The sequence below is a fragment of the Sarcophilus harrisii genome, chromosome 4 (genome assembly GCF_902635505.1).
Source record: "Sarcophilus harrisii chromosome 4, mSarHar1.11, whole genome shotgun sequence".
In the NCBI taxonomy this organism is placed as follows: domain Eukaryota; kingdom Metazoa; phylum Chordata; class Mammalia; order Dasyuromorphia; family Dasyuridae; genus Sarcophilus; species Sarcophilus harrisii.
Genome location: NC_045429.1, coordinates 355,550,590 through 355,622,678, shown reverse-complemented (window position 1 = coordinate 355,622,678; position 72,089 = coordinate 355,550,590). Strand labels below are relative to the sequence as shown.

At 37.0% G+C, this 72,089-nt stretch overlaps 3 protein-coding genes across 3 annotated transcripts; all 3 read left to right on the top strand.

The window, feature by feature from the left end:
* Positions 1-16,001: 16,001 nt before the first annotated feature.
* On the top strand, positions 16,002-23,006 carry LOC100920469 (protein S100-A15A-like). Its single transcript, XM_003768034.2, has 2 exons — positions 16,002-16,724; positions 20,482-23,006. Exons 1-2 carry the CDS (start codon positions 16,575-16,577, stop codon positions 20,656-20,658), a joined length of 327 nt encoding a protein of 108 aa, XP_003768082.1. The 5' UTR covers positions 16,002-16,574; the 3' UTR covers positions 20,659-23,006.
* Positions 23,007-34,860: 11,854 nt separating this feature from the next.
* Positions 34,861-36,983, top strand: LOC100920211 (protein S100-A12). Its single transcript, XM_003768033.4, has 3 exons — positions 34,861-34,967; positions 35,897-36,059; positions 36,760-36,983. The coding sequence occupies exons 2-3, from the start codon at positions 35,919-35,921 to the stop codon at positions 36,895-36,897; spliced, it is 279 nt and encodes a 92-aa protein (XP_003768081.1). The 5' UTR covers positions 34,861-34,967; positions 35,897-35,918; the 3' UTR covers positions 36,898-36,983.
* Positions 36,984-37,106: 123 nt separating this feature from the next.
* Positions 37,107-62,336, top strand: LOC105750368 (protein S100-A12). The gene is given in 4 exon segments (XM_012548148.3): positions 37,107-39,577; positions 60,876-61,034; positions 62,064-62,183; positions 62,185-62,336. Coding segments are annotated over 4 exon segments (417 nt in total). The 5' UTR covers positions 37,107-39,556; the 3' UTR covers positions 62,302-62,336.
* Positions 62,337-72,089: the final 9,753 nt, after the last annotated feature.

Genomic DNA, 72,089 nt, shown 5'->3' with positions numbered 1-72,089 from the left:
GAGAGGACTCCCAGTACAGATGAAATAACAGACCTACAGTAATTGGAGCTATTATCTTTATTCTTAATTAGGGAATTGACAACCTAGATGGAAGCATTCTTGCAAGCAGGCATCCAATAAAATCAGCATCAGACAAACATATACCTTAAAATCAGGCGGCCCCATTATTGTCCACGCTAATTGAGGAGGAGCTGTGGCACATTGGATAATCCAAAGCCTTTTAGGAGAGAGGCAGTGTAGCTGACTGCTAGATGTGAATTTCTAATAACCTGATTTTGAATCCTGTCTCCTTGTGATCATGGCAGGTCCTTTTCTCATCTCTGAGACTGTTTCCTCATCTGTAAAATGGGGATGCCAATAATACCTATATTCCAGGGTTGATCTGAGGTTCAAATGGGTTCATGCAAGTAAAGAGGTTTACAAATAGAAAAATGACAAATGTTGGTTGTTATCTCTTCTTTGTTTTTGGCTTGGAATGTATCCTCCTATTTCTCTGCCAGCAGAATTTCATGCATGCTTGTCTGTTAGCTTCAGGCAGTATTTAGAAAGCTTTTTCTTTTCCTAGGTTTGATTGAAAGTCACTTCCTTCTGCCATTCAATGACTTCAGGGACTTCTTGGGTGATGATCTCTTAAATCTCCCATATTCTTCCCTCTCCAGCCTTTTATCTTCAACAACCCTTTCTTGTCAATCCAGTTGTTATCATTACACAGAAATATACATAAATACACATACACACACACACACATACAACCACTTGGCCACAGGCATGAGCATGTAAGATTGTGGAATTTAAAATATGGAAAGGGCCATTCTTGATCATCTTGTCTGATTCTATTACTGCAAATGTGAGGAAGTCAAGGAGATGAAAGAATGTAGATTAAATAGGTATAAAGCAGCAGAACTGGTATTCTGACTGGTGGTATGCTGGTAAATGTTTAACAACGGGCTTTCAGAAACGTCTGCATAACACACATTTTTGTGTATGTGGAGGCAATCAAGGTTAAGTGACTTGCTAGGGTCACACAGCGAGTAAGTGACTGAGGTCAGGTTTGAACTTGGGTCCTCCTGACTTCAGGACTGGCATTTTATCTACTATACCATCCAGCTGCCCCATAACATACTTTTAAGTTTTATTTGTATTATTTAGATTTTCTCCATCATTTCCTTTGTTATCGCTGTCCAACTTTTTGTGACCAGGGTCACGTAGCTAGTAAATGTGGGAGGCCAATTTGAATTCCTGACTTCAGACCCAGCATTCTATTTACTGTACCATTTAATTGCCTATCATTTCCTTAAGTTTAGATAGTTAACAAAGCAATAAACCAAGCCCTGATGATTTGTAGCACTTGAGGATTTTGGGGGTGTAAATGCTTACACTACAAATTTAATATTCTAAGAGTAAAAATAAAATTTAACACTTGGCTCTCTCTAGCCTATAGGAGTTGGCGCCAACATACCCCTGATTCCACCCAAAGTCTTTTTGACTCCAATTTCAGAGCTTTTTCCTCTATACCAATATTGAACTGTAGAATTATAGAAATTTAAAGGTATCAGCAAGGCCATCTCTGAATTCCAATTGATGCCCAATTGTGACTCTGGGGTCATAAATCAAATTTCTGAGTCTCAGTTTTATCATTTGTAAAAATGGAGATATCAATACCTGTATTTTTTCCCCCTAATCCACTTTATCTCCTACAGTTTTTCAATTTTTTTTTTTCTGGCTATACATATACATTCATTTTAAAAAACACATTTCTTTATGAATCCCCCTCAGAACAAAAGGGGAAAACCACAAAAGAAAAATAAAACAGGAGAAAAAGAAAAAGAAAGTGAACATAGCATGTGTTGATCTACATTCAGTGTCCATAGTTCTCTTTCTGGATGCAGATGGTATTTTCCATTCAAAGTTTTTTGGGATTGCCTTAGATCACTGAACAGCTGGGAAGAACTAAATCTGTCATAGTTGATCTCTCCACAATCTTGCTGTTACCATGCACAATGTAAAACCTGTATTATTGATAGAAAATCTGAAGCTCAGAAAATGACTTGCCAAAGTCACTAGTCAGTAGTAGTGTCTGGTAAGAAGGTACAATGAGCATCGATCAGATATAGCATAGAGAAATGGCAAGAGCATTGGTTTGGGAATCAGAAGCCTTGGGTTGGAATCCTTGTTAGTTATTAACTGGCTGAGTGAATTGATCAGATTATGTTGCTTCCCTCAGCTTCATGTTTTGAAGAGTCATCCACATCCAGAAAGAATATGGATCATAATATAGTATTTTCATCTTTTGTTGTTGTTGTTTGCTTGTTTTTTTTTTTGTTGTTGTTGTTTCTGTCTCTTTTGATCTGATTTTTCTTGTGCAGGATGATAAATGTGGAAATATCTTTAGAAGAATTGTACATGTTTAACTTACTGTCTAGGGGAGGAAGGGAGAAAAATTTGGAACACAAGATTTTGCAAGGACGAATTCTGAAAACTATCTTTGCATATATTTCTTTTTTATAAAAGAAAAAGAGGAAAAAAAAGACCCCAGTTCAAATCCCAATACAGACACTTATTAGCTAGAATAAATTATCATAGTAGGTGCTTAATAAATGCCTATCAGCTTATCTACTTAACTTCTGTCTGCCTCAGTTTCCCCATTTGAGATAATACATAATTGGTGTAACATAACTAGAATAATAATAACATATAACTGAGATAATATAATTGGGATATTAATAGTAGATACCTTCTAGGATTGTTGGGAGAATAAAATAATATCATATTTTAAAAATATTTTGTACCTCTTAAAATGGTATATAAATGTGTAGCCACATGATACAGTGGATAGAGCAATGACTTTGGAGTCAAGAAGACTGGACTCTCAGACACTTACAAACTGTGATCCAATTAAGTCACTTAAGCCCTATTGCCTCATCTACTCTACTCTTTCATCAAATGCCATACAAATGTGAGTGACTGTTATTATTTACAGGATACACCTTGCATTCATTCAATAAATATTTGCATAGCACTCAATGTGGGCTAGGTACCAGAGATACAAAAGCCAAAAAAAGGTCCCCCAATAGTCTGTGTCCTTGAGGAGCTTATGTGTTAGTGGTGGAGATAAGTACCAAAAAACAATTTTCCCAGAAGGAAGTGGTAGTAATTGGGACATATAGCCTTCCTTAATGAGCTAAGTCCTGAAGGGAGCTAGGGTTCCTACTAGGCAGAAGTAACAAGATATTTCAAGCCTTGTTATGTCATTCAGTCATTTTTCAGTTGTGTCCAACTTTCTGTGAGCTCATTTGGGGTTTTCTTGACAGAGATACAGAAATCTTTTGCTATTTCCTTCTCTAGTCATTTTACAGATGAGGAAACTGAGGCAAATAGAGTTAAATGACTTGTCCAGTATCACACAGGTAACAAGTGTCTGAGGATGAATATGGATATAGACTTTCCTAATTCCAAGCCCAGTCTCTAGCCACTGCCCCAGTTAGCTGCCCCTCAATGCAGGCTGAGACAACAATATGTACAAAGGCACTGAGAATCATGCTGAACAAAAATTCACTTGCCTGGAGCCGAGAGTTTAAACATTTTATACAATCAGAGATTTAGAGCTGGAAAAGATGTTCAAGTTCATCCTAATGGTAAACACCCTCATTTTACAGATGGGGACACTGAGATCTAGACAGGGCAGTGATTATGTAGATCAGTTGTGGAAACTATAAACACGGCAATTTGTGCAGAATGGATTGTAGGAGGTGAGAAAAGGAGCAAAGGAAGTCAGGGAGATGAGTTGCAAAACATTACTGAAAAAGCTGAGGAAGAAGGTGAAGGTGGCTTGGGGTCTGAGGTGGTAGTCGGCATGGGAAGAAATTGTTGGATCCCAGGTGCATTGATAAAGATGAATGGGAGAAATTGAGTAATGAATAGGATAGAAAGAGAGAGAAGGTAAGAGAACAGTGAAGAGTGATCCTGGTGACCAGAAGGGTGTTATCAACAGATGCTGGGAAATCAGGAGGGGGTAGCTGGTTTTGGTGACACTGATGAATTCATTGGCTACATACATTTGTTGTCACATCAATGGAAGGATGGTAACAATTGCAGTTTCAGACCAAGTTTGCTCTTGGTTAGCTGGGTCTCTTATTATTCTCTCTTGGGAAATAGAAAAAAGTAAAAGGCAGTGAGTCAGGTGAATAGGTAAGTAAGTAAGTAGCAGCATTGCTGCTGAGACCTGCCCCATATCTGGAACATCAACTTGGGCCTCCCCTCAATCTGTCCAAACCTCCTTCCTTCCAGATTCTCCTAACAGGTCTGGGCACATTAGTAATACTGGAATGTCACATTGCCTGATGCAGGCCAAGTTTCCATACAAATTGAGGAAAGATGAAGTAGACCCCAGGGCAAAATCCTTATTCTGGACTTCCTCCTCTTTATCTTTTTTTTAAAACTAATGATGATGATGATGATAGCATTTATATAGTGCTTTATAAATATCTCATTTATTCTTACAATAATACTGGGAGATAGATGTTATTATTATTATCCCCACTTTATAGATAAGAAAATTGTGGTAGATGAAGTTAAATGACTTGCCTGGGGAGATACACTGTTGATAAATGTAGGATGACATTATTTTTTATTAAAATTTTTTATTTTCAAAACATATGCATAGATAATTTTCAATATTCACTCTTGTAAAACCTTGTGTTCCAAATTTTTTCCCTCCCTCTCCTCACTCCCTCTCCTAGACAGCAAGCAATCAAATATGTTAGACATGTGCAATTCTTCTATATATATGTCCACATTTATCTTGTTGCATAAGAAAAATCAGCTCTAAAAGAAAAAAAGAGAAAGAAAACAAAATGCAAGCAAATAACAATAAAAGAGTGAAAATGCTATGTTGTGATCCACTCTCAGTTCCCATAGGCCTCTCTCTGGGTGCAGATGGCTCTCTTCATTATAAGACCATTGGAAATGGCCTAAATCACTTTGCTTTTGAAAAGAGCTACATCTGTCAGAATTGATCATTGTAGAACCTTGCTATTGCTATGTACAATGTTCTCCTGGTTCTACTCACTTCACTTAGCATCAGTTCATGTAAGTTTTCCAAACCTCTCTGAAATCATCCTCCTGATCATTTCTTACAGAACAATAATATTCCATAACATCCGAATACCTTAACTTATCCAACTGATGTACCAGTGGTTTCATGGTTTTATATAGTAGGGGTAAGATTGGAGCGGGAGTAAGGATGCAAAGTTAGAGGGCTTCTTTTTTGATCCCATCTTTACAATATGTGTGATTTGGACAAATCATTTTATCTCTTTGGGTCTCAATTTATTAGTCTATAAAATGAGGGGGTTCAATGAGAATACTTGAAATGACAAAGAAAAGGGGAATCATGGAATGCTTCACAGAGGAGATGATTTTTGAACAGGGTCTTTAGGGAATGGAAGACTTAACAGGTAAAAGGAAGGAGAGAGCTCATTTAAGGATTGGGATGTTAGAGGGAAACAACTTGAATGTAGAAGAGAAGGGAATAGATCCATAATGCCATAGAAAACATGCTGGATGGAGTCAGAAAACTTGAGTTAAAATCTTGGTTATGTTATTTATTACAAATGATCTTGGAGAAGTTATTTTTACCTTTATGGGTCTCAGTTTTCCTATCTGTAAAATGAGGGGGGGTGGATTAAATGACCTCTAAGGTCTCGTTTGGTTTTTAATCAAAATATGAACCTATATAGTAGGTACTTAATAAATGTTAAGTAAGTACTTAATAAACCCTAAGTATTTGCATTGTAGGTACTTAATAAATCCTAAATATCTACATAGACTCCACAATAGATAACATCCTATGATTGGATGTGTCAGAGTGCAGGCTCAAGTTTGTAAAGGCAGAGAATTCAGAATCATTGAATGTTAACGATGGAAGTAATTTTAAAGATCATCTTATTTTACAGCTAAGAAAACTGAGAACTAGAGAAGGCAAATGACTTGTCACACAATTGGTAAAAAAAAAGAAATAAGGTCATTTTTACACTCTGAGGAGTTGAAATGAGGGGAAAAAAAGGCAGAGGTTGGATAGGGCTTTTCCTCACTTTGGGGTCATCTGTGGAATCTCTGCTCTAGAACTTCCAGATATACTTGAAACAAGCACTGGGGATGTGTGAAGAGACAGGGAGAAGAGGAGACCTTTCTCATTTCCAGATCCTTTAATGTGGTAATTCTTAGCCTCTCTAATGGTTTCCTTATTCTTCACCTTCTGGCCCTTTTGCAGAAAATCAGAAAGATATGGAGCAAGCAAGCCCCATGGAGGCACAGCTCAGGTGGACTAGCTTGTTCTGGGGAGAAGGTCTGGGTGTGTCTCCTCCAACACAAAGAGAATTCGAGAATTGCAACAGGTCTCTACTTGTGTCTGATGATGCTTTAGTTCTGAACAGTGTAAAAAGGACCTCCCTCACTGCGGTTCCATATCACTCTATATCATTTCCTTCTGGGATCCTCTCCAGGTTCTGTCTGGTAAGTGCCTATTTCTCCCTTTAGGTGCCAGGCTCCACATTCTGACCTGATCTGCTCTGACAAAGAAGGGGTGAGGAAACCCAGCCCTGTCACTCATTATCACTAACTGCTCCTCCCTAGACTTGACTTTTTTTTTTCTCTTGGAAATAAGTATATAGAGTACTTGGTTGGGAAGTGATTCTTAGTAGCCTTATGCTCTGAGCCATCAGCACTGTCTTATCCAGGTCTAAAGTCTTTTTGAGTTTTGTTTGTAACTTCGATTTGAAGGCTGGGAGATAAACAGAGAGCTCCTTTAGCCATCCAGGTGAGAAAGTGGATAGAAGGTGGGACTCAAGAGTGAAGAAAATCTGACTTGGAATTTTGCCTCAGAGACTTATTAGTTGTGTGACCCTGAGCAAATCTTAATTAGCTTCAGTCTTCTTTTCTGTCAAATGGAGATAATGAGGTACAGCTAGATGGTGCGGTGAATAAAGCACTGGCCCTGAAGTCAGGAGGTCCTGAGTTCAAATTTGATCTCAGACACTCAATACTGCCTAGCTATGTGACTATGTTAACTCCAATTACCTTGCAAAAAAAGGGGGGGGGGGTTATAATAATGTCCTCAACTCACAGAATTGCTGTGGGTTTTAAATAAGTGTTTTGCAGACCTTAAAGGGCTAGCTAGTATTGCTGTCTTATTACTAAGGTCTTAGTTTCCTTATCCATAAAATAATAAGTTTGAATTAGATATTGCCCAAGGTCTTTTCCACTATAAACATATATGGCACTTAGTGATCTGAATGAGAAGAGAGTAACTTACATTACCCAAGATCACATTCTTAGTGTCAGAGTCAAAATTTGAACTCATGGCCTTTGACTCCAAATCTAGTGCTCTTTCTTTCATGACTGCCCTAATTAAATCATTTCAGGGGAATTTTGTCCAGTTCTGGGGTCCTCCTTTCGGGAAGAGCACCCGTTAGCTGGGCTGTTCAAAGAGAAGGGTGAAAGCCCTCAATTAAACCTTCGAAAGATCGCTTGAAATGACCGAGGGAGGAGGATGCTGTTTAGCCTGGAGCAGTGAAGAGTTAGGGCAGGGATGTCATTCAGAAGAAGGATAAGACATGCATAACTCCATCATGCATAACCAGCTAGAAGGTATTGAGAGAAGTTTACTTAGGCTAATGTAACAATTAGAGTTATGTAAAAATGGAATGGTTTGCCCTAGGATGTCATTGAAGATCTTTTAAGTGAGGTCTGGATCACTCACTTTTTGGTTATACTGTAGAGGGGATTCTGTTAGGATTTGCATTGGGCTGGATGGCCCCTGAAGGCCCTTTCCATAATATGTAGATGGAAGGGTAGACTTGTGTGGAAAATCCAATATATGGAACAACTGAAAGACAAACTATTATCCTTATTGCTTCCATGAAAAAGAAATCAATACAGTTTCTTATGCTTTTCAAACTGGAAGAAAATGACTACTTAGTCTTCTTCTAGGGAAATTGTAATTGGGCAGCTTTTGGGCCATGTTGTTTATGTTTCTCTCTCCTCATGGATTCCCACCCAAGAGCCTTGTCTCTTTTTGATCCCACTTCTTCAGCTCATTTTACAGGAAACTTTAAATGAAACTGAGGGCCTTTTGACTTATGATTTTATTTTTACAGAAGGGTCAACTTTCAATTCATAATCATCTGATTTTAGACTTTATTTCAATTAAATGCTGTCTCATTAATGTAAATTCTCCCCCTCCTAAAAATCTAGTCTATTCACTCTTTCTCTTCCTGAGTGATTCTTCCCTATGTCTTCCCATGAAGTCACAAGAGAAAAGCTAGACAACATGAATGTGGAACACAGCTGAGGCAAAGACTTTCAAAGAACTCAGAGATATAGACACTAGGTGGTGCTTTATTCAGATTGCCGTTTACTAACTTTTTAAGATACTGCAATATCTTCTTTGACCACGAGAGGGCATTCAATCAAATTAATTTTATATCTGACTCAGAAGCTGATTTATTCCTTCCATCTGGCCCCTAATCCAAGGGATGAAATAAAATATTAAATTATCGAAATAAGTGCAGTTATCTGGATTCATCAGTTTCTCAGTATAGTTTCTCAGATCTTTTCCCTTGTAACTCATAATGGGATGGAATTCAGAATGGAACACAATCGATTTATTTTACAGAGTGTAAAAGGAAAGAAAAAGAAGTAAAAATCTTCACTTATGTGCAGATCATCATAGTTAATCTACTTAACTCTACAAGGTTCTTTGTTTTTAAATCCCTTTTGACTTTGTCCAATTACTGCTTTTGTATTTCAAGTCCAATCTTGGCTTACTCCTATCATGATGCTGAATGGAATTGGAGAAAGCTTGGCAACGGAACTACAACAAATTGATTTTTCTTACCTTAAATGGGCCTTAACCCTTGAAAGTCAATCCCTTTATTTCTCCTTAGTTAATTTGGTATCACATTCACTATGTAAATAATTTCAAATCTTTTCTTTTCTCCTCAAATATCTCCTATTTTTCCCTCTCTACTTTCTTGCCTTATATTGTACTGAAAAAATACAGATTATTTGTTATAATCTCCATCCTTTCCCCTCTTTTCATCTAAAAATCCCTTTTCCCCTTCTATGACATATCTTTTCTTCTAGTCCAATCATAATGATATCAACCCCTCTATATATGTCTTTGATCTCATCTCCTCCAATAGCAAATTGTCTCCCCAGCAATCTCTCTCTCTTTTTAAATATCTTATTTTCTTCCTATCTACTAGTTCTTTTTTTGCTATTTACAAATAGGGCCAAATGTCCTCCATCCTTAAAATAAACAAAACTTTCTTCATTAGGGTCTTCCATACCCAGAAGTTATTTTTCCTGTATCTCTCTCTTCTCCTTTTAGATGTAACATGCTGTTATAGTTATTAGCTCATCTTAAACTTGTGGGGATGGAGAAGGGAGCAATACATGTGCCCATTTTGAGTACATAATTTGTGCTGATTGATTGATTTTATTCCCTTTTCCCCTCTCTGAGTCTTTTGGTGGCAGCATTTCCCATGCAGCCATTTCTGATGTTAGTTAAAAAGGAACAAGTTGAAGTATCTCACTCCATCTTCAGCTTATCTGTCTGGTCATGGATTGGATTTATTAGTGGGTTGTGATCCTTGCAGTATTTAGGTAAAGATGATCTTCAGTCGCCTCAGTTGATGGTTGTTGCTCTGGTCATATTCTCTTTGGACCCTTGGAAATCTGAATCAAAGACTGCATCTGTGGTATGGCTCCTTGGCACGAAGGGATCAGGATGATGCCAGAAAGAACAATTTTATTACAGTAATATGATCACAAAATTTGCTATGGCAAAGCTACTTCTTTCTATTATCCTAGGTTCTTAAGATCCTTATAGAGACAACATCACAAGATAAAACTCTCCTGGAAATACATAAAATCATAGATTCAAAACTTGATGAAAGCTCATAGTCCCCCCTCCATTTTTCAGATAAGGAAACCGAGAATAGGTGGTTAAGTTGAAGGGATGTAGAGCAAATAGGAATCCCAAAATGTTGGGGTTCCAAATCTTTGTTGTGAGACATCTCAAAAGAATTTGAAGCCTCAGATCCATCTCCAAGTCAGGGGGTGGAATTTATTATAATTGTAGTGCCAGTTTAAGCAGGCCAAATTCCAAAAGAGGAAGATAGCAAAGAGCAAGGAGGAAGCATATAAATTTATGGGGGAAAGTGAGAGAAATCCAGGTGGTTCATGTTATTGACATATTACTTTTATGGCTCAGAGGTGGAGTTAATGAGTGATCAGGTTCTTACTTTGTGTATAGATTACCCACTCATAGTTCTCTGGGCAAAGCTCACGGAAGTGGGAGATCTTCCAAAAGTATGTTTTTAGGCCTGAAATGTCAGTAGTTCAAGTGGTGGGATCCAATTTTGTACTGTGCCTGCATTTTTGATGCTCATTGACTCCAAGGATCCCGTTATCACTGGCCAACAGGCTGTTATCTGACAACCAGCATCCTGGTTATACAAGGTAAACTAAGGCAAGATAGTTTAAGAGATAAGATAGCCTAGAATTCATACTACATCATTCCTGAGGTTGGATAGCCTGGGTGGGGTTGGGTGGGTTATTTACTACATTATTCCTAAGGGTTGTACCAAATCGAAATGATTTGAACAAAGACACAGATAATTTCAGAAGCAAGATTTGAATTCAAGTCTCTTGGTTTTAAGATTTCTCTTCTTCTGAATCATGCTTCCTTCCACTAGTTGAGCACCAAGTGCTTAAAGTTAGTAAGTCACTTTTCTCACAACAACTCTATGAGTTCTTATTTCACAAATAAAGTCAGTGTCTCAAAGAAATAAAATGACTTGCTAGTAGAAGGTAGATCTATTGCTGCTCTCAGATTAGCACCTATGTGATCCTAAATTTTCCTGAGCCTCAGTTAACTCAATTATACAAAAAAGACATTGGATTAGATAGACTCTTGGGTTCTTTCTGCTTCTAACTCTGTGGTATGATCTTCCTTTTATCTCTGAAGTCCCTGGTAACTTAAGGAAACTGGAGAAACATCACTGACCCATTTCAGAGTTGGGACTCTTTCTTGATCTTTAGTTCACAGATCCAAGAAACAGTTGCTTAGTGTGGACCTTAGCTGGGTATTGAGCAAGGAATAGATTCCAGAAGCAAATTATAGCTACATAGCTATGATTACAGAAGCAGAGCGGGGAACTCAGTTCTAGCTTCCAGCCCAACCTGGAATCCTGGGGTAATAAGCAGGACAGGAGTCTCAGAACAAAGGACAGTCTACAGTTCAGTTGCTGTGAAACTGCTGAATCTCTCAGATGGCTAAATTGTGTCTGAGTGTAGCAGCTGTAGTCTAGTGAAACTCCCAGCCAGGGACAAACTGACAGACCCAAATGAGGCAGTTAGGTAGCACAGACATGTGTCTGTGACATGGAGTCTCCATGGACATGGAGTCAGAACACCTGAGTTCGAAACTGGCCTCAGACATTAGCGGTGGGACCCTTGGCAAGTCACTTAGCCTTTGTTAATCCCAGTTTTCTCAACTACAAAATGGGGCTAATAATAGCACCTACCTCATAGGATTATTGTGAGGATCAAAGGATATCATATTTGTTAAAAAAAAAAAAAAAAAACGCTTAGCAGAGTACTTGACACATAGTAAGCTTTGTATACTTATTTGCTTTCCTTTTACCTCCCAAACCTGCTAGGTCAGGAATTTACAAAGCTTAAAACAGGAGGGCAGTAAATGGATCTCACCCTAAATCACACCACTTTGGGAGTACTGAAGACTTGCCAAGTCCCTTGTCTGAGCTGAATAGGAGAATGACATAAGAAAACAGAAATTTAGGTCAGATATCCTCTCTAATAGTGCATGGAGCCCAGTATACACATAAAGTCCAAAGTCAAGAAGTAGTCTGAGAAAATGAATAAACAAAACAAACAAACAAACAAAAAAGAATCTGACCATAAAGAGCTTCTCTGGGGACACAAATACAGAAAAAAATTTATTCCAAATCATCTATAAGCAAAGCTTGGACACAAATTCAACAAGAATTCATAGAAGAGTTAAAGCAAGAACTTTTACAAAAAGGAGCTAAAATTACTTTTAAAAAGAGTGATAGAGGAAAAAATGGGAGAAGCAAGAGTTAAGGAAGAACAATATCAAATAATAATTACTAGGGAAAAGATAAAACATCTTACAAAAGAAAATAACTCCTTAAAAATTGTAATTAGTCAAATGGAATATAAATAAACTGAGCAAATTATAATGTATCTTTTTGGGCCTTATAGAACTCAGATGAAGAACCTTAATGGGGAAATTAGACATCAGTTATGTTTGAGGACTTCTTCATAACAACAATAACAATAATAATAAGCTAGTATTTATATAGTATTTTAAGTTTGCAAAGCACTTTGCATATGTTAACTCAATTGATCCTTACATCAATCCTGCTGAGAAGGTATTATCATTTTCTCCATTCTAACAGATGAAGAAACTGAGGCACAGGGAGACAAGTCACAAAGTAAATTGTTAAAGTTAGTGACTTTCCCAGAGTTATACACAGATAAACATATCTGACATTTGAAAACCTACACTAATCATAGAGGAACATGTTTGCTGCAATTGGGACAACTCCTTAAGAATCCTGTTGGATAGCATAGGGAGAATACTCATTTTTCTCTTCCTATCTCTAGGAATAGGATTAAATCCTTCCTCCTATGAGAATCCATCCTCATGGCCACATGTAGAATGAAAGCTTTGATTACCATCCCTCCATCAGCACCCATTATCTTTACAAGTGGGATTTCTTTTTTAACCAAGTGAACAGATGTCTGTTTTCTTCTGCCTTGTGGTGAGTCAGCTTTACCTGTTTCCTCCCTCCTGCTTTTAGTGTCCAGGTAATATCTCTCCCATTTGAGTCAGCACCTCTTAATGAGTCTTGGGATTGAGAGAGACACTCCCATTCTCTCCCTATTTGTCTTTCTGTCTTCTTCCAGGGTAGCTGGGTTAGATTATTCCTATTATCCTATGGCTGCCTTGAAAATATCTCCAAATATGAGGGGGTGGGAAAGCGGGTAGGTGATAGTGTGAAAATATCTTGGTTTTTGTTGCCTCTTGTAGGGCAGGAAATGCTGCCTTTTCTCTTCTTAGGCTCTGGCATTAAGGAGAGATTTCTACTCCGGATTTAAATCCATTAAGCAAAAGGAGATACAAAGTTTAAATGGTCAAGATCACAGAGACATTTAATTGTTGGTTCATTTGGCTCCAGTCTCAACCCTTATCCTGGGCCAGGTGACAACTGCCTCCTCCCTCCCATTTTCTTCTAAGTATATACCTTTTAGTCTAAAATCCATAGAACCTCAGAGTTGGAAAGAACGTCAGAGATAATCTCCTGATTTAGAATGTAAGTTCCCTGAGGGCAGGGAGTGTTTGATTTTTGGCTTAGTATTCATACTGTCTAGCACAGTTCTTAGAACATGGCAGGAACTTTATAAATAGTTGTTGGTTGAAGGATTGCTCTATTCCAATCCCTAACCAAAGCATGAATACTGTATTGACATATGCTCATCCAGCTTTTGTTTTGAATTTGCCTCTAGTGATTTTTAATATTTTTTATTGAAGTCATTCCTTCACTGAAGTCTTTATCCAATGACTCATCCTCTCATGGAAATAACCCTCCATTCTCAAAGTCAGATCAGCAGAGGAAAAGATGGAAAAGCTCCAAGCATGGTTTTGGTGACTGGATTGTCAACTATCATAGCATCAACACATGTAAGTGCAGAGATGAAAAGTGGTCACTAAGTGATGATTTTTTTTGGCCCTGGTAACTGAAGAAGACATTTTATGGTGTTGGTGGAGAGGGTTCATGTACTGGAAGAAAAAATAATTTTCTTTCCATTGGGGAAAGATTCGTCTCAGACAGTAGCTGTAATCCCGGGCAAGTCACTTAATCTCAATTGCCTCAAAAAAAAAAAAAAAAAAAAAAAAAAAAAAGTCCAGGGTTTGGGGGGGGGGGGAGGGAAATCTGTTTTGTTTTTTTTTAATCTTATGATTTTGTTGTTATTATTGCTGTTATTCAATCACTCTTCTGACCTTCATATAAACAAGTTGAAATGATTGGAAACCTGAGGAAAAGGAGGATAGTAAAATAGAATAAGTCCTGAGCTTGACCTCTACAAGGATTGAATTGGGATCCTTATTCTTATTATGAATGGCACATTTATCCTACAGGTTTCATCTAATTATTAGACATTTTCCTTATTAGAACAGCATATATTCTTCATGCTCTTGTTTTTCCCAGTTGTGGCCTGCCAGTCCAATTATTTTTGAATGACCATGGACTTCATTTCAAAGACCTTGGAGGGGATCAGGAACTGGCCATCCGACAGCACAAGCCACCAGAGGCCCTCAAGCATTTCCCATGACAGTGGCCTTGACCTGATGAACTTGTTTTCTTGTTTTGTGTCAACCAGGTGCTGATAATGAGAGGATCATTATATATAGTTATCTCTGTGCTTGCTGCTATCAAGGAATCTTGTTTTATCTTTGCGTGGGCAATACTTTTATTGGAGAGCTGCCTTTCAAAAATGAAAGGGCTAGGCTTAAGGTTCCTTGTCACAACAGGCTCTAATTTTTTTTTTTTAATTGTGCAGTCTTATCAGATAGTAAAAAAAAATTAAAGTATGATTCTGATATGTACATATCAATTTCTTTGTACATTATATGCATGTGCTCCTGACTGTATTGACATTTATGTCCATCATAAAACTTTCATAAAACTAGAAATTTGAAAAGGATGAGACCACTGCCTCATAACTCAAGAATCATATGACTTTTGAGGCTGGACCAATAATTTTAATCTCTGTTTTTCCTTTTTCCTCTCTTCTCCTTTCCTTCCTGCCTTTCCGGTAAACTTTAGACATGTCTAGCCACATCCCAACCCCTATTCTTCAGTCGAATCATTTGGTGTCTTTAGCTGTCTCCTTATCCTCCCTGCCAGGTTAGATTCCAGACAAGATTTTCTATAATGGGTAGGCTTGGAAGATGTGGGAAAGGGGGGGAGGGAAATGGGAGGGAGGTTCAGGGAAGGTGAGTTTGTTTTTATATATGAATAAATTTTCTTGATTCTTGAGCTGACAGTATTTGAAGGTATCTGTTCCTTGGGTGGGAGTTGAGTAAAGATGAAATGTCCTTTTAAGAATCTGCCAGGATGTTGGTGAGTTTGGAATAAGGTGGATCCCTGAAACTGGATGAGCTCAGTCCAGAAATCTGGTGTCTTTGTGATGTCATCTGAAGGAAGCAATTAGAATTACTCTTCAGAGAAAGATAATTATAAGATTCATAGTTCTCAGCTGGCTAACACTGCTGAAAGTCACAAAGGCGGCCGGGTTCAGGGATGCTACTACTGCTTGCCGAACTGCCACCTGTTTGGGATCAATGACTGCAGCTAGTCCACAGGCTCAGGATTCCTCTTCAGCTACGCCAGAGAGTCAGGTCGGTGTCTCCCCTGAGAGGAATCATGGAGAAGGGTGTGGGATGGGGACAAGGGTATTTTCCTAGTGGTGGGGGCTATTCAGTGATTAGAAAGTTCTAGGTGACTTTGCTCATCCCTCCCCCACACACAAAAAAGTCAAACTTGGATAATTTCTTATTTTGGTGGGGCTATGTGTAACTGACTTATAGAAGGGATAGACCATCTATAAAATACATTTGTGTAGATAATATAATTGGACGACTTGGATAATTAGGAGCCTAAACATCTGAGCCCTGGATGGGAGTGGGACATAGGGACCCTTCAAGTCAGGTATCAGTGTCAGAGCTGCCCTTGTTCACAGTCTTATGTTCATTGTTGGAGGCTGATCAGGAGTTAGCTGGATTGTGTCAGGGGCTGTACTAAGCACTTTCTGAATCTTATCCCCATTTTATATTTTATCTCTATTTTACATTGAGGAAACTGAGGCAGGCAGACAATGACTTGCCCATAGTCATATAGCTGGTAAGTGTTGGAGGATGGGAGGGAAATCAAGTCTTTGTGACTCCAGATTCAGGGCTGTATCAGTCACCACCTAGCAGATACTTGGAGAGTCCCAGCACTGATGGGGAAATGTCCTCAAGGCATTTCACTTAGAAAAAATACATAGTCTTTGTCCTCAGGGAGCATCCAAGACTGAGGACAGTTAGATGCAGAAATAGAAGGAGGTCCCTTGGGCCCACTGAATGGATCAAGATGCGATTGATCTGGTTTGGTTTCCTGAAGAGTTTTTATTTCCCCACCAAAGTGTGGAAGGACAGAAATGGTGTGAAGTCAGTGACAAGGAGGGAGGGTGTCTAACTTAGGGGAGTCTGGAATGAGGAGAAGGTGGGTCCTCAGAGAAAGGACCAATTCTGGTGTGCTTATCAAAGCTTCCTCTCTTTCCATTGTCTCTTCTGTTCCCCAGTTTCCCTCTGGGGCCATGTTACCCTTTCTGTTGGTCCTTCCATCTCTTTCAACCCCTCTCTTCTCTAGGTTTAGGACTTTCCTCTGACACGGACCCTGAAACCGGCTTTCCTGAACATGCCTGACACTCCGGTAGAAAACTCTATCTTCCACATCATTCATTGCTACCATCTCTACGCTGCCAGAGAGGGGGACGTGGATACCCTAAGTCTGGACGAGCTCAATGCCCTGCTGACTGAAAACATGCCCCGGTTTATGGAGGGTCTGGTATGGCTGGGCAGATGCCAGAGGTCCCTGGGGTCAGACCCCTGGGACTGGGGGGAATGGGATCTCCAGGCTAGTTCTGGTTATAGGAACCTTGGAGAGGTATGGGAAAAGTTGGGTGAATAGGAAATTGAATGAAAACTGATTTTTGTGACATCTTAACCTAGTAGGCATAAGTTGTAAATATGTGCTCAGTCCCACCCCAAGGAGTGCTTGGGGACTCCTAAACCTGACCCTAATTCTATACCAGCTCTACCCCTAAGCATCCCTGCCCTTAATCTCAAATCTAAACGTGCCCCAGGCCCAACTTTGCTGGTAGGCCTGAAATTCCTGCCTTTTTCTGACTAATTAGAATCCAGATTCCATTCATTGAGGTCCATACCCTCTTTCTGGGATCTCCCAACCTTTTAGCCATCTCTTTGGGTAGACCCTAAAAGCTGCCAAGATTTCTTCTTTCCTGGAAAGGAGGAGAATAGAATAGGATAGAGAAGTCTTTTTACCTAAATTCTCAGAATTCCCAGAAAAGAGACATTTCTGTTTGAAGGTCTGGGGAGGAAGAAAGCTAGTTTAGGGATATTCTTAATGTTCCTGAACCTGGAGGCAGCCCTGGCTTCCTTCCTCCCCTTTCTCTTGACAGATGCTCCTTAACTTTAGGAACACAAAGTTCTCGCCCAATCTCCCCCCATAAAAGTTTTCAGGATCTCATTGCTAATGAGTTCAAGACCAAATGTCAGTCTCCATTTCCTTCAGTCTTCTTCCACTTGTCATCAAGCCAAATCCTGTTCAGCTCCTTAATTAAGCTAATGATCAGGTTCTTCAGGAACTGCCTGGAGTGTGCTGGCTGTCCTAGGATATTTATTTAGTTTCCTAACCTCCAATCTACTGCTCAGAGGTTTGTTTTTTTTTGTTTTTTTTTAAGAAGTTAACTAATCTTTCCAAAGATGCTCCTTCAAGGAAGCAGTTTCGTCTACTGTATATCATTTTAAGCTCATTCCCTTAGTTTCAGGCTAAGAAAATTGGAAGGTGGGGGAAGGGCAGACTGGTAGTTTTAGCTCTGAGAGTCCTAGATGGAGAATAATAACTAGCATTTATAATAATAAGAATAATATAATAATAAGAATAATAATAACTAGAATTTATAAACATTTTCTCATTTAATCCTCACAACAATCCTGAGAGGTGGGTGCTATTATTGTCCAGATTTTACAAATGAGAAAACTGAGGGAGGCAGAAATAATGACTTGCCCAGGGTAATAAAGCTACTAAATTGTCCAATGTAGGATTTGAATTTAGATCCAGTGATCTATTTTACTATAGGCAGGAAAGTCCTCAGGCTTATAGCACCACTACTTTCAAATTAGTCCTTATCATTTAAGGATCAAATTGCTCATGCTGTTTTAGAATGTGTGTATATATATATATATATATATATGTATATGGGTGTGTGTATATACGTATGTGTATGTACATATATATGTATATACATACATATATATGTACATACACATACGTATAAACACACCCATACACACACATATATATCAGTTATAACCCATCAATTGCGGAACGGCTAAACAAGTTGTGTATAGTTGTGATGCAATGTGCTTAAAGAAATCATGAGCTCAAAGATTTTAGAAAGGCATGGAAAGACTTACAGTAATGAAATGGTAAAGAGCAAAGTGAGCAGAAGAAAGTGAACATTGTATACAGTCTTGTCTGTATTGCATTAGAAATGACTTTAAACAGCTAAGTCATTTAAACTATTATAAATACAATAATTAAAAATAAAGGATATATGAAGATAGATGTTATCTGCATCCAGAGAAAGAACTGATGAATACAAGTATGTATAGAATAATTTTACATATATGTACCTATTTGTATCCAATGGTAGCCATCTCTAGGGTGGGAGAGGAGGAAGGAAAAAAAAGGAAAGAAGAAATTTGCATGACAAATTTGTTGTATATTTAGAAGGAATGTCAAGTTTTACATGGTAGAATTACAGTTTCATATGCAATCATCTTTTTATTGTACTGTTATAGAAATGCATATTTTATTCAATGAAATAAAAATATTAAATGCTAACTAGAAAAAAAAGAAAACCACCAAGATAAGTAAGACAGACAGATGGATAGAATTATGTCTCTCTCTGTGAAATATAACATAGATAACAGAATGATAATAAGAGATCAGAGGAGATGAAGTTTAAGGGTGGGAGAAGGAGCAGGAATAATTACATAATTGGACCAGAGAGTCAGATCGAGAGCAGTAGAAGTCCCACATTAAGAGTGAGTTTTAGGTGGGGTAAGAGAAAGCCATCAAATTCATATCTAATCAGATTGAGATAGACTTTGGAGGAGGAAGAAGTGTAGGAGTGGAGGCAGATGACTGAGAAAAGGCAGATCCCTTGCCAAGTATGGAGAAAAGAAGCAGGGCATGTTTTTTTTATTATCAGGACCATAAAGCTCTAGGGATTTGCCTGTCACCACACCCCCTCTTTCTTCCTAATAGTTTCTTGCTCTGACTCTTTGTGGATAAACTCTTGACACATCTCCTTGTCACCCAATTACTTGTCTTCCTTTTTTTCTGCCTTGGGTCTTAGGATATTAAAGTCAGAGGTATCTTTTAAAGTCCCCTGTTGTTCAGCCGTATCCAATTCTTCATGACCCCATCTTGGAGGTTTGCTATTTTCTTCTCCAGCTTACTTTACAGATAAGGAAACTGAGGCAAACAGGGCTAAGTGACTTTCCTAGGGTCACATGGCTAATAAATATCTATCAGAGGCCAGATTTTAATTCAGGTCTTCTTGACTCTTGGCCTGGTTCTCTATCCCCTACCCCACCTAACTGACCTCTACTTACCTACCTACCCAACCCTATTCTGATTCTATGTTTTAGAATCCTAGGTCACAAAGCCAGAGGGATCCTATCTAGTTCAATGACTTCATTGTGCAGGTGAAGTTAAAGGATTTGTCCAAAGTAATACTGGTACTAAATGTCTAACCTAGATCATCCCACCTCCAAGTTTAGTGCTGTCATTTGCTGAGCCATGATACCTCTGATACCATGATACCCAATCAATCTTGTCTCCCTTTTCTTCTCATTATTTTCCTTCTAGGAAGGAAACACTGCATAGAGGATTAATCCTCCTGAATTTGAATCTGGCTTTAGATACTTACTAGCTGGGTGATCTGGGCAAATCACTTAAATCTATTTGCCTCAGTTTCCTCAACTGTCAAATAAGTTGCAGAAGGAAAAAGTAACTCATTTCATTATCTTTGCCAAGACAATCCCAAATGGAGACAACTGAAATGAATGAACAATAAGACCTGCTTCATTTATTTCATTAGAATGGAAGTTCCTTGAGGGCAGGGACCCTATGTCCTAGAAGAGACCAGACTAGAAGCTCAAGGAGGTATAATTACTGACATAGTAAAAAACTTTGGAAATAAATGACCTGGGCCCGACTTTTGGTTCCACCACTTACTAGTTGTGTAACCCAGAACTTAGCAGCTTTGTACTTGGCACATAGTAGGTGCTTAATAATAGTTTATTGATCGGGCCCAGGGAAAGCTGATTTACCTTTCTGAGACTCAGTTTCCTCCTCTGTAAAACAGAAATAATGATTTTTGTTCTACCCATCTTTATGGATTAGTGTGATGATCTGAGCAAGGGAGAGTAGAAAGGAGACTGTAGTGTTAATTAATGTCTGTCATTCTGATGATCCTGACTGATCAATCTCTCCTGCTTCTTTGCTCCAGGGCCGGAGTCAGCCGGAATATTTGAAGCAGCTATTTCAAGTAGCTGACAAGGACAAAGACAACCAGATCTGCTTTGATGAATTTATTTACATCGTGGGAAAGGTAATGAAGGATTATCACCTGCAGTACCACCGGCAGCTGTGTGCCCACTACTGTCAGGCAAATGGCCTGTACTGATGGATGCGCCAATTCCTTCTGACTCCTTCTGTGCCATGGTGACCGGGGGTCTCAGCGATTGTAGCACCTGGGGCTGCCAGACCACGTGGGATGTTGGGAACATGCAGCTGGCTGCTCCTCGAACCTGAGTTTGAATGATATTTTATAGCTCTTTGACCATGGCAAGCTATTTTACATCTCGGAAAAGAGATTTCCAGTTCGGTAATAATAATCACAAGGCCAGCCTCGCAGGATTCTTAGGAGAAAATTACTTCTGTAATCGTGAAGAGTTGAGAATGAGAGTATTTTTCAGTTAGGGACCAGGGCCAGACACGGGGAAATATTTCAGTTTGCAAAAGAAAACAAGCTGGGAATGGAAGCAGGAATTGATTTTTTTTTAATAGGGAGGTGGGGAAAGGATCTGGACAGGTCTCTCCCACTTGCTATGGGCCAGTGATTTAACCTTTCAAAGAAAGCCTCAGTCTCCTCATCTGTAAAACATTGACAATAATACTTGCACTATCTACCTCAAAGGGTTGTTTTGGGGTTGTTAGTTTTATTTACACTGATATGGGGGTATAAATAAACTTAATAACTATCTTTGGGGTTTAATAGTAATCTTTCCCTGAATACTTGTGGATAGAACTGAGCCCGGAGGAAAATCCAGAGCAGGAAAAGAGTTTTCTGGTGTCAGAAAACTATCTACTGGGGGAGGCTTGCCCTTAGGGAGCTCCTTGTCTGATGGGAGAGAGATTATTGTCTTAGACATTCTGAACCAGCCTGATGGTTAATTGACTCAAATGAGTTTTTCCATCCCCTGTTATCCACAGATCTTTTCCAGACAAACTGCTTTCTCAACACACCTCCTACATCCTGTACATATTAATCCCATAGAGAGAAGAAGGTAAATAATCTTCTCCCAGCCAGAGCTCAGATATCAGTACTGGGGAGGAAGGGCACTGCCAGCAGGTATTGAAGCAGCCAAGGAGAGCCCAATCTCAGAGAGTTTGGCTTATTTCAGAGGGCATTTCAGAGCTGAATGAGGAAGAAAGGCAGCTGTTCTGTGAGCGAAAAGACAGAAGACCTTAGGAGAAGAACAGCTTTGGAAAGGACCTTAGACATCATCTAATCTCACTCTTAATGTTGAGGAAGCTAAAGCTTTTCTATATTTCTAGTTTTCTATAATTTAATCCTTGCTTGAAGACAACCAACTAACTTCTTCCTGATGTAGCCCATCCCACATTTATATTATTAATTGTTAGAAAGTTTTTCTTGAAACCAAATCTAAAATGTTTTCTTTGTAATGCTCACACATCCCTCCTATAGTCATTTAGATGGGACAATTGGTGCTAGAGTTAAAATCCAGCCTCAAACACTTACTATATGACTCTAGAGAAGTAATTTCATTTCTACTTTTCTCAAATTCCTCCACCAATGTATATAACCCATTTTTCTTTCTTTTTCTTTAAGGCAATTGAGGTTAAGAGATTTGCTTAGGCTATTAAGTGTCTGAAGCTGGATTTGAATTCAGTTCTTTCTGACTCCAAACCCAGTGTTCTATTTACTGTGCCCACCTTGCTGCCCTTATGCCATCTATTTCTTTGTCTGAATCATTGACATCCTAGGTCATGCTTCACTAGATACATTCCATCATGTTGACTTTAAACCATTAATAACTACTCTTTGAGTCTAGCTATTCAACCAGTTCTGATTCCATTCAGCTGTAAGTAGATTTCTGAAAGGAGAATGGTAGAAAAGATCAGCCAGAAAGACTGGAAGAAAAGGGCAAATGCCCAAAAGATGGGAGAAAAGAGAGCAATTGGTTCAATCTCCTCAATTGTGCATGGGAAGTCAATCAAAAGAGACTACCCCACACCATATAGGCTTCATCTTAGGCAAACTGAGCATTCTCGAAAAGGTCTCTCTCTCAAGAATGGCTCCATGTCAGAACTAGGTATAGCCAAAATCTGGGCTTATGCAATCACCTTATCATTTAATGCACATAGCTCCATCTTTCTCGAGAATATTGTCAATTACTTTATAAAATGACTTGCTAAAACCTAAGCAAACTATATCTATAGCACCTTCTTTATGTGCTATTTTACCTGTCAAAAAAAATTATGGTTAGTCTTATTCTTGATGAAGTCATACATACTGACTTCTGGTATTCACTTGCTTCCTTTTCTAGATGTTCCCTAATAATCTCTTTAATAATTTAGCATTTCCCCCAGAAATAGAGAATTTAAGCTCATTGGCTGTTTGCAGATTTCTCCCTTTTTGAAAATGGGGACAAAATTTCCCATTTTTTATCCTGTGGTACCTCTCCTGTTCTTCATAGTTTTTTTTTTCAGTTATACCCAAATCTTTGTGACCCCATTTAGTGTCTTCTTGATAAAGGTACCAGAGTGGTTTGCTGTTTCTTTCTCTAGATGGGAGGAACTGAGGAAAACAGGATTAAATGACTTGTCAGGTGTAGTTAATAAGTTACAGCTAATAAGTATCTGAGACCAGATTTGAACTGAAGATGAGTCTTCTTGACTAGAGGACCAGTTCTCTATCCACTGATCCACCTAGTTACCCTAGAAGGTCATGCAAGTAAGCACATTGTTTATCACAACCACCAGTTTAAAAGACAAAGCAAATATTTTATTTCTTTATTAAAAAATTTTTTTTTCAAAGCAAATATTTAAAACCAAAGTTTAAAGAAGACAGACTTTCAAAAAACACATTTTCCTTTTATCCAGATGAAAGGTTTTAGGTTCCTCAGATGAGAAAAGAAATAAAATATTATTGTCATAGAGTTGGTCTTTGGGAATCTTCAAACCACAACCTGCCTCAACATCTAGTGCTAGATCAACTAGCAGAGCCTCCTCCCTTTTGGAGTCCTTATGCCCCATCAGTCCAAGTGCCCACTCTTCTGGCTTCTGATGTCTTCTCTTGGCCTTTTCTCCTGTAGCTCTATATGCCTCCTTGGCAACTGGATTTCTTATTGATTGACACATAGAACTGGGCAAACTTGCTTCTTTTAGGTCCATATGTGTTATGTGGGCAATCTGTGATGCTGCCAGGGTCAAGTTTCCTTTCCAATTTAGAGCCAATGAAGTAGTGTAGTAGACAAGAGTGCTGGACCTGAAATCAGAAAGTCCAAATCTGGCTTCAGATACTGTGTGATCCTGGCAAATTACTTAACTGCAGCTTGCCTCAATTTATTCAACTGTAAAATGGTGATAATCAGAGTGCTTATCTAATACAGTTGTTGTAAGGATCAAATAAAATGATATTGTAAAGTATATATAGTAGGTGCTTAACAAATACTTATTCCTGTATTCCCCTTCCAATTCAATTAGGAAAACTTTTATTTAAAAAAAAATTTCTTAAAGAGACAGAATGGAGTAGATATATTTTTGTACTTAGTCTAACATGTTAAAATTTCATTAACCCTGCGATTTTCCCCTTTCTATAACTTTAAATTTTAATTTATGTTATTTAACATAATAACACTTCATTAACTGTTATCTTTCCTTTAGTTTCTATAAATATCAATTGAGCTGGAAAGTAAGGGTGGAGAAATAAATAAATCAATCGATCAGGAAGTATCCTGAACAATTCTCCCCCTTATACCAGTTACCTCAAATAATAGCCCTATTGCTTCTTTAAGAGCAACTCTGTGCAGCAGTGGAGAGTGTTGGGCCTGGAGACAAAAAGACTCTCTGAGTTCAACTGTGGTCTCAGACACCATCCATGACTTAAGGCGATTTCATCTGCTTTTACAGGAATGTTATGCATTGGACATCACTCCTGATGGTACCTGAGTTATTCATGGCTCCAGCACTTTGTCATATTTTGACATCTAGCTTTATCTCTCTTCAACTCCACCATCACCAAGTACTTATTGTACCTTAGAACTGGATGTTGATAGGTATTGAACATGTCAAATCTAAACTTATCTTTTCCTCTGAGTCCACCCCTTCCCATATTTCCCTATCACAGTCCCAATTTCCACTTTTGACTTTTCATGGTCATTTACCCCTCATATTCAATTGTTCCCCAATTGTTTCCACTGCCAGGATATCTCACACACTCATTTCCTTCTTTCCAAGCACATAGTCCTTGCCTTTCCGACTCTTACCACATCTTTCCTGGACTATTTCCACAGTCTCTTAATGGTTCTCCCTATCTCAAATCTTTAGCCATTCAAAACCATTCTCTAGAAATCTGCCAACATGTTTTTGCTAAAGTACAAATACGACTGTAACATTCCCTTATTCAATTAACTTCATTTACTTCCTATGACTTTGAAAATCAAATATAAATTCCTGTATTTGGCTCTCAAGGCTCTTTACAATTTGGCCCCAGTCCATCTTTCCAGACTTATTTGCACAAGACTTGTTTTCATGCACATGATGGTCAAGCCCAACTGTGCTCCTTACTGTTCTTCCCACATGGTATTCTATCTCTTGTCATCATGACTTTGCACTGGCTGTCCCCAATGCCTGTAATACACTCCCTCCTCATTTTTCTTAGAATCTCTATTTTCCTTCAACTCATGTGTCAAGTTCTACATCAAGCTTTTCCTCAGCTTCTAGTGCCTGCCTTTCTCCTTTTTATTTTTTATCTATTCTGTGCATATATATTCAAATCCAACCTCAGACACTTACTAGCTATGTGGCCCTGGGCAAGTCTTTTAACCCTGTTTGCCTCAGTTTCCTTATCTGTAAGTGAGTGGTGGTAGCAAACTACTCCTGGTATCTTTACCAAGATCATCCCAGTGGGGTCATTTGGACACAATTGAAATGATTGGACAACAAATGTATGTACATATTATTATAATATTACAATAATTACAATTGCATATTATTAATAGATTGTGAACTCCATGAGGGCAGAAAATTCTTTGTATGTTCAGTGCCTGGTACTAGCAGGGCCTTAATAAATGCTAGTTCACTTTATCTAACTTGCCTCCGTATCCTATGGGTTTCCTGCAATACAAAGGCAATAAAACAAGGAGATTAACTTAAAAAGAAAAAAAAGACCTCAGGAAAGCTCTTCAGAAATCTGTGCCTCCCCGTCCCTTACCCCAGAAGGATTTAAGCATTTGAGTAAATGCTTAGGGTTTCTAGACTAGCAGGATATTGTCATTTTATGAATCTGCAGTTCATAAGCAAATCAGACAAATTATCTGGATTCATGTTACAATAAGGCAAACAGCCTAGATTGTTTAAAAGAAAAACATATGGATGAGCTCCCATTGTATATGTTAGGTGAAACACTGTGTTCTATGAGTGCAAAATCTATTCAACTCATATTATCTTTCTTATTAGTAGTGGGTATAGAAATATAATCTCAGTACACAAGCATTCATTTATGCAGAAATTATCTCAAAGAAGGTGGTCTGATTTGTAAAGTAAATATAATGGAAAGTTGACTTTGTAGTTAGTCTAAAATAAAACAAGAAATGCTAATTTTTTCCTTAATAAATAGATTTTTAGATGAAGAATCTCTTCAGTAAGACCCTACACATTAATAAGAGACTTCATATATTTTAGAGAATTTTTCAAAGCATATTACCCCTTCTGGGCTATTCTTCCAACTTGAACTTATGCTTGCAGATTGGGTCCCTAGAAAGCAGCTATGACCTCATGTTCTAAAGGTAGCCCTGTGTGTCTCCCAATACCATAGAGCCACCAATATGTTTCTTATTAACAATCAACTTTGAAAGACTTAAGAATTTCAATCAATACAATGACCTACTGAGAATCTGGAGGACTGATGATGAAGCATACTATCCATTTTCTTAGAGAGATGATGGACAGAAGATGGGAGAGTAAAGATGAGATAATTTTTGGGCACAATAAACATGGGAATCTATTTTAATTGACTGCATATTTGCTATAATGGTTTTGCTTTATTTTTTCTCTTTAATGAGGGGAGAAAATGGAAAGTAGAGAAGATACATTTTTGTAAATTGAAAAGGGAATTTAAAAATAGTTTTTCTTTACAATGTTTTTGTAATTTTGAAAAAATGTTTTCTTTTCATTTCACTCTATCTTTATTCATACAAGTCTTTTCTGAAGCCATCCTTTCATTATTTCTTGTATTACATAGCATTCCATAATATTCATATGCCATAATTTGTTTGGCCATATCCCTGTTTATAACTCTCTTAGTTCTTTGCCCCCCTAAAAATATCTTCATACTATGAGTCCTTTTTCTGTTTCTCTGATTTTTTGGGACTATAGTCCCAATAGTAGCATAGCTGAATCATAGGATTTGTGGACTCACAAAGTAACTTCTTAGGGACATTTCCAATTTGCTTTCTAGACTGTTCAGACCAATTTACAGCTCTACAATATCAATGTGCCTTTCCTCCCAAAGCTCCTCCAATATTGGTCATTTCCCTTTTGCCATATTTGGCAATCTGGTAAGTATGAGTTGGGAACCTTATGGTTACTTTAATTTGTATTTTTCTAATGATCAGACTATTTGGAGCATTTTTTTCTCATGTAGTTATTGATAGCTTAGAGTTCTTTCTTTCTTAAAAAATTTATTTATTTAATATTTTCCCCCATCTACGGTCAAAACAAATTTTTTACATTTGTTTTAAAGATTTTTGAGTTCTAAGTTCTCTCTGTTATCTCCACCCACAAGTAAGAAACCATGTGTGAAATTATGCAAAAGCTTTCCATAAAAGTCAAACTATAAAAGAAAATGCAGATCTCCTACCCCTACTCCTAATGAAAATAAAAACCCTCAAGAAAAATTAAGTTAAAAAAAAGAGATAATGTTTCAATTTGCATTTAGACACAATGCCTTCTCTGGATATGGATAGGATTTTTCATCATAAGTCCTTCAGAGTAGTTATAGATGGTTGTATTACTGAGAACAACAAAGTCATTTACAGCTGGTCATCCAAGAACATTGCTATTACCTTGTATACAGTACATTTCACTTTGTTCATGGAGGACTTTCCAGGTTTTTTTTTTTTCCTGAGAGTTTTTTTCCTGAGTTTTTTTTTTTCCTGAGCTCATCATTTTCCAAAGAAGGATATTAGATTTCTTTCTTTGAAAACAACTTGTTCAGATCCTTTGATCTTTTATCAATTAGAGAATGAATCACTTCTTTATATATTTTGGAAACAAAACCTTTTTCAGAGAAATGTGCTGCAGTAATTTCTCCCCAGTTAACTATCTATCTTCTGACTTCAACTGTATTGGTTTTGTTTCTATCAAAAAAAATTAGAGTTTTATGAAATTAAAATGATCTGTATTTATGTTCTAAAATCCTCTCTATGAATTTTTTGGTCATGAAATCTCTTTAATTAATTTTTTTTCAATTAACAAGTATTTATTTCCAAGAAACAGGTATTGATCTCTATTGGTAGAGTTATTTAGCAAGAACTCCTTAGACTAATGAAATCAAAGGTCTGGTTTGAAAGAAAACAAATTATATTCATTTATCCTCTTCTGTTATTATAACATATGAGATGATCCCAGGTTCTCAAAGGTTATGACTGTCAATTAATCTTATTAAACAGGAAAAGCTTCCAGTGGTCTTGGGGAAAGACTAAATCTGCTTTCTGAGCACTGAACTAATTCTATGCAGAACTTCTCCTCACCAGTGGATGGCACCAGAAGGTCACTCTTCCTTTGAGATGACTTGGTTTGATGGCGGGCTGAGCACTGGAAAGGTTCCTTGGGCACCTAAGAGCCATGGGATATATTGACCAAAGAGCACTTGTTATTGGTACTCCAGTACCATTTTCTCTTACCAATTATCTCAGAAAATCTGGAGGCCTTAACTAGAAGATGATTTTGCAATCTAGGTTTGGAGGTGGGGCTGGTGGGTGCCTCTGTATTTCTGTAGTACTTGATAGTCTTTATATTTTGGACAGATGAGTGAATGCAAACCTGGAAGCTTTGGAGATCCCCTTCATAGAATTTAGAGAGCAACTAGTTCATTTTCCCTCATTTTACATATGAGGAACTAGAGACCAAAAGAAGGAACTGATCTAAGACTCACAGATACTTAAAGAACAGAACTGAGATTTGAACCCAAGCTCTTTGATTATAAATTGAATTTTGAGTTTACACTATCTCTTTGTTCTAACATTCCCAGTTCCCCAGCTGTAACTTGTTATGTTATGTGCATTTTCTCAATGGTCCCAGAATAGGGCAAAAGTATTAAATTTAAATCCCCATGCTTTCCACAGTATTTTCAGAATTATCAGGACCCAAGGACCTGATTAATTTCTGTTCTCTCATATCTCTCACCCAAATGTGATTTCAATAAAAATGAGAATGTATATAATGAACTGATATTATTTTCCCATTAAAGACACTAAGTATAGTAAGCAATTTAAGGAAGAAGATAATGATGATTAAGTCATTTTTCAGTCCTGTCTCTGTGACCCTATTTGGAGTTTTCTTGGTTAAGATACTTGGAGTGGTTTGTCATTTCCTTCTTCAACTCATTTTATAGAGGAAGGACTGAGGCAAACAGGTTAAATGACTTGTCCAGGGTCATATAGTTACCTGAGACCAGATTTGAACTCAGGAAAAAGTGTCTTTCTAACTCCAGGCCTGACATTCTTCAGTGCAGCACTGTCAGGAAATGGACTTAGATTCTCTGACTCCAAAAAAAGTCTCTTTCTGTTATATCACTAATATCATCAAGAACCAGACTCATTTAGACCTTTGCTTGCTTCAAATCTAACTCTAAGACTTTAAGATGTTAATGGATTTGAATCTTGGTCTTTGGGTGATATTTGTCACAGTAACTCAGACTAACAAAATATGTCTCAATGCAGGGACACTAAGGAGACCTTGGATTACCCTTTTTGTACAGCCCTGGGGGTTAGTGAGTCTGTTTGCATAACTTCAAGGTGCTCCAAGGTGTGTATCAAAAGTAGGACAAGTGCTAGGTTCATCCTTCTTCCCTTTCCTGGGTCAGGATTTCTTGGCAAACACTTCCCAGTTTTGGTTTCTTTAGGCCCTGAGGTCTAAATAAAGATTGGACATAAGCCCTGAAGCTGAAGTGTCTGTGGCAACACAAATGGCATCCTGTTCCTTCCGGATTACTGCATCTCTGATTGCACACCCAAAGCATTCTCCAACTTGTTTACCCAACACAAGAAACTTAGTTCCTGACAGGTCATCTCAAGTCATCATCTCTGTTAGGATAGTTTTGTTGTACCAAAAACTTATCTAGATAAGACTTCAGAGGCCATTTAGTTCAAAGTCTTCATTTTATATTTTACAGATGAGGAAGCTGAGTTCTTGAGAAGTTAAACATTTCCAAGGTTACACAATGACAACAAGGCTGTCTATCCCAAGGAATGTTTCTCCCAACTGGAATCCTGTGGAATTAGAATTCTTCTTACCTTTTATCTTGCCTTAAATCTCTCTCAGTGTACTTTAGACTATCTCCTTTTGTTTTTGAATGAAGAAGGTATTTTTATTATCAGAACTTAGGGCCAGTGAATAGTCTAAGGAAACATATGAATGATCTTTAGGATATGGCGTGAGGGAGAGGGCGATTTGACCTAATATTATATTAATATATCATAATAAATACACATATATAATATATCATAATATAATAATAATTTGTAATAATGTATGAGTCCTTGTCTTCCTTGTAATTCTCATCATCACCACCACCCTCTTGTTCTTCCTTTCTTTTTCTCTATATACTTTTTCCTTTTTATCCTTTTACTGAATCCCTTTCATAAGCAGTTTTATACCCAAATGAATAGATTTCAAAGAGAATCACTACAAAGTTACATCTCATGTTCCCACTGAGCTCATGAGTAGATTCCTAGTGTATTTATCTCTTTGCACAATGCATTGTGCTTTTAAGGACTTGAAAAAAGTGTTTTTGTCTATATTAAAGACTCAGACAAAATGGAAAGGCAAGAAGGGACTAAACACTGAATGAAGGAATAACTCTTCCATGTCCTCTCTTCCCCACTCCCACAATCCATAGTAGGATGGATATGTTTCCCAGATGTCAGATATGTTAGGCAGAATAATGGGAAGCTCAGGACATGGCACTTCCCTTTGGAAGACAAAGAAAATATGGATTCTCTATGTATTTCCTAAAACATATGACTTAAGTGATTTGGGTCAGATGAAAAAAAAATCACTATCCAATCCACCACAATAAACATCATTGTACTTATCTGTGTATACCACCTTTGATCAGTCATTTGATTTCATCTTTAAAATGAAAGAGTCAATTGAGATAATCATTTTTAGTTCTGAAATGCTATAATTCTATAGATCATATCATTGATCATCTTCAGTACTTTGTGAAAGCCATTTTACTTCTCAGTATTTCCATCTATCAAATGGGGTAATGATACCTTGCTTATCTTTCATAGGTATTGGGTGGGTCCTTTGAGTTTTTTCTTTTTTCTTTTTGCTGAGGCAAGTGGGGTTAAGTGACTTGCCCAGGGTCACACACCCAGGAAATGTTAAGTATCTGACATCACATTTGAACTCAAGTCCTCCTGACTTAAGGGTCGGTGCTTTATCTACTACACCAACTAGCATCCCCCCTTTAAGTTTTTAGATGTAAAAATTTAAAAAAGTATTTTTCATGAGAAAAATAGTCAATAAAGTGCCAGACTTGGATTCAGGAAGACTTGAACTCAAATCCCAAGTGAGTACTACCTAGGTGGGCTTGGAAACAAGTCACCTGACTTTCTGAGCTTCAATTTTCTAATCTATACAAGAGAATAGAATTTACATGAACTATTTCATAGGGTCACTCTGAGAATTTAATAAAATATGTTTATTTTGTTAACTTTATAACAGTATATAAATGTCAGATATTATATTTTTTCTCATATTAGGCCCATATAACTCTTGGGGATGAAAGCTTCTTTAAGCTCTTTGATTCAGAGAGCTCTTCTTACTGATTAGAAATTCATTTTATCTATTAGAAACCAGTCTCATAGAAGGGAACTGACTGCCAATAGAAGCGAAGTGACCTGGTATAAACATAGGGTTAGTGAAGGGCACAATGAATATCAGAAGCTGAATCTCCTGGGTTCTAGGTCAATGTTTTTCTTATAATATCATATTTGCATATTTACCATCTCTACACATTTCTACACATTTACCGTCTTTACTAGTATATGCAATAATTCATACTCAGTGACCCACCTCTATAGAAAAGGGAGGGAGGCACATTTATCCAACTGTTCTCTAGGACCTGACTTGCTCATTATAATTATACAGTGTTTAGTTTCAAAATGCTTTTCTCTCCATTTATGTTGATGCCATACTTATATTCTGTTTATTTTATTCTGTATCACTTCATATTTGTTTTCCAAAGCTTTTCTGAATTTTTTGTGTCTGTCATACTCCTTTATAGTAATATTTCATAGTTAATTTAAGCAATCCTAAATCTATAGGTACCTCCTTGATTTGCAGTCCTCTGTTATCCCAAGGGCAATTATGAATATTTTAGAGTGTCTCTGTCTCTGATCTTTAATAGGTATGACTTTTGTCCTATACTTTGCCTAGATGTGGAAAGAGTACAGACTTTTATTAGTTCCTCATTTCTATCAGTTGGTGATACCTAGCTAGTTAAAGGGCACCATTCATCCAGTCATGAAAGCCTCTGGGATTCTCTTTGACTTTCTCCTCTCTCAACTCAATCATTTGCTAAGTCCTAGCAATTCTACCTCTCCAGTGTCTCTGAATTCAAATCTCTCCTCAATTCTTACCACTCTCCTGATTGCAACAGCTACCCAGCAGACTTTTTTCCTCTGCTTTCTCCCCTCGAAATCATTATTCCTACCACTTTCAGAGTATTCATTTTTATTATCTTGTCATTCCTCCTCTCAAGAACTTTCAGTGGTTCCCTACTGCTTGTCCAGAGCCAAAGGACAGGTCATTAAACTAAAAACAAAGAGGTGGTTATAAATTGAATTACTGAGAAAACTGAATGTCACTGACACACTCCAAAGAGGCATGTGATAAGAACAATGTTTTCTGATACCTTCTTTCCCTCTAGTTGTTATTTAACCAAAATAATGGGGAAGCTTTATCTAAAAAAAAAGACACCTCTTCCCCTGGAGAAGAGATGAGGGGGGCCTAAGTGCAGAAAATTCATTGTATTCCTTTGTACATCCTTGCTGTGGTAGGACAAAATCAACCTCCTTGTGTTAAACTTGCAAGTGCCTTGTTTTGTGCTAAATTAAGAGGATGCTGGTAATAGAGCAGGGATTCTGACAAGGCATGCTAATCTTGAATCTTGAATCTTTAGAGAGAGAGGTCTACGAAGTAGAGCTGGAAAATCTTCTAGTGGCAAGAGGATGTGGGTGGCCGATGATGAATTGTAAAGAAATCTGCTGTGTTTCTTCTAGAACTCATTTATAACTTGAATATGGATGAAATTCCCTCTTGTTAGAGGGATTCTGAATAAATCAAGCCAGATTGTCTTTGTTGTTAACAAGTTGGGGTCAGGAAATTTCACACTGGATATTTTAGTACTCTCATACTTTATACATTTGATTTTGATGGAGATTCACTCACTGAACAGGATAACTACACCGGCCAGTATAAACTGGTGTGTGTATGTATATACATATAAAATATATATATACACACACATATATATAACATATGAAACATAAATATATATTTATATTATATATGCATATTATATACATATATTGTATTATATATATATATATATATATATATATATATATATAATACAAACATATTTTATTCAAATGAAGCCTCTAGATGGCACAGTGGATAGAATGAAGGTCTTCAAAATCTGGCCTCAAACTCTTATTAGCTGTGTGACTTAGGGCAAATCATTTAACCTCTGCCTGTCTCATTTTCCTAAAGTATAAAATGGAGTAATAATAGTATCCATCTCACAGAATTGCTATTAGAATCAAATGAAGTAATATTTGTAAAGCATTTAGTACTGTGCCTGATGCACAGTCAGTGTGAGATAAGTGCTTGTTTTCTTCTCTTCCTATTTTTGTTCTTGTTCTATCTATGTCTTTCCTAAGTGTAGTAATGAAAATCATTGACATAAAGCTCTTCATGGCTTGCAAAGTGCTTTGAGTTCATCATCTCATTTGAATTTGTGAGGTAGCTATAAAAGGCATTATTACATCCATTTTACAGAGCTGGAGGGAAGTTATTTGATTTTTTCAGCATCACTCAGCCAGATACATTAAGTGGAAGATAGACAATAAGTTCTATTTTGCAAAATAAAATGATATCTTTGCAGGAAGGGGGAATCTCTTTGATAGCATATGTTTTCCTTCTATAAAGAGAGTTTACTCTCCCCCCAAAACTAATTTTGAATTCCTATGCTGATGACTTCTAATCTGATACTATCCTACCCTTTTAGCTTTAGAACATTAAAACATATATATATGTGTGTGTGTGTGTGTGTGTGTGTGTGTGTGTGTGTGTGTGTATATATATATATATATATAATATATGAACACACTCAGCCCAAAGGGCTATAGAACAAAAGTCAGACAGTTTGCTGTGAAGTTAATGTTAATTATTTTATTTTTAATTCCTTGTGTCAGAGAGGAAATAATAGTTTTTTGTCCCCAACAATTATTTGAAAAGGTTGAAATCAAAGCTCTGTTTTTTTTTTTTTAATTCAAATAAATTTGAACCAGGCCAAAAACTCAAGGAAGATAGAAAGATTATTGCCTTCACCCTCCTAGTTTGCCCTCTTTAATTCTTGTCTTTATTTTGGCAGGAACCTTATTTATTCCTGCCTTTATTATGAACATTTATCACTAATAAAACTCCCTTGGCTTTATTGCACCAAAGTTGATTGCAGTTCTCTGCGTCTAGATAGATGTTTACTGGATTTAAAATTGTTAACCCCAGAGGGGTTTTGTAAGTGTTCTTGCATGAATGGAAAGGAGCTAGTTTTTTTCTGGTAATTTAGCATATTATCACCTCTCTCTTGGTATGGTATTTTTTATTGAGTACACAGGAGTTGAATGAGTTAGCTTGAACTTGAATTTGACTCCAGCCAGCAAAACTGAACCAGCCTGAGTCCTATTCCCAGATTTTCCTGGCTAGATAGTGCTGGGGATCACAGGGTTCCCTTTTTCTTCCTTTCTGCCCCCCCAAACTTATACTCACAGAAAAAAACCTTACTCTAACCAGAAGTTGACACATTCACCAGGTTGAGAAATAGGGTGAGGTTGTAGCAACTTTTAGGCAGTCTCATGGGTGGCACCGGAAAGTCCTGGGGACTATAAAGAGGGAGAGATCTTTCTTCTCCCCAAATCTTCTGTCCCCTTCTTCATTTGAAGAGAGAGCTAGGTAAGTGTGACTGTACCTCTTCTCTCCAGGTGGGTGTGGTCCTGTAATGTAGGGAGAACATGGGCTTGGGGATGAGAGGCAGTTGAAGAAAGGATCTCAGATGATAATTTTAGACCTTATGTCTGGTTTTGGAAGAAGATCCATAGATGAACACTGAGACTCAGAAAGGATGACTTGATTCTACAGGCAGAAGAGCTGAGATGTAAAATTAATATCCTTTAATTACTTTCTTGGAAGATTAATTCTGGGAACCAAGAGACCAATAGGGAAGCCATTATAATCCATGAGGAAATGCTGGGTCTGCCCTATCCTGAGATTTTCTTGGGGGGTAGCTCCAGAGGTAGCCCCTTGGGGAGTAGAAATGTTAGGTTCTTTTTAGTTTAATTAGTCTGGTTTACCTGAATTTGGTCTGAGGTTTTCTACACATCACTAAGGGAGGTGAATAATTGAGATTTTATATGAATAATTCAGTAGGGTTGAAGTGATCACTTAAAGAGCAATGAGCCAGGTGCTTGAATTTAGAGTTTTTTCTTGGTCTCTTTTTTTCAATAGATAGAAACTGCTGCTGAGCCCGGAAACTCTACCTAATCCCATCTCAGTAGTCATATATTTGGAAAGTACCTTAGACATCTAATCAAACTTCATCAGATCCTAGTTCCTTGCCCAAGGTCATTCAGCTATTAGAGTTGGAGCTTGAATGTAGACCTTCTTAGTTCAGGGTATATCCCCTCCCATCTCTTCTCATCCCATGTTAATCAGGCTTTTGACTTAAATCACCTGACTAACAAAAGCTAAACATCTTGTTGAGGTTTCAGCAATATAGATTATAGCCTTAGATCCTTTTTATCTTTCCCTTTGAGGACATAGACCTTAGAGTCCCCCAAATTCCTGAAAGGATTCAGCTTGTTAACTTACTATTCTTCTTTCAGATAGACCTAAATCTCTGCAAAGATGGTGACAAAATTGGAAGGTGCTGTCAATTGTCTGGTGACAGTCTTCCACAAATACTCATTGGCATCTGGCCATTACCACACACTGAGCAAGGATAAGTTTCGGAAACTATTAGAGACGGAAATTCCAGAGGTTTTGAAGGTGAGAAGAGTATAAGTAAGGGAGGGTGAGGTGCAGAGCACCCTGGCTTATGCTGAAGGAGGGGGGAAGATGAGTCAGAAGGGGCAAAGTGCCTTAGACTAGGTCCCTGTTGCCTAAAGCAAGGGGAAAGATTGGAAGCACCCAAATTAACTAGGTGGGTATAGGGAGTTCAGGTCACAAAGAGGAAGTTAGGGGACTGAACTAATCAATCAATCTGATCATCTATAAGAGTGTGATCTGTGCTACATAGAATAGCAGCTGGGGTTTGTATGCTTATAATAACTGGTAGTATTCAGGTTTTGGAGAGATATTGGAAGGGTGATTGGGAGAGCAAAGTGGGATTATAGATTCTTAGATGTAAAACTAGAAGGTACATTAGAAGTCCAACTCCTTCAGTCTTATAGATGAGAAAAGTAAGGTCAGGAGGGTGACTTTCTCAGTTAATAAATGGCAGAATTCAAATTCCTCTTCAACGACTCCAGTTTAGCCACCTTTCCACTGTAGCACATTTCCCCCAGGAATAAAAGAAAGGGAAGAGAAATAGTCTTCAAACAAGATATGATTCACTTGATCCTTGTTATGTGCTAGAGATGTGACCCAGAGTCACAACACTGGCTCTGGGGCTTAATCTAAATCCCCTGACTCTCTCTCTTCTCCCTCCTCTCCCCCAAATCAACCTTTGATCCTTGATTTTGGACAGAATCCAAAGGATCCCAAAACCGTGGAGAAAATTTTGAAAGAGGTGGACAGCAACAAAGATGGTATGATAAACTTTGAGGAATTCCTCTTCTTGGCAACCAGATTGTTGGTGGATGCCCATGATGCTACTCACGAGTAACTGCAAATCTGTTCCAGTTCAGATTGGGAGGGCCTACCTGGTGTTGGATACCTAGAGAGCAATAAAGTGACTGATACCTCAATTCACTCCTGGCCTCTTTCTTTAGCTATTGGGTTCTGATTGATAACTCCTGAAGGAGTCCTAGGTGGTGAGGGGAGAGCAACATGGGGTGAGATGGTGAGGGATCAGGAATTAGAGAAAATAAAAGAGTGACAATTATAAAGCTTCCCCCCCCCCCAAGTCCCATATTTCCATTTTTCTTACCTGTTATTATGTTCTTATCACTTTCATGTATCAGATGGATTCTCGGGGTCCCTTCCAGCTGTCCAGGGCACTGAAACCACAATTCTCTGTATCAGGTGGCTTTACTAAGTGCTCTTCAGTGGATGACTACTGATGCTTCCCTTGGTGATGGGAGGAAAGGCTGTGTCTTTGAGCCATTATTTAAGCTGAGTTTGAGGATCCTAACTAAATCATTTTTATATAACTTTCAATAAATTAGATTGTTCAACTAAACAACTATTGTTGTTTATCTATAAACACACTTTGTAAATGGATAATACAAAATTTAGATAAGACATAAGTCTTCATGGAGTTTGTGATACTGTTAGGTGAATGTGACAAAAGCACACAGGTCTGTAATTATAATGAAAACCATACAAAATAAGTGCATCAGAGAGATGGGGAAAAGTGCTTTGTGAACTCTGTGAAGAGGAAAAGTCATATTGAAGGGTGACATGAAGAAAGGCTTCTTGGATGAGGTAATATTTGAGGGAGCTTTAGAGACAGGCTAGCAGAGAGTGAGGGAGAAGGGCAGTTTAGACATGTATGGGGAAAGTTATATATGGCTATATATGAGAAAATTGGAGCAATCTAGATTGAAATATGGAGCATGTGGGAAATTAGGTTAATGTTATCAAGATAGGCCTTGAATGCCAGGCAAAAAAGTTTGAACTTGATTCAGGAGGCAGCAGGAAATGAATGACATGACCAAATTATCTAATGCATGTGGCTTGCAGTCATTTCACCTCTTAGGTCTTAGTTTCCTCATCTATAAAATGAGAAGTTCAGAATCACTGAACCCTAAAATTCCTTATATCTTTAAATGCTATAATCTCATGTAAAAGCTATTCCTGTGTTCAAGGAGATAAGGCAGTTTGGGATCATGGTTAGGTAATGGACTTAGAACTGGAGTCAAATCATCTCAGGCATCTACTAGGTTTGTAAATCTGAATAAATCATCTAACTTTTCTGAGCCTTAGTATCTCTATCTATAAAATGAGAAAGATTAAATTTCATAATTTTAAAAATTCTTTTCAGCTTGAAATCTATGATTTTATGGTGGGCCTATGAAGTTCATGTACAGTGCGAAGGATGCTTTAAGAAGTGGGATGATCTATTAGCTGGCATATTGCAGTCCTCCATTTGGGTTTTAATGAGTACCTATCCTAAAGTGGTGGTACTGGGAATAGAGAAAAGGGGGACAGACATTTGGACAATTATATTAACTGCGTTTGTTTAGAGATCCAGAATGTCAGTTTCTTCTCCCTCTCTATGCCATAGCATGATGGAGGTCTCTCAGGCTATTGATTTAATTCAATTCAAATCCATGATAATTTCATTTGATTCAATAAATATTTATTAGGGGCATAACATGGGCCTAGCTAGGTATGGGGGTTACCAAGTCTCTGCCCCCAAGAAACTTAAGTTCTATATGGAGAAACAGAAAATTAAATACTAAATATATACAAAGTAATTTTGGCTGGGAAAATAAGATAAATGGATAGGATGGAGTAAGAAATTGAGTACATGAGAGAATAGGAGAGGCTAGTGGAACAAGACAGGCTTCCTGCAAGAGATGGCACTAAGGCTGAATTATAAATGAAATAAGGGATTCTGTGAGGCAGAGGGGAGAAGGGAGGTCTTTGAGGGACAGCTCTAGCAAAGGTACAAAGACTGGAGATAGAACAGCATGTATGGGGCACAGCGAGCCAGATGGTTTGAATGGGGCCTAGAGTATGTGAGTGTAATGGGCAAGAATTCTAGCAAAGTTGGATAGTCAGATTGTGAAGAGCTTTAAAAGCCCCAAAGATGTGCTTGTATATTATACTAGAGACAAAAAAGGAGTCATGGGAACCTTTTGGGAGAGGGAGAGAGATACGTCCCCTTATGCTTTATTAATTTGGCAGCTCTACAGATAGGGGATTAGGAGGAGAAGTTGTCTGAAAGGGAGATAATTGTCAGGGAAGCTGAAGGATAAAGAAGGTCTGAACTATTTGAGTGGAGACAGGGCAATAATGAACAAAAGAGGAAGAATCAACAAGTGGATTGCATAATTGTGCCTTCATCTCTAAAACTATATTACTCTTGTAGGCATCTTATATGTTCCTATTTATCTATATGTTGTCTCTTGAGAGTAGGGACTTTTTTCTTTTTCTTTGTATTTTCAGTACTTAAAATAATGCCAGAACCTAGTAATCAATAAAAAAATAAATGTGTGTTAATTGGTTGATTACTATAAGGGGTTAGGGAAAGAGAAAAAAATGAAGATCTCTCCTGGGATGATGGTCCCTTATTATAAAGAAGAAAGGAAAGTCTTAGAAAAAGAGAATGGATTTCATATACACAGAAAGATTCCTGCTCTTTGGAAGTCTTAGAGATGTTGGAAATCACTGATCAGGTATGTTCCAGTGGGGATTCCTTTTGTATATGAGTTAGATAGGATAGTAACAAAAGCCTCTTTCAACTCCTAATTCTGTAAAAGTGGCAAGGAAAAAGCCCTAAGAGAAAGAGAAAGTGCCCTAGGAAAATTTGAGGAAGGGGAATAAGTGAATGAGGAAGAAAAGAAACCAAAAAGTAAATCTCTTATCAAAAAGAAATTACAGGATCATAGGAAATGAAGAAAGAGATGTCCAGAGAAATATAGGAAGACTTGTATGAATTGATATATAGAGAAATTAGAAGAACCAGGACAATAAATAATAATGATAATAGCATTTACATAGCACCTTCAGCTTTTCAAAACACTTTACGAATATTATCTCATTTGATTCTCACAACAACCTTAGGAGGTGGGTGCTATGGTTATTTCAATTTTTCAGTTAAGGAAACCAAGACAGAGGTCAGGTGATTTTCTCAGGATCACACAACACAGCTAGGCTGAGACTGTATTTGAATTCAAATATTCCTGAAGCCAGATCCTGAACTTTATCCACTCTACCACCTCATAGCTTCTGAATTATATAAACAGTGACTACAATAATATAAATGGAGAAATGCTGAGAGACATTTGAACTCTGATTATTGTACTGGTCATTCTAGGTCCTCAAGAACAGATGCTAAAACACATTTCCCTTCTCTCAGTAGAGATGTCATTGAGTGAAACCTCTACCTGAATAAAGGTTCTCTTCACAACATCTTTGACAAATGATCATCCAATCTTCTCTTGAAGACCTCTAGTAATGGAAAATATATGATATTAAGGCCTACAAATTCTAAATCTATTTTTATATAGCCATGCCACTCTCATTCCCTGTGTTAGCTGCTTTTGTGCAAATATTTTTTCATTGTAAGGGAAGGATTGTGTGTTGGAGAATTATTGTAATGTTGAAAAAATTAAAAACAAAACAGCTACTACACATGATATGCTATATACCAGCAAGGACATCTCTGAAAGATGCTTTTTTTTTAATCTTGGAAATTATTGTTGTAATGTTATCAATTAACATGTATGATCAAATAAAAATGTATTTATTCATCTTTAAAAAAAAAAAGAAATCATTATTTGACTTTTGCTTTATCAAATCCCAGGTGGAGTGCACTTTGGAATTTGTAAAATGCCTTTCCTTCCTTGTTTGCCTCTAGGACTAAATATAAGCCCCTCTTCTTATCATTTGAAGTCCTTCCATCACTTCTTTTCTAGCCTTATTATATGCCATTGTACTTCACACACACTAGCGGACAGGTACATTCAGCCTTTTTACTATTTCTCATACATGGCATTCCATTTTTCCTTTCCATTTCTTTATATGATGAATCCTCCATGTCTAAAATGCATTTTCTCCTCATTTCTTAGAATTCCTAGTTGCCTTCAGGGCTCAGCTTGAGTGCTACTAGCTACATGAACATTTCTGGATTCTGCTCCACCCCCTCATCCCCCAACCAGCTGCTGGCAATCTCCCTCTGAAAAAATCTGGTGTTTATTTTTTATATAGCTATATAGATATAGGTTGCCTCCTTCATATAGATATATGTTACTTGTGGGCAGGAGTGTTTTACTTTTGTCTAAGTATCCCTAATACCAAATTCATAGTAGGCACTTAATAAATGCTTATTGGTTGTTTGATTGGTTATGATTTCCTTTGATTGTATTAACATCCCTGGGATATGGGCAGAATTCCCCTAGGGCAGTCCCAATCAGAAGGCTCCTTTTCTGTTAATAGGGATTGGATAAGGCTCCTGGAATTCAAGCTTGAAATTTTTTAGAATCTGACTCCCTTCTCCCTTTCTCCCCCCCCCCCAAAAAAAAATATTAAAAAAATCCAACATATCACTAAACTTGAAGTCTTCATTTACATGTAACCTGATTTCCAACTAAGCTTGAGGTATTTTATAATATATTTTTTTATATGGAACTTTCAAATAACTACCGCAACAACTACTTTTACAAAGCACCCACTATGTGCCAGGTATATGCTAACTCTTTTGCATATATCTTACAACAGGGGGAGGAGAAGGGCTATTATTATCCCCATTTTGTAGATGGGAAAACTGAGGCAATCAGAAGTGAATGAATCTGCCCAGAGTCAAAGTTAGAAAGAGCCCAAGATTACTTTGAATTCAGATGTTCCTGACTCAAGGTCTGGTGCTCATCTACTATCCTGCCCAGATGCCTAGGGCATTCAGCATTCGAAACCAACATGATTTTTATCAGTAGAAATGAAATGAAATGAGACCCATTATTAACATTTGTTTTGTTGCTGTAGCTAAGGACTATGGATCTTTTTCAAATGACTTGCAACTGAAACCTTCCATATGTGTATTCTTCCCAATAGAAGGTGAGCCCCATGAGACCAGACACTGCCTTGCTTTTGTGTTTATATCCTTAGAATTTAACACATATCTTTTGCACACAGTACATAGTTCATTGCTTCAATGTTTCACTCACTAATTCATTTATTCATGGAGGTGAAGGAGAAAGAATTGCATGGAAAGCTTGTTCTATCATGTTTCCAGACTTGCTTGAATTCCAAGAGCCTGATGGAATGAATTTATCTCTGTTGGATAAGAGACTGCTTCCTCGATGTTTGAACTGAAATTTATCTTGTTTCCTGAAAAAGAACTTATTCCCTCTTGTGTATTCTTAGGTATAGTCTAATTTATGTAACTTTTCCGATGTCTATTGTCTCTTTATCTGGTTAAATGGATTTATCTGGGAGCTATTATTTGTGATGGTCTTTTTGTGTAACTAGGATTTGGTGGGAAGTAACTAAGCTGGTGAGTGGAAACAACAGGATGCATTTCTTTTAAGATTGACAAAAAAAGTAGATTTTCTTCTGAATTTAAGACAGCTCTCCAGAGATAGTTGAAGGGATTAATTCTGGTCATTTGCTCACTTTGGAAATGGACACCAAAAAGAACAAACATGGCTCTTTTCCTGCTCTCTTGAAATTTGGAAATCCCAGTCTTCCTTAGAGACGAGTGAGCTAGATTCCAGTGATATCTATTTAGCTTACTTAGCTTGGGTTTATACATTTAGATGTTTATGTACATATACAATTACATCAGCACCCTTGGAGGAAATCTCAGGGTACACGATATCTAGGAGTGAGTTAGAAAAACCCTTCTCCAAAGTCCCTTTATGGCAGCGAGGAGACCCTGCCTCCTTGAATTCTGTAAACTCTGGAAGGTCTGACCAACTTGGACTATATTCAGATGCTGGTAAGGCAAGGGAGCTGTGTAATTATGTTCCAAGGACCAGTCTGACTAAGTTTTTGGAAAGGTTCATCACCAGTGGAATGACCAATAGGTGATATTATTTTCAATCAGAGTAACTCATGAAGTCTGTTTACTAAAGTGTGCAGGGGATGGTGATTTGCTTGGGTGGAGAGAGTGCCCATATTGCTGACATCTCAGGTCTTTGAAGCTCTGGAAAAAATTACAGGTATATCATCTTTCTCTCCTAAGTAAGCTTACCATTGCTTAAATATTACTCAGTCCTTTCCAGAAAGTGTTTCATCCCACTCAGCCCTTTTCATCAGCTGGCTGCATCTCCAGCTCTGAACTTTGGGGTCATTCTGCCCTCTTTGATTAATTCCACTTCACCCTATTTATTGTCCAGAATGATCCTTTGGTCTGTAAAGCACAGAGGGAGTTAATATAGAAAACACAATTCTCATGGGTGGGGAAGGGGGAAAGAGAGAGAGAGACTTTCCATAGGACAGAATCAGAAGGAACATGTAGAAACTGCAGAAAGGCAAATTTAGACTTGATGGCTGGGAAAAACTTCCCAACAATTAGTGTTGCTCCAAAGCAGAAAGGGCTGCTTGGGGAGGCAGTGTGCTGTCTAGAACTGAACATCTTTCAAGCATAGCTGGTTAACTAATTGACAGGAACCTGGTAGAGGGGATTCCTGTTCAACCCTGCCCAGCCTAATGGGATCATCTCTAAGATCCTTTACAAATCCAAGAGCCCGTGATTCTATATCCCTTAAACCCAAGGACAAGGCAGCTAGGTGATTAGAGTTCTGGGCCTGCAGTTAGGAAGATCTGAGTTAAATCCAGCCTTGGACACTAGCTGTGTGACCCTGGATAGGTTATTTAACTTAAAAATCTGTCTGTTTCCTCAACTATAAAATAGAGATAATAATAATTCCTACCCTCCAGGGTTGTTGTGAGGTTATGGAATAATATTTATAAAATATTTTAACATAGTACATGACCCATAGTAGTAACAACACTACCACCACCACCACTACCACCACCACCACTACTACTACTACTATTAGCAGCAGCAGCAGCTAAAATTTTCCAGGATCACTCTTGACACTCTACCATTTATTCTTTTTTTTTTATTATAAAAGTTTGTCATCTGTTGTAAGTCTGTATTAAAATGCAAGACAGTGGTGGAGGTAATATGGAACATTAGTTTCCTGTTTCACCAAAGAGGAAGACAGAAGGGGAATATTGGGAAATAGGTATTTCATTAAAAAACCTCAAGCAATGACTAAGACCTGAGCGAAGGCCTTAGTTCATAAAATAGGCCCTAATTTCTTTACTTTTGGAGCAATTTGGCTGGAATATCAAGATAATTGTTTGCCTGGAATATCAAGATAATTTTTGGCTTTCAAATTCATCTAGGATCTTTATGATCTTAGGGATATATAGAGAATGGTGCAGGAATATATGTAGATGGTCTAAATGGCTCATTCAGAATAGAAAAGTCTACTTTGGAATGACCAGGATGTTGTTACCTCTAAAATATGAAGTTGTTGTACTAGATAATTGTTTAGTGGAAAATGCACAGGAAATAGAACCAAAGGGCTTAGGTTTGAAATATGGCTCTGTTGCTCGTTACCTGTGTGATCCTGGGAAAGTTACTTCTGTGGATCTTAGTCAATTATAAAATGAGATATTTGGGTTAGGTGATCTTTGAGATCTCATCCAGATATCTTTCTGTGATTTGAACCTACATTAATTAAATTCTTCAGATTCTAGTAAAATGAGACAGTGGACTTAGTAGAAAAATCCTTGGACCTTTGGAGGTGCTTAATTAAAACTTGTTTTTTAATTGATTGGTGCAATCAATGCCAGTCACTAATTGAATGATCTTCTATAATTCCTATCCACTTTCTCAGCCTCAATTTTCTCATTTGTCCTAAGGAGTTGGAATAGATGATCTCTAAAGTCCCTTCCAGGTCTGATATTGTATGGTTCTGATGTGATCTTTGATGTGGGGTTTGTCACCAAATGATGGCAGGCACCAAAAATTAGGATTCGGTCATGTGAAGAATTCACAATGGCCATTCTCTTTGGGAAAAGGTAGATTTGTTTAGGGGAGTGGGTTACAGACAAAATGAAGGGATACAATAGACACTGGGAATAGTAAATAGGAAATAGAGTTGGGAGAGCATACGAAAGACCAGTTAAATCCTCAGTGGAACTCAAAATTACTCAGTAGAAAGGGAGCATTTTATGAGGTTGGTGTATGTCCTCAGCTGTCAGGCTAAATGCTGAGAGTTAGCTCGCTGAAAAAAGCTATTTATCTGTAAGGAGGAGTTAGCTGTAGGTGGGATTGGGAAGCTTAATGGAGTTAGGGGAGATACCATGTGAAGGAAAAACTACCATAAGGCAGAATTCCATGGCAGGCAGACCCAAAGGTAGCAGCAAAACCATGGGCCATAAGTTCTTTTATTGGGAAAATTTAGCCTCAGGGTCTTGATATAACTTGGATTTTTAACTGGATTACTTTTAGAAAGTGGGACCAAGGAACTAAACTGATCTCTATTATTAAAACCTTCTTCCTACTTGCCTAAGGGATTTTGATCAATTCCTCTGCTAACCACATCTAATATTGAAGGACCTCATCAATTCCATGAAATGTTTGATCATAAATGGTAAAAGGACATTATGAGGGAAGATGCTATAGCCTCTAGAGAAAGAATTAACAAATAGCAATATGTATAGTATGGCCTTACATATATATAAGTTGTGTAACAACTTGTGTAACAACATACACATATGTTGTATATATATACACATATGTTTGTATATATGTGTATATATATATTTAGTTTGATTATAGACCTCTAGAGTGGAGTAGGGGGAAAGGAAAAATAGAATAAAAAGTACAAAGCAGAAAACAAAGAAAACTTAGAAGGAAATATAGAAAAGCTGGGTAACTCTGAAAACATTATGTAGTATTTATTACATAGATTCTTTTAAAAAAGCAAACAGTTTGAAATGGAAGTTTATTGTTTTATATTGAATCCTCAGATTTTCAGGGTATGTCATGTTGGACTGCATGCTGTCCAAGAAAAATGTTTCTTTAGAACATTTTTTTTCCCCATTTCCTTCTGTTGGGAAGGGTAAGTGCAGAATAATCTTGTATTATCCAAATTTCCTTTTTTATATATTTGAATGTCTCCTGGTCACTTGAAGAATTTAGGAATTGTTCAATTTAATTGCTATGTTTCTTGGAGTTTGCATTATAGGGTGTGTGTGTGTGTGTGTGTGTGTGTGTCTAGGTGGTCTATGGATTCTTTTGATTAATGCTTTTTCTGTATTTAGAAATTCTGGACTTTTTTTGAAAGCATTATAGTATTCAGTTGTTGTTGTTGTTGTTTTTTGACTTGTCATTTTTTGGGGGACACCTGATCCTAATATTTTCTCTATACAGCCTATCTTTGAGATTAATGTGTTTCTCTTGTGTAGAGGTCATGTGTTTAATATTATTGTTTTTTTCTTCCCTTCTTTCATATTCTTACTTCACTTTTCAATATATTTGTGTTCTCAATCTGCTGTTCTCTTTTGCTTTTGTGGAGAGGCTTACCCCTAAGTGTTCAAACTTTTCCATTCTGCTAATTCTTTCAGCTATGAAATAAATCTGTATTTCTCCCTCAAACTATTCAGAAACATTTTGTCATAGTGCTATATTCTTTTGGGAATCCATTGCCTCTTCAAATGTTGGTTCAATTTCCCATTTTACAATATTTATTCAGAGATATTCAGAGCCATCTAGACAATGGCTATTTTCTGTCAGTTTCTGCTGTCTTTTCTCTTTTACTTTTAATATGTTTTTCTTTTAGTTTATCTGTTTGTGATCAATAATTTCAACTGCGTTTTTTTCCTCCTAAGATACTTGATAATTTCATTATCAGTTTCGTTATTTCAGTCTCTTTTCCTTGAGGTCTGGTAGAGACCAACATAACTACTGGTGCTTTGTCCTAGTTTCTTCCATTTAAAAAAGTTTCTCTGGCTGAGAATATGTATTGTAACTATAATAGTGCACTAAAGCCCTGGGCAGAGTGTGTTCCTATTTTCCTATATCTCTATCTCCTCTGTATTGGGGTGGGGAATTAGAGGCAAAATTGTGTTCTCTTGCTTTTTGACATAGAATGATGAGGTGAGGGTGGGGACTTGTAGCTTGCTGAAACTGCAACAGCAACAAGGAAATTGCTATGTGTATCCCACAACACAAGATCCTTGGTTAGGTTGTGCTGCTCTACCAGATCATGAGGGCTGACAGGGGAGATGTTGAGTGAATAAATTAGGAATTTGTATTTAACCTTTCCTATAAATGTTAGCTATTATTTATCCTTTCTGCATATTCCTTGTTGCTTATCTGGGGAAGTTATTGTCCAAAAAATGAGATAAGATAATTTTGGTTGACAGAGTCACTATTACAAGGATTTACTGAAAAGAACAGACTGATCGATTAGTTTAGGTCTTTTGGGCCAGAGGGAGGAAACAACTAAAAAAGAACTTTTATTTATTAATTTTATTAATATTTATTATAATCCATTTGTGAATTTTGTTTATATTTATTATAAATTTAAGAGATGAATTATTTTAGTGAGAAGAAAGATTTTGCAGGAGTTTGGGCTTGAACCAGGAAATGAACTTGAACCAGCAACACTTCAGATCCTGATATAGAAATAATTTGGATTCAAATGAGAAGAGACTTTGTTGGCAACTGATAGAGGGCAAAGCCACCTTAGATTGAGAGAGTAGGTACAGCTTGAGGAGCCCTGGAAAAAGTCTTTGATGAATTAAACTGTATTAAAATGGGGCAGAAGTAAGTATACCAGTAGGAATCACTTTTAAAGCTAGACAAATTTGTGCTCATTTTGACTAGAAAATAAATAATAACCTGATTTTATTTTTTTTTTATCCAACAGATCTTAACCTTCTAGATGTGTGCTGATAAATGTTTAACAACCAGCTCTCAAAAATGTTTACACAACAACTTTCAAAAAGTTTAATCTATATTAACATTTTCTTCATCACTTTATTAAGTCTAATAAATCAATAGTACAATAAATCAAGCCCTGATCTGCAGTATTTGTTGATTTTTTTAAGGTATAAATTATCACAATGAAAATTGAACAATCAGCTCTCATGAGCTGGTCCAAGTTGAATCAAACTCAATCCTGCTAATATAGCCAAATAACTCTTGGTAAGTCTCACACATTTCTTCCAAATCAAGTACCTAATAAGATAGGATTTAGAACTAAAATAGACTCTAGTTCAAATCTCAAATTGGATAGGTGAGGAAACTATGGCCCAAAGAGCTAAAATGACTGATCCAATGAAGAAAGCTTGAATTGAATTGAATTGTTTTTATTGTCATGCCTTTTTAACTTCCTCACCCAGTTTATTCTTGAAATTTGAGTCTGAATGACTTTTGATGGTTTTTCAAAAATAAAGTTCACTCAGAAGATGTTTTCTTTTTTTTTATAGCTTTTTATTTACAAGATATATGCATGGGTAATTTTTCAGCATTGACAGTTGCAAATCCTTTTGTTTCAACTTTTCCCCTCCTTCCCCCTACCCTTTCCCCCAGATGTCAGGTTGACCAATACATGTTAAATATGTTAAAGTATAAGTTCAATACAATATATGTATACATGTCCAAACAGTTATTTTGCTATATAAAAAGAATTGGACTTTGAAATAGTGTACAATTAGCCTGTGAAGGAAATTAAAAATGCAGGTGGACAAAAATAGAGGGATTGGGAATTCTATGTAGTGGTTCATAATCATCTCCCAGAGTTCTTTCCCTGGCCTAGCTGGTTCAGTTCATTACTGCTCCATTGGAACTGATTTGGTTGATCTCATTGCTGGAGATGGCCACGTCCATCAGAATTAATCATCATATAGTATTGTTGTTGAAGTATATAATGATCTCCTGGTCCTGCTCATTTCACTCAGCATCAGTTCGTGTAAGTCTCTCCAGGCCGTTCTGAAATCATCCTGTTGGTCATTTCTTACAGAACAATAATATTCCATACCATTCATATACCACAATTTATTCAGCCATTCTCCAATTGATGGGCATTCACTAGTTTCCGGTTTCTGGCCACTACAAAGAGGGCTGCCACAAACATTCTTGCACATACAGGTCCCTTTCCCTTCTTTAAAATCTCTTTGGGGTATAAGCCCAGTAGTAACACTGCTGGATCAAAGGGAATGCACAGTCTGATAACTTTTGAACATAGTTCCAAATTGCTCTCCAAAATGGTTGGATGTATTCACAATTCCACCAACAATGTGTCAGTGTCCCAGTTTTCCCACATCCCCTCCAACCTTCCACATTATCTTTCCCTGTCATTCTAGCCAATCTGACAGGTATATAGTGGTATCTCAGAGTCATCTTAAGTAGCATTTATCTGATTAATAATGACTTGGAGCATCTTTTCATATGGCTAGAAATAGTTTCAACTTAGAAGATGAGTTTTCACCAAGAAGAGCAGAAAGAATATATTACAGAGTCTTAAGGTAATTCCCAGAGAGAAGTCTTCCAAATATTTTGTGCAAGGAGACTTTATATGAAAGAAATTTTGGCTTATCTGTTTCAAAAGATTTAATGTTGTTGCTTTATGGACACAGCTCAACTTTATCCATTAGAGTGACGAATGCTTGACTTGGTCTTAGAAATTAGAATTGAAGATGTCCTTGATATCTTTAATTTGACTCCCATATATTCTTGTGTTACAGAATAAAAAACTAAGACCTAGAGAAAGGAAATGACTTGCTCAAAGTTGCAAAGAAAACCACTGGAAGAACCAGAACCAGAACTAAGATCCCCTGACTCCCAACACACTGCCTCTGTGTGCAGTCATAACTAGGACAATGTAACTAAGGCTTTGTACTAGGGCAATAAAATTTGGAGTGCGATTTAACAGAATAGAAACAACTGAGCTAGCTCCTAATTAGCAAGAATAATCTGTTTTTAAAAACCCAAGATAGTAGATTGTCTTTCATTGAGTTTATAGTCAAGAGACTTTGATCCCATCTCTGATACTTATCCTGGACAAGTGAAAGAACCCCTCTGTGCCTGTTTTCTATCCTGCAAAATAGATTTGATAATTTTTTCATTAACTTCATCAATTTGTTGTGAGGAAAATTGAACTCATGTCTGCTTGACTCTTGGCTTACTTTCATTCATTGCTCCACCTATCTATTCTTAAGGCAAGCTCCTGTTGAACAGTCTTGGTATCAATATATTAATAATGATAATGGCTGATGGTGAGGAAAGAGAATCATTTATTTCTCTTTTTTTCTACCAAGGAGAAAGCTATTTTAGATTGTGAAGAATAGTACAAAAACAGTGTGCAGGATGATAAGTGAAGAGATGATAAGGGTCTTAGCTGTTATCAAAAAGTTCCAACATCTGGGATAAGATAAATTGCATTTCATAATTCTCAAAGTGCTACAAGATATAATTGCTGAGATATTTATTAGTCACTTTCAGTGATCTTTGAGAATTGATGGAAAACATAATTGGACTAGAGTTATGCAAATGTTTTTTGCCATTTTCCCTTAGAGGAAGAAGGTAGTAAAATTTTCGAATAATACTCTATTGTGCTTGATTTTAATTCTTGGCAAAGTTCTGGAATATAGAATTGAATGGAATAGGGATACCTAGATAGAGAGATTACTAGCAGAGAAAGAAGAGATTTCTGGTTTCCTGCTTCCCTAGGCTGAAAAAAAAAAGAAAGCAAGAAGTTGGGAAATGGCTATTTTACCAGGAAATTCAATGTTTAATGGCTAAATCTGTAGTAATAGCCTTGCCCAATGGACTGAAAGGAGAAGCTTTCCTTGGAAAGTAACTACCTTCCTGGTAAGGAGAACACTGAAACATTGATTTGGATAAGAAACATTGAGCTGGATAACCAGCTATCATTAATTTCGATAGGCTTTTCACCCCTATTGTAAAATCATCTCACTATTTTACTACATAGACGAGTTCGTTCTGACAACTGTTCTACAATAGCTCACTTAATTTCAGGAAGGCGGGCTTTAATTCTTTCTGTCCGGTTTGACTAGCTAAATCGTTATGCAAAAGGTAGAAGGGATAATCTTTGCTTTTTGTCGCTTACAGGATGGAATCTTTCAACGTTCCCTCGCAGTACTTTCTCTATGGAACTCAAATTAGTTGTTTGGGGTGCAAGAAGCTGAACTGAGAGGGATAGAAGCAGGGATAAGCACTGATTCAAGAAGAGGTATTTGTTCTAGGGTTAGAAGAGAGTTCAGAAAGGAAGCAAAGACTGGGTCCTTGAATCAGCACAAAGCATGGCATATTAAGGTTCCAAGGTTCCAAAGTTTACACACACTATTTGCAGCACGTGGTTTCCTTTAGATTTTCTGTAATTTTATGTTCATCCACATGAGACTTACAAGTTCATAAACTTAATAATTGAAAGCTGGAAGGGACATATCTAAATGTTCCATAGTGGGAGAACTCTAATTCAATCTAAGCTGAGATTATTTTTTCTTCAAGACTTGTTCTCCCTCTCCTTCACTTCTTTATTTTTATCAGTGGCATCATTGGGATCATCCTATTGATTGAATTAAAATTTTGATCTTATCTTTGACTTTTTTTCTCTTAGTTTTCACAAATAATCAATAATCAAATACAACAACATGAGAGGTAGGTGCTATTATTATCCTTATTTTACAGTTGAGGAAACTGAGATAGTCAGAGTATGGCCCAAGGTCATACAACTAGTGTCTGATGTCAGATTTGAATTTAGGTTTTCCTGATTCAGGCCTAGCTCCCAATCCAGTGTTTCACATGGTTATAGAAGTTGTAGTTGGGGAATCACGGAAAGAGTTCCTATAGAATTTAAATCTTCTAATTCTTGGACATTCTCTATCTAGTAATTTTGGAGGTCTTACATCAGTTTATGAAATCTTGTGCTATTTTGAGAGTTCTGTTATGTTATCAGTCAATCAGAATGTTCTATTTTAATCCTCTTCTCTCTCTACATTCTCTCCTTTGGTAATCTCGCTCACTCTTCAGTTATTATATTTATGTAAGTCACTGCCAAATCTATCTCTCTACCCTCTAATTTCTCCTTACAACCACTGTCCTATACTTGAAAGTTTCTGCTAGGTACCTCCAAGAGTATCTAAAACATAGTCTGTCGAAAGTGAAAGTCCTCTTTTTTCAAACTGTAAAAATTTTTTAATAGTATTTTATTTTTCAAATACATACAAAGATAGTTTTCAACAATCACCTCTGCAAAACCTTGTGTTTCAATAGATTTATTCATTTTGCATTTCATAATATTCTCTGTCTTTTGTTTGGTCATAAGTTTTTCCCTTCTCCATAAATCTGATAGATTAAATTCTTCCATATTTCCCTAATACATTTATATTATTATCCTATATGTCTAAATCCTATTCACATTTTGACCTTATTGTAGTATATTGTATAAGATGTTGGCCCATATTTAGTTTCTTTCATATGTTTGCCAAGTTTTCACAGAAATTTTTGTCAAAAAGTAAGTTCTTTTAGAAGAAGTGAGTACTTTGGATATATCAAACACTAAATTATTATGGTCATTTACTATTGTGTCTTGTGTACCTAATCTATTCCACTGATCTACCACATTGTTTCTTAACCAGTACTAGATCATTTTGATGACTATTGCTTTATAGTTTGAGGTCTGGTATGGCAAGGTCACCATTTTTTTGCAGTTTTTTCATTAATTCCATGAATATTTTTGACTTTTCTTCTAGATGAATTTTGTTATAATTTTTTCTACCTCTATAAAATTATTTTTGGTAGTTTGATTGACATGACACTGAATAAGTAAATTAATTTTGGTAGAATTGCTATTTTTATTATATTGGATTGGCCTACTCATGAGCAATTGATATTTTTCTAATTGTTTAGATCTGACTTTATCTGTGTAAAGTGTTTTGTAAATTGTGTTCATTTAGTTTCTGGACTTTTCTTGGTGGGTAGAGTGTCCAGTATTTTATATTGTCTACAATTATTTTCATTGTAATTTCTCTATCTCTTGCTGTTGAACTTTGTTGGTAATATGTAGTAATGCTGATTATTTATGTAGATTTATTTTGTATCCTGCAACTTTGCTAATTTTTTTTGTCAATTTGTTTAATTTTTTAATTATTTCAACCAATTTTTAACTAGGTTTTTAGTTGATTCTCCAGAATTCTTTGAGTGTACTATCATATCATCTGCAAAGAATGACTTTTGATTTTTCATTACCTTTAATTCCTTTAGTCACCTTTTCTTCTCTTATTGCTATAGCTAACATTTCTAGTACAATATTGAATAATAGTGAGGATAATGGATAGATATGGTTCACTTTAATATTTGGGAAGGTTTCTAGTTTATCCCCATTACAGATAATGCTTGCTTATGGTTTTACATAGATATCATTTATCATTTTGAGGAAAGCTCCACTTTTTCCTGTGCTCTCAATTTAAAAAAATAGTAATATGTGCTGTATTTTGTGAAGAGATTTTTCTTCATTTATTGAGATAATCATGTGATTGCTGTTGGTTTTGTTATTGATGTTGTCAATCATTCTGATAGTTTTGCTAGTATTGAATTAGTCTTGTATTTTGGTGTGAATTTTACCTTGTCATAGTATATTATCTTTATGGCATATTACTATAATTTCCTTGTTATTGTATTATTAATTTTTTTATATCAATATTCATTAGGGAGTTCATTGATGCTTGTTCAATTTCTTTTTCTAAGATAAGGTTATTTAAGTATTCTATTTCTATTAATCTGGGCAATTTATATTTTTTAAAATATTCTTTGGTTTCACTTAAGTTGTCAGATTTATTGTCACATAACTGGGCAAAATGTTTCCTAATAATTGCTTTAATTTCCTCTTCATTAGTGGTGAATTTATTAATTTTATTTTTGATATTATTATATTGGTTTCTTTCTTTAAAAAAACTAGGTTTTGCAAAGGTGAATGTTGAAAACGATCTTTGAATCCAATATAATAAAAATAGCAATTCTACCAAAATTAAAGAAATTAGCTAACACTTTTGTGGTTCAGGGTTTCCAATTTGGTGTGTAATTGGAAAATTTTAATTCATTCTTCTATTTTTTAAGGTGTATGCCCAATTCATTCATGTGCTCTTTTTCTATTTTATTGATGTAAGAGTTTAGAGAAATAAAATGTCCTCTAAGTACTGATTTGGCTGCATCCTATAAATTTTGGTATGTTATCTTAATATTGTAATTCTCTTTAATAAAATTATTGATTATTTCTATTCTTTGTTTTTTGACTTATTAATTTTTTAGGCTTTGATTAGTTTCTAATTAATTTTTGACCTATCTTTTCACTGTCCTTTATTGAATATAATTTTTGTTTCATCATGCTCTGAAGAGGAAACATTTAATATTTCTGCCTTTCTACATTTGACTTTGAGGTTTTCATGCCACAATACATCAATTTTTATGTACATATCATGTACTATTGAGAAAAGGATATATTCTTTTCTATTTCCTTTTAATATTTTCTAGCAGTCTGTCATATCTAATTCTTCTGAAATTCTATTTACTGCCTGAATTTCTTTCATGTTTATTTTATGATTTAATTTATTTAGTTCTAAGAAGGAAAAATTGAGACCCCTAACTAATTTAGTTTTGCTCTTTATTTTCTCCTGTGCGTCAACCTGGCTTCTCCTTTAAGAATTTGGATGCTAGTCCTTTGTATAGTGGCAAGGAATTGGAAATTGAGTGAATGCCTTTCAATTAGGGAATGGCTAAATATGTTATGGTATCTGAGTGTAATGGGATATTATTGTTCTGTAAGAAATGATGAGCAGACTGATTTTAGAAAAGTCTGGAAAGACTTACAAGAATTGATGCTGAATAAGCAGAACCAAGAAAACATTGTACACAGTTACATAATTATGTGATGATCAACTGTGATCGACAGCTCTTTTTAAAAATGAAGTGATTCAAGGCAATTCCAATAGACTTGTGATGGAAAGTGCCATCCATATCCAGAGAGAACTATGGAAACTGAATGTGGATCAAAACATAGTATTTTCACCTTTTTGTTGTTATTTGTTTGCTTGTTTTTTCTTTTTCTTGGGTTTTTTCGCTTTTAATCTGATATTTTTGCATAACATGATGAATATGGAAATATATTTAGAAGAACTGCACTCGCTTAATCTATATTGGATTGTTTGGGTAAGGAAGGAGAGGGGGAGAGGGAGAAAAATTTGGAAGACAAGGTTTTACAAAGGTGAATGTTGAAAACTATCTTTGAATATATTTGGAAAAATAAAATGCTACTAAAAAAGAATTTGGATGCTATATATGCCATTTGGTGCATATATGTTTAGTATTGATATTATTTTGTTGTCTGTAGTACCTTTTATCAATATATGGTTTGCTTCCTTATCACTTTTAATTAGATCTATTTTTCCTTTTACTTTGTCCAATATCATGATTGCTATTTAATCCTCCCCCTTTGTTGATATTCCCTCATAGTCATTTTATACCTGCACCTTATTTCTATGTATATTCCTTCTAACTGCCCTAAAAATGGTGATAGTTATTGAGAATTATAAATATCACTTTCTCATGTGGGGATGCAAATAGTTTAGCCTTGTTGAATCATTTAAGTTTTTTACCTTTTTATGCTTCTTTTGAATCTTGCATTTGAAAATCAAAATTTTTGTTCAGTTCTGTCTTTTCATCAGGAAAGCTTGAAAGCTCTCTATTTTATTGAATAGTCATTTTTATTTTTGAAGAATTATGCTCAATTTTGCTGATTCTAGCTCTTTTGCTTTCCAGAATATCATATTCTGTGTTCTTCGATCCTTTCATGCAGAAGCTGCTAAATGCTGAGTAATCCTCATTGTGGTTCCATGATATTTGGATTGTTTCTTTCTGGCTGCTTGCAATATTTTCTCCTTGATCTTGGAGTTCTGGAATTTGACTATAACGTCCCTGGCATTTTTCATTTTGGGATCTCTTTCAGGAAGTGATACATAGAGTCTTTCAATGTCTATTTAATCTTCTGATTCTAGGATACCAAAGAATATCTAAGATATTCTCTTCTTTGATAATTTCTTGAAGTGTGATGTCAGGTTCAATTTTTTTTTTATCATGACTTTCCAGTAGCCTAATAATTTTAAAATTGTCTCTCATGAGACTATATTCTAGATTAGTTGTCTTTCCACTGAAGTAGTTCCCACTTCTATTTTTTTTTTCTGTTTTTGATTTTGTTTAATTGATTCTTAATATTTCATGGAGCCATTAGGTTCCGCTTATCCAATTCTAATTTTTAAGAAGTTATTTTTTAGTTAGCTCTTTTACCTCATTTCCAATTTAGTCAATTTTATTTTTTAAGTAGTTGTTTTGTTTAGTAAATTTTTGCACATATTTTCTTATTTTTTGTGTGCTTCCTTTACCAAGCTATTGATTCTCTTTTTTAAAAAAAATGATTCTTTTGCATCATTCACTTTTCTTCTTCTTTTTTTCTTTCAAGGTGAGGTTCTCATTCTTTTTTATTTTGTGGCTCATCTCTTTTCTTTTCTTTTTTTCTTTTGCTAATGCAATTGAAGTTAAGTGACTTGCCCAGAGTCACAGAGCTAGGAAGTGTTAAGTGTTAAGTGTCTGAGGGACCAGCTTGCTGCTCCCAGTTTATCTTTTCTAGCTTATTTCATTACTTTTAAAGTTGAGCTCTGCTCCTGGAGTAAAAGGGTATGGTCCTAAGCTGCTTGTTCCAGGGGCTGCAGGCACTGAGGCTGTGGAGGCCTGGTCACTGACTTGCTGTTTCTCTGGGGCCCATGGGAGAAGCCCTTGGTTGGCTTGGTATTACAATAGGACTACAGGAGACCTGGAGATGCATCAGGGCCTGTGGGGAGCCTGAACACATGCCCAGTGCTGCCTTGGGACCCAGCATGGGTCTTGTACTGTGCTAGGGTCACAAGGGCCCAGTTGCTTACCTGGTATTATGCTGGACTGATGGGGGATTGGATCTACACCGGGGCCCTGAGGGTAGGGATAGGGGAGGAGCATACCTGCTCTACATTTTGGGATCTTGGTCACTTACCTGAGCTAGGATCAGGTCTCCTTCTAGTTTGCTGAGGTAAGGCCTACTCCTATCTTGCCAGGGCACTGCCTTCCCTGGAGTCCATTCCCCTTTTACCCGAGACAGACCTTTCCTGATGATCTTCCAAGTTGTTTTGGGCTGGGAAATTGTTTTACCTTGTCTTTTTGTTGAATCTGCCATTCCAGAATTCATTTTTAGGTTGTACTTGATAGTTGTTTAGAGGTGAATTTTGAGAGTTCAGGGAATTTCCAACTTACTCTACCATCTTTGATCCTGGAAGTCCATGATCCCCAAATTTGGTAAACTTCTAATGACATGTGTTCCCCATATTTAGTAGTGCAGGTATGTTTCCTAGATTTGGCAAACAACTGCCAATGAACTATGTCCTTCAAATCTGGTAAACAACTTTACCTCATAGTTTCCTTTCATTATCAACTTAGGTAATCAATCACCAATCAGAACTAGGGTGTAATTGGCTAATCATTATAATTAGAACTAGGGAACACCCACTGGAGATGCTCAGTTTCAGCCTGATCTTAGATAATAGTTGAAGCTGGCTCCTGTGGTCCTCCTCACTGAGACTCAAATATCCTACATGTCTGATTAGGAGCTGTGCTAATTGATTCACAGAGGTTTTCCAACTTGTGGTAGTGGTCCAAACACATGACCTCTGCCTGGGTGGAGAGGGAGCCTAATCACTGAGTACCAGTATGAGACATACTTATTGGAGAGCCGATAATAAACTGGGTTAGTAGTTTATTCCTGTGGAATTGATGTTCATATTGTCTAATACATGATAATGGCCCATGTTGGGCGCCAAAATGTGGTGTTTTTCTTCTTTAAAATATAATGGTTCTCTGTGGGAGCAGGTTTCTTGGGGAGGTTTTCTGGAGGCAGCCTTAGTTTCAATTAAAAGTAATAATCACCCAAATGCTGCCAGGTGCTAAAAGTTCAGATGTTTCATTGTATCTTTCGATATTGACCGGTTAGTTTTCTTAGAGGCCTTTCTCTCTCCTTGGTTCTAAGAGCTCTTGCAGCTTTGCCCTTTGCTTCTGCCTTTGTTCAGCCTCCAGCCAGCACAAAGGTGGAAAATGGAATGAATCTCCCTTGCCTCCGAGTGAGGGCTTGTGGGATCCGAGAGTGGGATTATGGCTTTCCTCCCAGAGTGCTCTCTGGCCCTAAGAGCTTCTTGCTTATATGAGCTCTCTAAAGGTGTGAACACAAGCATTGTTTCTATCAGTTACACTTAGTACCTTGTTTCAAGTTCTGGCCCATAACATCTTGTAGGATCAGATCAATCATACTGAACCATGCTAAATTAGATAATTATTATCTCAATCAACTCTAATGACTTAACACTTTGTAAGGATTCCAACACATATTGTCTAATACATAAGGAAATGTTTATACACATTTGATTAATGAAGTCTGATTGCAAGTCTTGAGGAGTATAAATCTGCCTAGTATTTCTGTCACACTACTTAGCATAAGTAATTGTAAATCTGTTTTGGGTCTGGACACTGTCACAAAGGAGCTGGGGAGAAGGATGGTGGGGTTGTTGTTGGTGCAGCTAAGAACAGACCCTCTTCTTTGTGGCATGGGAGTGTTCCTCAATGTGCTTAGGCGGTTTGGAGGAGGGGCAACAGGAAAGAGAAAAGTTTCTTGGTCTTAGCCTGCTGATGCTAAAATTCAATTAATGGTCAGAGAAAAAAACAAGTAAAAGCATGCAAAATAAAAAACAGAAGAAGAGTCCAGGAAACTTTTGGGTAATTAAACATTATCTGGAAATTGTATCAAAGTGAATCATAGGGAATTTCCTAATCAGAAGTGGCAGGGGCCAAGTATTTATCTCTATAAAAGTTACCTGGGTCTTGGACTTCTCACTGATTCCTGATTTTCTTCACAGTCCCATTCACCTATCTTTCTACAGGTAAGTCTCCTTAACTTGAGCCTACAATATGGAATCTCCAAGGTTTTCAGATAGTAAGCTTTAAAGTAAAGTGTGATCCATGGATCAATGGATTCATATAAATCCATTGGTTTGACTTTGTTCAGGAGACTGAAGTTTTGACCCATTTTAGTGCCCTTGTGGACACATGTGGAGTTATGAAACCTGACTTCCAAGTCTAAGTTGGTTTAGCTCTGTGTCACAGTAGTTTTAAGTGAGCTGGAATTGTATAAATGTTCTTTAAGATTCTTTCCAACTCTGAAATTCTCAGGATCTCAAAAAAAAGGAAGGACTAACTCAATGATATAATTAGCCAGGTGTTTACAGATCCATTGTTCTTGACTAGGGTGAGAATCTTGTTCATCCAGAAAGTCATTCCTATTGTAATTCAGTTGTTTCTACCTCTTTGTGATCTCTTGTGGGGTTTTCTTGGCAAAGATACTGGAGTGGTTTGGAATTTCCTCCTCCAGATCATTTTAAACTTGAGGAACCTGAGGTAAACAGAGTAAAGTGACATGTCCAGGGATACACAGCTAGTAAGTTTCTGAGGCCAGATTTGAACTCAGGAAGATGAGTATTCCTGACTCCCACTAGGTGCTCTATCCACTGAACAACTTAACTGCCAGAATCATTCCTAGATAAGCTCAAATGAAAAATAACCTCTCTCAATGACTCTAACTTATCTACACTAACAAATAAGGATATTAAAGAAAGCTTCTCAGCAGTGATAAAAACAGTAATAACACTAATATTTCAATAATATGATACTAATATTCCTATTAAATACAATAGAAGGCAAATTTACATACCAATAACTTTTATTCAACAGAAAAAAGCAGTTATTTTTTCTCATCTGTGCAAAGTCCAAGGAATATTAAATATAAAAGAACAGCAAGGTAGCAATTTATCTCAAGACTATTTCAAACTGAATTTTCTCGAATAAGATGAGAAGAAAGAGATGGCAGTGATCTCAACATCAATTATAATAGCACAAATGGGTTATCCAAAAGTTAATTGATTTTAGGCTTTGGAATACAGGATTGTTTTTGTTTGTCCTTTGTTCTCAAAGAGGCCCATGACATCAGGGAGATGATGCTATGACATTCAAATAAATTGTATTTAAGTGAGGGAGGGCTGTGCAGGGCTGTGCAAGGTCACCTGCCTCACTTTCCCCTTCAGAGCTACCTGGATCCAGTGGCCAGCTATTGATCATTGGAGATGGCCCTGGAAAAAGTGGGAGATCTTGGTCTTTTTAAGTTAAGGTCTTCAACAGGTCTCAATTTGACAGTCCCATTCAGAGCAGAAAATGTTTTCCTGTGATTTTCCTCATTTTTTAAAAATCGTTTTTTTCAAAGTTGCTGGAAGGTGGAAGGAGACAGTGTGTGTGTGTGTGTGTGTGTGTGTGTGTGTGTGTGCAAGCACATATGCATGTCTACATGGAATGGGACAGGGTGGTGAAGGATGGAATAACCTCCAGATTTAATTTTAGCACAGTTAATCTAAGATTGGTAATCAACAAGGAGAGAATCAGGAACTTATTTAGACATAGTCCTTTCAACCCAGACAGAAATTTAAGTAGTAGAGGAATGGAGACTTGACAGGGAAAGGAAACATAGAACATAGGATAATGATTAACGATATAATAACTAGCACTTATACTGACAGCTAACATTTATATTGCACTTTAAATGTTGCAAAGCAATTTTTATATATTGCCAGTCTCATTTTATCCTCATAACACCCTTAGGAGAAAGGTGCTGTGATTATTCTCATTTTATAGATGAGGAAACTGAGGCAGAAAGAGGCTAAGTGACTGCTCAGGATCTCACAGCTAGTAAGTGTCTGAAGCCAAATCAGGTCCAGTGGTCTATCTGTCTGCCTGATCATAGAATTAAAACTGCAAGGGACTTTAGTGGTCATCAAATGCACCGGGTCAATCTGTCTTTTCTCCCTTTTTAGGCTTTTAGAAGATTTGTGAAGATGACTGATCTGGAAAATTCTTGTGAAACGATAGTTAATATATTCCACCAGTACTCTGTGAGGACAGATGATTTTGACACACTTTCCTTTAATGAGTTCAATAGGCTTGTGAAGGAGCAATTTCCCAACTGGCTTGGGGTGAGTAGATTCATTTTTGGGATGGATCAATTGCACTGATATTTCTAGATAGGCCCTGGAGCTCCTTTCTCCATATTTTAGCATCCTGAATCAGCTCAATGCTTGGATGATATTTTGGCTTAGCTACTCTTAATCCTTTTATGTCCCAAGCCAGATATGATGCTAGCAAATTCACCACAGGCTGATTCTGGACCTGGTGGGGTGGAGGGGTGGGAATCAAAGCAGATTTAGCAAAAGAAATGTATTTATATAGAAGTACTTTGTGTTTGTTAGACTAAATTGAAGGAAAGAATGTCTACCGATTTTTTTCAAGCAGATCTGGAAATACATAATGGGAAGTAAAAAGAAAGCTAGTCTATGCTCTCTTATTCCCTACATGCTTCTATAACTAAAGAAAAAGTTCCTTAAGTAACAATTGTTTATGAAGTAGAAAGACTGAAAATAAAATTTACTTCTTTAGGGATAGGGATAAAAGGAAAACTGACTTTAGTGCTTGAACTCTAACTCTATCCAGTGATTGACCTCCTGTCAATATGACAAGCTTGGTCTGGTATGGGAAGGCTTCTTTCTTTCTTTCTTTCTTTCTCTCTCTCTCTCTCTCTTCCTTCCTTCCTTCCTCTCTCTCTCTCTCTCTCTTCCTTTCTTCCTTCCTTCCTTCCTTCCTTTCTTTCTTTCTCTCTTCTTCTTTCCTTTCTTTCTTTCTTTCTTTCTTTCTTTCTTTCTTTCTTTCTTTCTTTCTTTCTTTCTTTCTTTCTTTCTTTCTTTCTTTCTTTCTTTCTTTCTTCCTTTCTTTCTTCCTTCTTTCCTTTATTCCTTCCTTCCTCCCTCCCTCTCTTTCTTTCTCCTTTCTTCTTTCCTTCTCACCACAATGTATCCCATAGTTAATTAATTAATCCTAGAATCTAAGACCTCAGTATATGGAGAAGAGAAGACACTAAGATGAAGAGTATGTTTGCAGAATCTTGGAGAAAATTTATTAATTTTTGTGATCATGCTCTCCAATAATCTTTTTTTCCCTTTTTTTTTAAGAGAGTAAATGATCCAGAATTTATCACAAACACCTTCCGAAGTGTGGATAAAAATAAAGACAAACAAGTCGACTTTGGGGAGTTCGTGAACTTGTTGATCCCTCTGATAAAAGCTACTCATGATCATCTTCATGAGAGACATCATAACCACTGAGAGAATTGAGAATCTGCCCATCCATCCCTCTCTCTCTTCTCTAGATGAAGCCTCTCTTCAAACCAACCAAAATTTGAATGCATGATGAGGTCTGATAATAAAAAAGGTTCTTGAAAATTCTTCCAAGTTCCCTTGGGTTTTTCTTCCTTCTGTTTCACTTGCTTCCTCATCTCTTTTCTTGATTCAGATGCTCTCTAACTTTTAGCTCCCTCATGAACAAATTAAGCAAGATTTTCATGACTTTCAGCAAAGAAGAGCAGAGATATGGGAAGTGGGGATGGGAAGAAGCATGGGAGGTATAGATTGGGAAGGAAAAGAGTGATAGATCTTTCAGAGGAAATCTATAAAATTGTGTGAAATTGGTGATGGATTATATTAATCTTAGAAGGATACACCAAGGCCTCCTTTTATTGTTCTTATTTGGATTTTGGAAGACCATAGGTTCCCAAAAGCTACGCGAGTGGAATGTGGGGCCCTGTGCTCGTCCAAGCTATTTGAGAAGGGGCCCACTAACAGTCTATATGTTCATTGGTCAAGATTAAATCTGAAGACTCATTAGTAGAGAGTTGCCCACTAGGAAATGAAGTATTCAATCATATCCTCTAATCTACCTTTTATACATTATTAAACTTAAATTACAATGAACTATTTCTGTTAATTATTGGTAAATTAGAGAAGTCTATAAAGTTAAATGATAGTCATTTACACTTGTAGCTCCTTGGGTTCTCTGAAATGCCTCAAATATGTTTGTCTCTTGCTATATTGAGTGTTATAACTTTATTCTGTGTAATTAAGTACTTTTGTTTGAAATTCAAGAAGAAACATTTTCTCATCTCCTCCAATCCATCTTTCACACACTGACATGTTAATTCTCTTATGTAAAGATTTTATCATGGAACTTTTTTGCTGTAAACCATCAATGATATCTTATCATCTATTTTGCAAAGTTCAAGCTCTTTCACTGGAAAACAAAGCCCTTCAAAATCTGATATCCCTTCACTTCTCTAGACATCTTATGATGCTTCATTTCACATGGTATTATTCCAGTTTGGAATTATTCTGCCTCTGGGACTGTACTTACTGGGGAATTAAATGGTGATTATGAATATGATTCAATACCTTAGCAATTAAGAATGGTGCAGAAGAACCCATCTAAAGTATATGATCAGAGAGATTTTCATTTGGAAAATGAGACCAGCTAGATAGTAAAAGTTAGCCAATGAACAGCTTCTTTGGCATCCATGACACACCAAGAGAACTAGAAGAAGATATCCCTCTTCCCACCTCCAACAGAATGGATGGACTTTCCATGGGAGATGTATGGGTGCACATAGACTAGACTTGCACAACATGAAACAAAGTCAGACAGTTGATATGACCCACAACTCCGCTGAATAATAATAATAGTCTGTCAATAAGCTTTATTAAGTGTCTATTATGTTCCAGTTAGTGTGCCAAGTGTTGGGGACAAAAGAAAGCCAAAAGATAATCCCTGATCTTCAGGAGCTCACAATTTATTGAGAAAGACAACATGCAAACAAGATATATAGGAAATAACAGCAGGAGGAAGGTGTTAGAATTGAGGGACTGGGAAAGGTTTCCTGTAGAATGTGGGATTTTAGTTGAGACTTGAAGTAAGCCAGGGAATCAGGAGAAGGTTAGTACAAAGAACATTCCAGGTATGGGAGACCAGCCAGAGAGAGATTGTTTGGAATTGGGAGATGGCGTGTCTTGTTCAAATAATAACAAAGAGGCCAGTGGTACAGGATTGAAAACTACTTGAGGAAGAGATATAAAGTACAAGGAGACTAAAAAGGTGGTGGGGAGGATGGCTTATGCAGGGCTTTGAATGTATTTTGAGTGAGGGTAGGAAGAGTGACATGGTTCAATTTGTATTTTAGAAAAACCACTTTGGTTGTTGAATGGGGGATGAATTGATGGGAAACACTTGGAGCACCAGCATCAGCCAACAGGCTATTACATTAATCAAGGCTTGAGGAGATGAGGGTCTATACCAGGTTGTTGGCAGTGTCAGAGGCGAAAAGGAATCATAGAAACACATTAGAAAGGTAAAAATTGACAGGTGTTGGCAATAGATTGAGTTGGAGGTAGTGGTTAAAGATAATAAAGAATTGAGATTGAAACATCTAGGTGGCAATGTTGGGGCCTGGGAGGAGGATGGTATTTTTGACTGTCATGGAGAAGATTGGAAGAGGGGAGAATCTTTGGGGAAAGATAATGAGTTTAGTTTTGGACATGTTGAGCTTAAGATGTTTACTGGACATCTAGTTCAAGATGTTTAAAGGGCGGTTGGAGGGATAAGACTGCAGATCAACAGAGATATTGTGATAACTGTCAGCATAGAAATGATAATTGAATCCTTGGGAGCTGATAAAATCACCAAGTTGGGTAATACAGAGGGATAAAAGAAAAGGACCCAGTACAAAACCTTGTGGGACATCATGTTTAATTGGCTTAACTTGATGAAAATAATAATAATAATAGGGATGATAATAACAATAATAACTAGCATTTATATGATACTTTAAGGTTTGCAAAACATCTTGCTGTTAACTCATGTGATTTTCATAAAAACCCTGGGACGTAGGTGCTATTGTTATTCCCCATTTTACAGATGAGGAAACTGAGGTAAACAATGGTTAAATTGCTTGCAATAGCTGAGTAAAGTGTTGAGACAGGATTTGAACTCAGGTTTCAATAATTGAGTTTAACATTTTATTTGTTGTGCTACCTAGCTTCCTTCACTCATACGATTCCCTATATCCAGTGTGAGACTGTGTGTGTCCATGTCAAGGATGTATGTCTACTTGGGTTGTAGATATATAGCTCATGAGAGGCATTGAGAAGTATCTCTGAACTGCTCCTTTCCATGGGAGACTGAGATTTCTGACTTGAAGGGAACAGGAGAAGAGCTATTAGACTGAGCTCTCTTTTGTCCCATCTCTGAAAACTGGAGAAATACGCTAGAATGGTATTAGTTTAAGAGTATTAGAATTAGTTAAAATAATATTATTTAAGGGTATAATAGATTCAAAACTAAACGTACACAGACACAGAGAAAGATACAGAGAAAGAGAGAGAGACAGAGAGAGCTAGAGAGGGGTGGGGGGAAAGAAGAAGAAGAAGAGGGAGAAGACAGGGAGAAGGAGAAGGAAAGGACAGAGAGAGATAGAGACAGACATAGAGAAAGAGACCGAGAGAGAGAAAGGGACAAGAGACATGGAGAGACAGAGACAGACATAGAGAAAGAGACAGACAGAGAGAGAAAGGGATAAGAGACATGGAGAGAGAGACAGAGACACAGAGAGACAGAGAGAAAGGGAGAGAGAGAGAAAAACAGAGACAAAGACAGAGAGAGAAAAGAGAGAGAGACACAGAGAGAGAGAAAGAGAGAGAGAGAAAAAAAAGAGAGACAGAGAGAGAGAAGAGAGAGAGATACAGAGTCAGAGAGAGAGAGACAGAGAAAAAGAGAGGAAGAAAAAGAAGAGACAGAGGAGACAGAGACAGAGATAGACACACATAGAGAAAGAAAGAGACAGAAACAGAAAAAGAGACAGAGACAGAGAAAGACAAAGACACAGAGACAGAAAGACAGATAGAGAGAGAGAAAGAGACAGACATACAGACAGAGAGAAAGAGAGAACATTGTCTCACCAAAAAAGAAATTCTCTTTTCAAAGTCTTTTGGAAAGCAAGCTGGAAATTAGGGACATATAAAGAAGCCTGTTTCTCTTACACCTATCTACAACCTCCTACAACCTCCAAAGTCTTTTTTTCTTTCTACATATGTCTTTTTCCAAAGAAAGTGAGAATTTCTGGGAAGTTCTACCTGTAAGCAATCTGGAACCAACTCTGCCCTTCACACAGGTCCACAGAGCAGTGTCAGCATTCTCTGCACTGATTTAAGATTTTGTCTCGGTCTTCTGCAAGTATAAGAACATGCAAAATGCCCCAGGCATGGCTAGAAGCTTAGTTATACCAGAATATTTTGTATTTCTCCCAATTTCTATCAGTTACACATAGTGTAATAATGGATATAAAAATCACAATTTCTAAGGATTGGTTGGTATTTCAGAATGGCTCAATTCCACCACAACTGAGAATCTTGTTATCATTAACTACATATGTCAGCCTTTGGCTGAAGGTCTCCTTTGTTTGAAGAAATTGGAAAAGATGGGAAAGGGAGAATTTTAATCCTCAGGAAATAAATTAAATTCACTTTGATTCAATGAGAATCTGGCTAGTTAATCTATTACCTATTAGGGCTTTGGTGTGGGGAGGGACAGAGTAGGGTGTGTATATGAGGGAACAGAGACAAGGAAGTTTCATCCATGCTTTCATATATGCCTAATCTGTCTGGGAAGACACGCACTCACATATTTACAGAAACATCTGGAGAGTGAATATATGCACACATATATGACAGTGTTATAATTTTCCCAGGGAATACAAAGCAGAAGTGATGGGCTAATCAGGGAAGGGGATTCATAGGATTAAGAACTGGAAGAGACTTTACAGATTAATTAGTTCAGAAGTATCACCCATTGAGGCTGCTGGTTGTAAGGCAACTGCAATGTTTTTTGGCATGCATTGGAAACTAGATTCAAATATAATTGAGAAATATTTAGCAAAAAAATACAATAGAGCATAATGTTAAAATTATGTGACTTTCTAAGTTAATATGGATTGGCACAGATCTTTATATGTGGTTTAGTAGGCCCCTGTTTCTTTTTTCCACCCTAAAATTTATTTTTAATCTTTTATTTATTTAATTTATTAAATAACATTTTATTTTTCCCAATTATATGTAAAAGATATTTTTCAATAGTATTTTATTTTTCCAAATACATGTAAAGATAGTTTTCAACATTCATTTTTGGAAAACTTTTGTGTTCTAAATCTTTCTGCCTCCCTTCCTTACCTTCTCCTCTCTAAGACAGCAAGCAATCTGATATAGGTTAAATATGTGCAATCCTTGTGAAGATAATTTTAAACATTCATTTAAAAATTTTTTGAGTTCCAAATTTTCTCTTTCTCCTATCTGAGACAGTAAGCAATTTGACAATAGGTTATACAGTTTAATAATGCAAAACATATTACTGTATTAGTCATTTCATGAAAGAAGACACAGATCCAAAGGAAAAAAGAAAAACCACAAAAAATACAGAAAGTGAAAAATAGTATGTTTTGATCTGCATTCTGACTCCATTAATTTTTTCTTTGGAATTGGATAGCAGTTTTTGATCACAAGTCCTATGGAACTGTCTTGGATCAATGCATTGCTGAGAAAAGCTAAATCATCATCATTCAGTATTGCTGTTATTGTGCACAATGTTTTCCTGGTTCTGCTTGAAGGGACCCCAAAACTCTAAAAATTCTTGAAGAAGAAAATCTCCTTTAACTCTTCCTCAGTGAAGGACCCCGCCTGAGGGAAAGAAAACAAGACAGTTTCATTCGGTTATCTAGGTGGGATGGGTTCAGTCCTGAAACTCATTGAATTCTATTCAAATTCCAGCCCAAGCTGAAACCCAGCTTTTGGAACTTCACCCACTAGCTCCCTTCAGCTTGTAGCCACAGCTCCTATTATAAAAGAGCCAATCTAAAATCCTTTCTTTGCAGAGGTTCCAAATATGCCATCCTATGCCATACTATGCCAAGGAGCCTCTGCCCACTGGATAATATTCTGTTCCAGTGCCATTCTCTCTTTATCCTCACCTATTTCCATAACCAGACTTTACGCCTCCCTGTCAGGATTTACATCCCAATTCCTATAATAAACCTCTTTTATCAATCTAGATTTTCGGGTCTGTAAATTCCTTCAAAGAGAATTTCTGTGACGCCAGAAAGGAGTTTCCCAAAACTCCCTACCCTTGTGCCGAATCCCAAGAGGATGTAGGGTAGCTAAAACTCTCCATTTGGTTCCCTGAACCCCAAACCTTCCACTAGACCTTATCATTTAACTCCCTGACTATCAGAAACCCTAATCTCATTTTGGTTCCCTAAATCTAGACCTTATCATTTGGTTCCCTACTAAAGGGAACCCCAAAACCTAAACCTCATCATATGTGAAGAGAGAGTTAGCACCCTGGCTATCTTAAAATCAGCTGGATTTAGGATAAACAAAAGTTCTTGGTCTTTATCCTTGGTCTTTAGGGGTAGAAGTGAAGGGAATGGACACAGGATATCCGCAACATTCCTCTTCCACCTCTACCTCCAAAGTGACTCTGGATTGTCTTACTCCACCTCCTAATTCTTCCCACAATACTCTGTATACACCAAAAGATTGAACCAGCACAGAATAGTGGGAAGGGCCATTTTTCAAGCATATGCTAATAGAGTATTGTCCAATCGGTAGTTAGCCTTAAGTGCTCAGTTATCTGACCTCAGGGCATCAACTCAAGAGTTTCAGCCCTTTACATTCATATTCACTTCTTTGTGTCATTTCATGTAAGTCCAGATTTTTCTGAAATCTGCCTGCTCATTAGTTCTCACAGCACAATAATATTTCAATATAATTGTATATCACAACTTGCTTAGCCATCTTCTAATTTCCCTAAATTTCCCCTTAATTTCCAATTCTTTGAGGCTCCTGTTTCTAAATGAGTTTGACACCAGTGATCAAACCCTTCATTTTATATATAAGGTCAAGAGAAATTAAATAATATAAGACAAATATATTAAAAATCACATAGGTAGGAAACAGAATGGAAATTTAAACCAGGGCCTTCTGAGTCCAAAGGACTAATGTTGAATACAAAAATGGGGCACAGCTTGGTAGAAATTGTTTCATGAGTACATAAATTCAGAATGAGCTTAAACTGATGAAAAATGTTAGACTGAATCTATGAATTCATTGGAATAGGGCAGTCCCAGATGCAGAAACTCCTTCTGTCAATACAGTTTGGCAATTTATCTGCAATGTAGGGTTGTCTAAGGCACTAGGATGTGATTTGTCAAAAAACCAGTATATGTCAGAGACATGACTTGAACTCAATCACCCTGACTTCAAGACCAACTTTTTATCTACTACAACACATTGCACAACAAAAAGAGCTTTATTTAAACTATGAAATGGAAAGGAGAAAGCTAAAAGAAGGGATAGAATCAGTATATGGAGTAATGACATAATAATAATGAGATGGGCCAGAAGGAAGCACTATTCAATTTTAGTTTTTGTGTTTGCTCTGCCAAGGAAAATGATTTTTGGACTGTGAAGTATAAATTTCAAGTGATTGAAAGTGGGTTTAAACCAAAGATAATTGGAGGAAGAGAGTATCTAGAAATTCTGAATAATTTTAAATCATCAGGGTCAGATGAACTTAATATATTTAAGGATTCTGAAAGAACTGCCTGCCAGTGATTATTGAAAATAGAGTTTAGAGGGACAGCTAGATGGCTCAGTGGATAGAGCAATAGCCCTGAAATCAGGAGGATTTGAATTTAAATCCAGGCTTAGACACTTAACACTTATGAGCTATATGATCGTGGCTAAATCACTTACCTCCAATATCTTTGCTGAAAAGAAAAGAGAATAGAGGAAAAGTTGAAAAACTGGAGGTGGGAAAATATCCTAATTTTCAAAAAATGAAAGAGGACAAAATATGCTAGTGGGCTTGTTTCCTCAAAAAATTCCAGGACGTAGTATTAGAGAGATGTTTCTGATCTTTAAAAAAGAACATGGGGATAATTAGGAATTAACTTGGTTTCAACAAGAGATTGAGTCTAATTTTTTTTTTTTTTTTTTTTACTGGAAGTGGAAACACTTTTAGGCACTGGGGCTTGCTGTGTCATAGTAGTGGATTTACATGTAATGAAGGTATAGTAGAGTATATTAGTGTTGTGGCTGAATCAAGATATTGAGGGTGAGAATGTTAGCAGAAGCATGCTTGACAACTGAGACAAGGGGAAAGGGAAGAGGGAGTAAGAGATGAGAGCTGCTCAGGACATTGTTGACCACCATACATTTTTTATTTTCTTGTTTGGAGAATCTCTAGGAAGAAGGGCCCAAAATGGAGTGAGTTGCCCCAGAAAGTTGCAAGTCTTTCATTATTGGAGGTCTATATCACTAGGGAATTAGATGGCACAGTGGACCTAAAGACAGAAAGACAAGTTCAGATTCTACCTTTACAAGCTACCTTTACAATTACAAGCTGTGCGACTTTAGAGTAAATTATATTTATTTCTCAGAGTTGTTGTGAGGATCAAATAAGATAATATTTCTAAAGCACTTTGCAAACCTAAAATACTACATAAATGTTATTAAATATATTATAAATATAAAAGCTATTATATCAGCATAAGTCAGAAAGTCAATTTGAGGGAATGTTGTAGGAGGAATATTGAAATGTTCTGGTTAGCTTTCTGGAGGTCTTGGGACCAGCCTTCGTTTCAGCTGAGTAATCACCATGAGAATAGCCAGGGATAAAGTCCAAATTTTTTATTATCTCCTTCACAGTCTGTCTCCTTGCAGGGGGCTCTGGCTGGCTTTCCAGAGGCCCTTCAGACAGGCCTTGGTCTCAGTGGGGGAAGCAGGAGAGCCACTATGAGGCTGATGAAGATGGAATGTCTCTCTGAGTTTGGGAGCTTGAGCTCCAGCCTTCAGTCCTCTGTCTTCTTCAAGTCTCTTCAATTCCCCCTTTAGGTCTGACTCTGTCCTTTTAACTACTCTATTATAACTAAATCAGTTCATCATACTGAGCATAAGTGAATCATTATATTACTAGGAAACCATTATTTGTTGTAAGATTAAATCAATCATACTGAACTAGAGAACTATTAATCACCATGCTAAACTAGATAATCACTGTCTCATCAATTCCATCAATTCCATTGTCCATCAATTAACACCTTGTAAGAATCCTGGTCTCAAGTATATTACTCCAGAGTTCTGGCCCATTATAGAATATCTACCAAAAAATGAATGAAATACATAACCTTAGATATCTCTTTTTACTTGAGATTGTGTGTGTGTGTGTGTGTGTGTGTGTGTGTGTGTATGTGTGTATACCTCCTCAGGTTCCTAGAAAATAAAATGTTTCAGCTGACCATTTACCAGAGTTCTGGTAGAAATGCCTTTTTTTTTTTTTTTTTTAAAAAAAAAACAAAATGTCTCACTTAAAAAGCAAATGAAAGCAATTTTATTTTAGTCATGTCCCAGAACAGATTCTGTTGAGTTAATGGAGCTTCTTTCTCTATTTTAGATAATTAATTCCTGGTTTGTTCACATGATCAGCTTTCCAGGCTATGCAATACTTGGGACAAGGGCTGTCAATTGCTTCTGCCATGGGACAATTCTTTGGGGAAAAATATTTCAGTGACAAATAGAAAGTGCTTAAAATTTAATACCCATCCTTCTATTTCTTGGATGGGTGAAGCCTGAAGGGACTAGCTCAGAGGTCAATGGCGATTCATTCCTTGGGAGATTAAGGAAAAATTTGATTTATTTTTTTTTTTTCCCCTGGAGAAAGGAAGAGGGAGAAGTTACAGGATCCCATTTACTTTCATAGAAGTTCTGTAAACTTGAAATGGAATAAAATAATTAACAATCTATCGAATAGTCCCCGGTCTTTTTGTTACTTGCTCCTCTCTCTATTCTCTGGGTAGCAAATATACTTTTTTTTTGGGGGGGAGCCTGAGGCAATTGGGGCTAAGTGACTTGCCCAGGGTCACACAGTTAGGATTTGATTTGAACGCAAGTCATCCTGATTTCAGGGCTGGTGGTCTGTCCACAGCGCCACTAGCTGTCCTGCAAATATACTTTTACTAACATTTGCTAATCAGAGATCTGATTCAGAACTCAGATGACTTCTTTCGAGTCCTGAATGAGTGGGGACTTCATTTTTGGAAAAAAATG

Excerpts from the sequence above, each read along its gene's own strand:
- LOC100920211 (XM_003768033.4), top strand. The coding sequence starts at position 35,919 with ATGGTGACAAAATTGGAAGGTGCTGTCAATTGTCTGGTGACAGTCTTC. Across the intron at positions 36,060-36,759 it reads AAATTCCAGAGGTTTTGAAG|AATCCAAAGGATCCCAAAAC; the intron begins GTGAGAAGAGTA and ends GATTTTGGACAG.
- LOC100920469 (XM_003768034.2), top strand. The coding sequence starts at position 16,575 with ATGCCTGACACTCCGGTAGAAAACTCTATCTTCCACATCATTCATTGC. Across the intron at positions 16,725-20,481 it reads CCCGGTTTATGGAGGGTCTG|GGCCGGAGTCAGCCGGAATA; the intron begins GTATGGCTGGGC and ends TCTTTGCTCCAG.